Source organism: Mytilus galloprovincialis, chromosome 7 (assembly GCF_965363235.1).
Source record: "Mytilus galloprovincialis chromosome 7, xbMytGall1.hap1.1, whole genome shotgun sequence".
NCBI classification, from domain to species: domain Eukaryota; kingdom Metazoa; phylum Mollusca; class Bivalvia; order Mytilida; family Mytilidae; genus Mytilus; species Mytilus galloprovincialis.
Genome location: NC_134844.1, coordinates 16,762,018 through 16,834,106, shown reverse-complemented (window position 1 = coordinate 16,834,106; position 72,089 = coordinate 16,762,018). Strand labels below are relative to the sequence as shown.

Below are 72,089 nucleotides of genomic sequence, written 5' to 3'. Positions count from 1 at the left end.
AACCAAGCCATCATAAATACACCAGAGATGACTAAAATAAATACCGTAAATTTTCGATTTTTGCAAAATTACGAAAAATATGTTATAATCCTTGACCTTCCCGAAGCTTATACTTCGTTTAGTCGATTGTATGAAAGTTTTTTTTAAGAAACCGGTCTTTTACTGCAAAAAAAAAAAAAAAAAGATAAAAGCGATTTTTGTTTGAAGTAACGAAAATCATTCTTACAAGAAAATGAAAGTTTTCCTGTTTTAGGTTGTGCTGAAGCAAACGTAAAAGTTGAAATAAAAATTACACTCCGAGATTACACTAAAGACATTTCGCTAGCACACATGGGACTAGATTTATTAATTGTTCATTTGCAAGTCAAAATTAATAATCATGCAAAACAAATGATAAAACTTCCCAATTTAAAATTGAGAAAAAACCGACAGGAAACCAAAGTACAAAGGTACGGCATTTATTTAAAAACAATCTCCATCCAACTTCAAAATGTGAGGTAAATCGATTAGCTTACGCTAGCCAAGCAACCAACAGACAAAATAAATCTTGACTCTCCGATCAAGACTATCTATAGACACGGAATAAAAAATAACGGAAAATAATAGCATGTTAGAAAGGTTACAAACACATTTATACAAACATGAAGCAGCTGTTTTTTTACTGAACTGGTCAGTGGTAATACAAAACTAGGGTTTCAAAAAGATGAAGAAAAAGAAAAAGACATTTAAACATGCTAAAGTTTCTGAAAAAGCAAATCAGACATAGTGTTTAACTGAAATTGAAAAAAAAACGATCATGATAGTCTATAATATGTAAACATTTATTTCAGAAAGCCAACAACAAAATGAAAGGAAACTATGTATTGCTTAAAAACATTGACCAGGGCCGTAACAGCCTCATGTTTGAAATTTTAAAACAAAGTCACAGTACAAAGGCTTGTCTTCATATCAAATTGTTTTCACGGCGAATGTCTTGCAAGAAGCAAACTCCCATTACTCCGATGTCGCCCCTGCTTAATTTTGCGTGATCCATGCATTCCCTATTTCCATTCTCAATTTTATGTTTATGAATTACTTGTCTTTTGTTCATTTACTTCCCTACTAAATGTCGATAGTCTAAGTGTTAATTTTCATTTGTAAATGTCTGGTTTCGCAATAATGCATGTCCACCAATATCCAGACATTGTGCGAAAAAATATAGTTTAGAAGATATTATTCTATGCTGAATACAGAAAACATATAGTCGTTTCTTCATGAAGATTTGAACTCTAACATTAAAGAGAACCAAACTGGCTATCCTTTTTGAGTATTTCCATCTGGTGTCTTACATTTAAGGGTTTAACTAGTATTAACATGATTAAGTCGTGTCAACTTACTGTCAAGACAGACGCCTTTATAGAAAATAAAGGAATATGGGGTAAACATACACGGGACCTAATCGAACACAAAGTCAGAGCTTAACAAAAATACAAATTATCAATGGTCAGCGTTTTTATTCCTATTCATCTTTATAGTCGCTAGAGGGTCTTCAACGATGAAAGAATCTGAGAGTTCTTAAGTTTCTGACAGCTAGTTCACACTGTTACGTTTGGAGTCTTCCTGTCCGTCATCCCGCAATCTGATAATTTGATTATCTGTCTCAGGACCTGCGCATATATAAAATACTTGCCACTGAACATTGAACCAAGTAAAATCAATACACATCGTTTCATATATAAAAATCAATCTACAGATGATTATGCATTTCTTAGTTGGTTAGATTCCCTTTTGTGGGAGTTGAACACTTTGCGGGACAATTTTCTTCTCATGGGAAGATATATTTTTCCCATGAGAATATTAGTTTTTTCTTTTCTTTTTTTTCAGAATTTGTAAAAGTGCTATGAAATATCGAAATGGACTGACAATCATGCACTAGTAACCAATGACTGGAACAATATAACAGGCATTTCAATAAATTAAAAGTATTTCTATCATACTTTTACACTCAAAAGGCTTTTTATATCGTTGAATGATTGATAGAAATTCTACCGTTCAGCGAATGATTTTACAATTTGAATCTTTCACCTTTGTTTTCGGTCAATATCATCGTGCATTTCATGTAATAGTGTTCGCTGAACTGTCACGTATCAGAAACATGCCTTTTGAATTTCAGAATTAAAATTATAATTTTGTTTTAATCTATAATTATACATGGGGAATGACGAATCGTGTTTTAGATTGTTTTTTAATTATAACCTTTTAATTTCGTGAATTTACATCATAATTATTATGAATGTAATTATTCTTTTTCGTCTACGTAACTCGATATGCGTGTTTTTCGCCACTACAAAGATGAGCACGAACTTTTTTTGTTCAAATTTCCTAATCATGCTTATGCAATGTTGTAACTCGTCTACACAAAAATCTTTTATTTCAATTCATTTTTGGTCTTTTCTAGATCTTTTATAACCTCTCAGGTAATTTTCAAAGAAAATCCAGAGTTTTCGGCATTTACAAGGACGCGTACGGATGAGGATTAAATATAATCTTTTTGTGATATATTCACTTGTACTTTACCCGTAGGCTGTCTTCGTGTACTGCAATTTATGGTTTACATGTTTAAAGGAATACGAATACTTTATTTCTCATAAAACTTCAATTACTAGTTATCAAGAACATACATACACATAATTATAAGGTAAAATTAGTACATGCATGTGTAAACGATACAATTAAATTAGCTTGGAGGACTGGCTTTCACATTTATAACTTTTACATAGTTTTTCTAATATTACAATATTTGATGAGTTTAACTGTTGATCGGCTTTAAAGATATAAGGGTTTGACTAACAGTAGTTCCTTAAACATTTCCTTCTTTTTCTATAGTTTATATGTTCTACAATTCATAATGTAATGGTACTCATCATCAATGTTGTTTGTGTCACAGAGACGACATATTCTGTCTTTTCTGTGTAAATCCTGACACCTTCTGGACTCAATCGGCAACTACCACATCTATATCTGCGTAATATATGAATTTAGAAATGTAAAAAGGAGTTTTCTAATTGATAATTCTTTTTGAAAATATGACAGCATTATGTTTTATGCGATTCTGCATAAAAGCAAAGAATTCTTCTTGAAACTGGTCTTTGGGTTTCTGTTTAATACATTTTGACACCCATTTATCACAAACTGTGCACAAGGACGGAAAACAAATATACGTCCTTGCTGTGCACTATAATTCGAAATAGTTGTAAATTGCAATTTTTTTTAATTTCTATTTTTTCCTCACTAGATAGGTGAAAGTATGTATAACATTTATTGTAAATTGCGAAAATGCATTACGAGCATAAATTTATAATTTTAAGTTAGAATTTAGAGTCTCAACTTTTTTCAAAATCTCTGTAATATTACTCATGTATTATTTATGTTTATGTCAAAGGCGTTTGAGAAACCTGTGTGCGCTGATGCGTGTAAACTGGGTATTGTAACGGTACGTGTTTTACATCAGAACCTATCGTGCGTGACCAATGTTTATTGTATAATTTCTTGTCACGTGGTCAAATTATCTGAAATACAAGTTCTAAAGGTGCACTACAGCAGAATTACAGTTTCAGTTGTTATAATTCAGACACAAATTAATATGGTTATTTTGAAATCTGCTGCATGGTTTATTCCATTGGCAATCATATTCACGAAAAGTTGTAAATCTTGAATATTCTGTAATATCTTTATGAAGCGTGATTGAGAAGTAGATTCACACAGATACTGCAATCATTGTCATCTTTAAAATTTACTTTGCATGCACTAAATTTCTAATCCATTTGTTTAGACCAATAAAATATGTTTAAACTACTAAATATCTAAATGAGATTACATAGGAATAACTTGTGGTGTATTCATGTATACTAGTATGTAATAATAATAAAAAGAAACCAACAGCACTATTTGACGAAGACGAAGACGAAATAAAGGATTGAATTTTAACGTTCAGTGACATATATTACAATGATGTCGAAACAGAACTTGAACTTGACAATAGGTTTTCATAGAACCGTCGCTTTTCCAAAGTACGCTTAGCTGCGATTTCACAACTTCGGGTTCGCATTATAGTTATACATGTACAAAATAACTTACAATAAACAAATTCTGATGATTTCTTCAACTGTTCGAGGACTTTCTAGTTGTAATATAAATCTGTGATTTTTCTATATTCGTACTTTCGACGAAGCAAAGCAGTTCGATCTAGATCTGGACATGTATCATCATTAAACATTTACAATATTCAATAGTTGTACATTTTTTTTTGGTACATGTAGAACATGTAGAAAAATCCGTCTTTTCGAATAAAATCTTAATTTACGTACCATTGTAAAATTGAGAATGGAAAATGAGGAATGTGTCAAAGAGACAACAACCCGACCAAAGAAAAAAAACAACACTGAGCAGAAGGTCACCAACAGGTCTTCAATGTAGCGAGAAATTCCCGCACCCGGAGGCGTCCTTCAGTTGGCTCCTTAACAAATATATACTATATATATATATATAGTCCAGTAATAATGAACGCCATACTAATTTCCAAATTGTACACAAGAAACCAAAATTAAAATAATACAAGACTAACAAAGGCTAGAGACTCCTGACTTGGAACAGGCGCAAACATGTTTATGATCTCAACCTCCCCCTATACCTCTAGCCAATGTAGAAAAGTAAACGCATAACAATACGCACATTAAGATTCAGTTCAAGAGAAGTCTGAGTCTGAAGTCAGAAGATGCATATACGGACCCTGGATTTAAATCAGATATGATCTGGCGGTTTTTGTCTTTTTTTCAAAATACATATTTTTAATTGTGACTATCTTTAGTTTCGAATCTTTCTTTCATTCTAATTAATTTAGTTTAAATGACAATAAGGAAATTGGAATTAAAACACTGTTGAAGAGAAACTACATATTCGGGTTAAATTCACCTTAGTTTGTTAATTCAAGTTTGACATCTAACATCTTAATCCGTAATCCACATTTACCCGACAACCTTAAATTGTTTATTGAATTTTATCAATCAAATATCCTCACACAGGAAACTAGACAAAATAAGTTATTTGTAATGGTATTTATCAAAACTAAAATGATTGAAAATATCTTTGTAGAATATGAATTTGCCTAATAAGCGAATAATTATAATACATATATTTCAACATCTTCAATAGAGAGATAACTGATAAGATGCCCAAAATATATGTACATGTATACATATTGCGATTAGTGCTATATAGTATGTCAATGATATCGAATGCCCGCTGAGTGTTAAACATGTTTGACACTGCTGGTTTTAATTTTCTGACTCAAGTATAAATTTAAGAAAAGTTAATAGTTTCTGAATATTTTTAGATTCAATATTTTATCATTATTATTATTTTTTAAAGTCTCACCACATACAAACATAAAATGAGAATCACAGAACCAAACAAAACATTTAAACATTTGCATTGTGTGCATCAATCTTTAAAAAGATAAATGAGACGCGTATAAGACACAATATATAAATATAAACAAATTTTTACTCATTTACATTCAAAAATAGGGAGATACAGCATCTAAAATGTCCAACCCTTACACCTTACCAGCAACTACAAAATATGCATGCCCCACGCCAGGAACCGTTTAAAAAGTGCATATTTCACTTATTTTATGTTTTAAGTCCTAAAAAGGGGCAAAAAAAAAATTTCGCCTCGCTCCCCTCGTTACAAAACTACAGCCCCTCTTTCAAAAAGCCTGAATCCGCCCCTGTTTATATCTGACTATGCGGTTGGCTTTAGCTCATTGTTGCATGCCGTACAGTGACCTATAGTTGTTAATTTCTGTGTCATTTGGTCTCTTCGAAGAGTTGTCTCATTGGCATCTTCTTATGTGTAGTCAAAATCACTGGAAAGAACTGATGAAAACTTGGACTTGTTTCTTCATAGAACTAGCACTTAAATCATGCAGAACAATACACACCAACACGTCATTGTTGAGTAACAAATGAAAGCCTTGCTGTTGTTTGGAAATCACCGTTCTCATTCATTTAAAAGAATGATTTTTACTTTTTTTTTTTAAATTAAAGAAAACTGGGGAAAAATTAGAGAATAATGCGTAAAAAATTACTTTTAAAGAATAGACTTATTTTTTGAAGAAAAAAAAAGGGGTGAAAATTAAATGTTTACAGAAAAACAGCCCCCCCCCCCCTTCCAATTCAGACCCTCCTATAAGAATCATTTTAAATAGGATGGACAAAAAGATGGAGGGGTAGAGTGTAATATTTGTAACTGGGCGTTAAGCAATCATGAATCATTTAATCTATTCTTTATATTTTCATCTCTTTATTCTGTAATTTAAAGTGCTTATTCCACTATCATCTTTATTTCTGTAAACTTACTTTCATAGCCTCATATATGTACATGTAAATGGTATTTGATACAGGAACAATATACCGTCGTATATTACAACAATTGAGAATGAAAATGAGGAATGTGTAAAAGAGACAAAAACCCGACTATAGAGCAGACAAAAGAGGAAGGCCTAAATTACGGGTCTTTAATGTAGCGAGAAACTCATGCGTATACATACATGCATTATTGTATGCACATGCTTGTTCCAGAGACATATATACAATTATATGTCTCTGGATAAACATAATTATTTAGAATTAAAAAGTGTATAGTTATCAATAAGTTCATTTTCAAAATCATTTATTTAAAGTGAAAAATCGCGAATTATCCCTTTAAGGCTTGTTGAAGATCTTCATCAAATAACGAATGAATATAAGAAGATGTGGTATGCTTGTCAATAATTTAATTCACCGTACATGTGGAATACCGTATGATAGTTTTTTTGGTCTAAAAAAAATACATCTACTACATGTCTTTGATTTAACAAATGATAAAAGATCTGGCATAAAAACGTGATTCTGAATATAATCTAAAAATTGAAGAGAAAGCCAGACTAAGACGTTATACAATTTAAAGAATACAAATCTTAAAGTTTTATTACTTAGAGGTATACTGTCCCCTTCTTTTAACCTACAAGAAAACTTCACGAGAGCCGATGATTAAATATCCACCTTGTTTTTCCGTATATATACTGAGCCAAAAAGGTTTAGCAACACTTTTTTTTTATAATTTTTTTTTGGTTGTTTTTGGAAAAAAATATTTAAACATCATTGATATAATCCTTAGTTTTACCTGTAACAGTCGTACTTTTTTCCTTAAGAAAAACACAAACACCGTTGAAAAATTTGCTTGGGACGTCAACCAGGCCACCCCGAAAATGACAGTCAGAAAGGTCTTGAAACGGTTGATGCCGGAATGAGGGTTGTTGACATCATGGCTCGATTTAATGTGCACTAGGTAATAGTTCAGAGACTAACAAACAGATATCGACAAATTACAACTGCATAGGATAGGTCGATATCTCGTAGACAAGAAAAAACTATCGTCAAGGGTGGAGCGCTTCCTTCGCTTTACGTCAACACGTGACAAGTTTTTTTCGGCTAAAAAAGTACTGCATTGACTAAGGGAAGTTGCTGGTGTTCCTGTCAATCCTTCATTGGTGCACTAAGGGCATGGCTGAGAAATTGATTTTGAGAAACACTATACTCATTTAAGCATTTTGACCCTCCCGCGCTCCATACAAAGAAAATCTTAATTAATGTGAGTGATAAACATTCATGTTGCTTCTGACATATCATAATTCCATTTTTGTGTTATTAAAATTATATGTTTAAATTTTATGATTTTGTAATAAAACAAAATTTCACAATTTTGTTGCTAAACTTTTTTGGCTCAGTTTATATATTAAAATAACTTAAGAAGCAATGCAAAGGATATCCAATTTGTTTCAATATTGCCGAAAACTGAGGCTACTATAAATTTTATACATGTAGTCGTCTCAGCCGAAAACAATACATAATATTGATAATATAAGGAAGTGTGACAAACCAAATTGAATCACAAATTTGTTGTTTGGGATTATTCATGGTTCACTAGTATTCCTTTCACGAATTTGGCTCTACTTTTGGACCTTTTGGATTATAGCTCTTCGTCTTTTATATTAAATTTGCTTTTGATTTCATATATTTTGGCCTCGAGCATCACTGAAGAGACATGTATTTTCGAAATGCGCATCTAGTACAAGAAAATTGGTACCGTTAATTGTATTCTATATTAACCAGTGACACGTGTCCTAATTTTTAAGAAAAGGGATAGAAAAAGTATGAATCAAAAATATCCGGTTTTTCAAAACTATATTTTCAAAATGCATTGCATAATTTAAACCGATTTAAAGTGTTTCATTTTATTGTATGTTTGTGCGTATACGAAAAAATGATAGAAAGTTAAACTTCAATGTTCATGACTTACAAGTACTATAATATTTCTTGTAAAATTGATAAATGAGCGGTTTTCACAAATACTGAACATTAGAATATATCGTAAACGTCAATTAATGAACAAGCAACCCAACGAGAAAAATATAATTTCAGAGGCATCTACATGTACATCTATAACTAGTTTTGAGTTAGAGAAATCATTCAACATGTTCATTGCCATATGATTCTATTCAGATTTGTGAGTTTTTTCGATTTACGAATAAGTCTATAAGATACAAAAAATTAATTGAAGCAAAAAAAAAAAGAAAGAGACATGAAATAACGAATTAACATAAGTTTACAAATACATACCTAGGTGCATTTACCAAAACAACATTTGAACTTATTAATACATTTTTTCATATTATTGTAATTTTATGTTTATGTACCCGATATGGAGTTCTTCTGAAATTAAAAATCACTTGAATGGGTATTTCTGGTGTATATACATGTATCACACTTGCTATCTACATGTACAATATACGGAAATGACACGGCTGGGTATTGTAAAGTTACTGAAGGTAGATTACTGGCAGGTGTATATCCCCGGGCGAAGAATTTACTGATTTGTCAAAACGGTTAGGTGTAACTTGTCATATTGTAAAGTTTTGAATCGCGCTCATCTCTTTTTTTATTATATGTATTGCGCCAAGAAATGAAACTTGACACATTCCCCATTTCCATTCTCAATTTTATTAATTGTGTCATATTTATCTCGAAACTATTAACCTATTTACACGTACATGTAACATTAGAATACCTACTTCAACTGTTGAATAACTTTATAATTACTAAAATTCAAAATTATGTACTTCTCCTTCCGTATGCTATGTTTTTTTTGTGTCAATTCTATCTTTCCATCAGGTCCATAGTGCACTTTTTTTGTCAGTCTAAGTGCACTAAGGAGGCCCTTTCAGTTTGCGATTTCTGTACCTACATGAAAATACCTAAAAGGACCTCCTCAGTGCACTAAGAAGAAACATTTGAAAAGAAGTCTATAATATTTGCGCAATTAAATGATTGTTTTATTGGCGCTAATGAATGTTGCAGTTTTTATGATAAAGTTGTGCAAAAAAAGAATTCGCGTAATTAACTTGTGGTGCAAATTAATTCTTTTTTAGCCAAACTGGATATCGGCCTTCAAAACATTGTGTAAACACAAACAAAGCAAGATTTATCTTTTGCGAAGTCTAGCCGGAGAATACAAGTTTTTGCAATTTGTGAAGGATTTTAATTTTAGAATGTAATGAACAAGTAAGAAGATCGTTAAATCGGAAAATGAGCTATGCACGATGAAAGTTTGGTGCGTCGATAAAAATTTCATGGATTCACTTGATAATTGTAAAGTTTCAAGTCTTTAAAAATAACACCCATTTGTAGAACTGATTATTTCGATCCTTCAAATATGCATGTGTAGAATAATAATAAAAAAAATATATTATTAAGTCTCTTTCATATAGATACTGTAGATTTGTATTTGAACATCGATTGCAAACATAACGTTCAGTGAGAAATATTTCATGTATTCGTACAGAAAACAAATCAACTTCTTTCAGAATACAATTGATTGGTTATTGAAGTAAATGATTTGCGACAGAATCAGTGACACTTTGCCAGAAGCTTACCTCTAAAATAAAGAAATATAAAAAAAGGTAGAGTTATTTTTAATTCTGTATTTTACTCATAAAGGACTTAAGCACTTTTTACAGTCAATGCCGAAAATATGAAATACATCGATTTAAATTATGTACACAATAAATAATTTTTGTGTACATAGTTTCCGTGTCTACATTTGAATACGAGTACAATATAGAAAACCATCATGTTATATATTTAACTATTTTTTTTTTCAACAGATTCACAAGTTTTGCTTTTTTAACCGCGTGTGCATATATATTTTAATGTTTTTATTTTAATTCCTTACATATGAACATGATACGTGTATTATTCATTCGTTTCAACGTTTTAAATTGTGAAGCATGTGACTTTAATAAGACTATACGCATTTAAAGTTTGAAACAAAAAACGATAGATACATCGAGGTCGTTTTGCTTGGGTGATTTACCTGTAAAAAGCTCGGGTCTCATCCATGTTTAAAACGAATTAATGCATGTTTGAAATAGTTTAACGGGGGCGTGGCCTATTAGTTTAACGCAACTAACCAGCAACTTGATTTCAATTGATTCACCGCAGAGAAATCTATTTGACTGGCGTTAAAATGAATTGATATGAATTGATATGAATTAAATATAATTTTTAATTTTTGTCAATCTTTATCAAATAACGATCAATCTCATTTAAATAGCGTTAACACGTTTTTGTCCGTTCAAGTTAAATTCGGGTTACTAGTGCAGAGAACTCTCCACCAGGACAATAGTTTACGATATACACGGCTGTGGTGTATGCTGATATTATTCTGGCTTGACATTTCAAGTTATCGCCGCAGGGGCGGATGCAGGAATTTTCGAAAGGGGGGTGCTAACCCAGGGCAAAGGGGGGGGGGGTGCAGGGGGGGTGCAAAACATATGTCCCGATACAAATGCATTGATCGGCAAAAATAAAGGGGGTGCGCACCCCCGGACCCCCTCCCCCCCTGGATCCGCCACTGTGACGCCAATTTTAGATACTGATGCTACATTTGCACCTTTCCAATATGTTGATTTCTGAAAGACTTGAGTTGTATCGGGTTGTAACAATCATTATCATGCTTAAAATTGACACTCACGAACATAAATGAATCCACAATACTTGTTGTGCATTTATGTTAATGTTTTCATTTATCTTACTTACAATAACGATATTACAGTGGCGTAGCTAGGTCATTTTTACGTGTACGCCCGAACCTTGTTGAGGGGCCTGAAGGCCCAAGCGGATCCAGGCCAAAGAACCTGTTGGTAGTAGATTAGCGGGGGTGAAGCCTCCGGAAGTTTATGCGTTATCGAGAATGACATATTACCATTCCTGTCAATGAAAACTCATCAATAACAACATTCTTTAGATTAAAAATTGTTTCTTTTTGATGTTTTATCTATTCATTGTTTTTACTTTCAAATATGATTAAATACAATACAATACAATACAATACAATATTTTTATTTTCCAAATTAAAGGGCCCATTAAGAGCATAACATTAATTACAACATGACATAAACATTACAGAGTGATTAAAGAAACATAAAATAATAATTGAAATTCAAATGCATGAAGAAAGGATCAGTGGTCAAGGGGAGATAATTTTGATATATTTTAGAGTATCTAACTAATTTTCTGATTTTCTTAGTTGCAGGCCTTTATCCAGGTATGCACATAAAATAGATAGAAATCTGCTATCTTCATTAATCATGATCCATGAAAAAAGATCATTTATATTTAAACTATCTAAACTGGGGTATTTTTTTATATAATCAGTGATATCTCTTCTGAGGTTATTGTAAATAGGGCATTCCAGAAGAAAGTGCATTTCATTTTCAATACAATTTGTATTACAATATAAACATATCCTCTCATGTCGAGGTAATATTTCATATTTACCACATACATTGGTAATTCGTTCATGTCTGCCAGTTTCTATTCTTAAACAGTGATTGCTAAGTCTGTATTTTGTTAATAAATGTTTTTGTGGGTGCTTTAAATCTAAATAATTTTCATAGTCAAATGACTTTTTGAATGAAAAATAAGTGTCCAATTTGCCTTGATTCTGTAAATAAAAATCTCGCATTTTCTCCCAATCATTTTGAAAATTTGATTTGAGCTGTTTTTTCAATAAGTTTTTAAATTTATTTTTTCCTAGATTTTTACATATATTTAGGTCAATACCCAATTTTTCACTGTAGAAAATGATATTAGAGAGCCATGAATTATTGGAACTGGTTTGACCTTTACTTTCTATCATTTTTAACTCAGCATAAGCATTTTTCAATAAATCAGATGGAGAATTCTCTAGTCTATGCCAATACATAAACATATGTGTTAGCAAATTTATATAAAGAGGATATCTACCCAATTCAGACAGGACTGCTACATTTGTGCACATCTTTGTAACACCAATAATATACTTACAAAATTTTAAATTTAGCTTCTCAAACTCCCAATCTTTAAATATGTCATAAAGGGACAAATTTTTCCCCTTAAAGCCTTAGGGGCCGTGGGGTAAAGCACTCAATAACCGAAAACACATTTTCATGTGCAAATGTCGTAAATGAGTTGTTCAGGTGAAATATTAAAATTTGTAAAGGGTTCTCTGGTTCTCGCCTGGGATTTCTCCAAGCGAAAAATAATTTATCAGTCCATTACAGTATTTAAACAAATCAAATATTTTCATTAGATATTTTGTCTTGGTCAGGAATATTAATTTCTGCACAAGTTTCATGACAAACTACGGAGGTTTATAAATTTATCACGAAAATTAACTCATCATAGATACCAGCTTTGAAATTTTGTACTTGCGCCAGACGCTCGTATCGTCTACAAAGGACACATCAATGCAATCTAATTAAAAACCGATCTCTCATCGCTCCTGTTTCTGATATGTCGCGTCCCACGCGACATATCAGAAACAGGAGCGATGAGTGATCGGTTTTTAATTAGATTGACATCAATGTCGCTCGAAATAAACGTGACAAAAATTCCAGATCGTCTGATTTAAATTGCGTAAAGATATTAAAGTCTGTCTGTCATTATAACAGTTACACGGAAAATTGAACGAAAAAAAGTTTGCTTCTGAAATTAACCATAAAAAAAACTTCAATAAAGTTTCATTAAATTCGACTAATGTTTAACAAAGTAATTGACATGTAACACATTTTAATCTCAGACTGTAAATGCAAAATGAATTCCTTTTATCCATAAATTACGGGAAAACTCATCATATATAATTTCGTCATTATACTCTGGATACTCTATTGACCTGTCACCATCAACAGTTTTTGTCCAGCTACCGTAAAATTTTACGAAGGTTTGACAATTAAAGTTATTAATATCTTAAAACTTTAACAACATACTGAACCTAAATGTACATAGTTATAATATTGGCACCGCTGGCGAAATTTAGGATCGAAATGTCTCGCTTTTGCGACATAAATGGCAATGGCTCGACAAAAAATGAAAACCGCATATCGAATCTTAGCACATAATGAATTGCTTTAAAAAAAGAAAAGGAAAGTGAGTATAGAATTCACGGTATATTAAGACTTTGACAGAAAATGAACAAAAATATCATATGATAAAAATGTTTGTCTCTTTTATTCGCAATTACAAGCCATTGAAGAAAGACATAGAAGGTTGATGTACTATTATTTAATTCTTTTTAATTTTATTGAGATGATTTTTTTTTTGCCAAATTCAAGTGTACGCCCGGGCGTTTTGACGTAAACGTAGCTACGCGCATGGCTATCAATTTCTTAGAATGTGAAAGCTGTCTATGAGACAATATCTGAAAAAGTCTAATTTCCATGTCCCGTCTTTCACCTGCAATTATTTATTTTTTTCAGGCATCTTTTGGGAAAATTTTAAATTTCAGTATTAACTAGAGTATATAATGAACAATTGTTTGAATTACAGACAACAGTTCTTAGATCCTCAATGTGTGTTCTTCGATTTGTGCTATAGAAATACTGGGTCTAAAGACATTTTTTTTGTTGTTTTCTTATTGCCAAAAAAATAGACTTTTTCAGATATTGTCTCATATACTTTTGACTAGTTTAGATACATATTCGCTAATATCTTTGTGTAGGTAAAAAGGTTATAATCATAAATTAAACATACGTGTTTAACAGTCTTTCAATAAATGCGAGTTTTGTGAAATTAATACTGTTGTTAGTTAAGTTAATTTTCTATTTATTGATTACTCAAATTATGGCATTCTGCTGCCTGTCCACAACTGCACATCTATTAGATTTTTTTTGGACCTTTAGAATTCTGAAACCACGTTCTTTTCTCTCTCTCCTGGTTGAGTGAATGTATAATTTACGAGTTCGGATTATTATAATGAACTGCGGTGAACTGTTCCTTACTTTCATCATTGCAACTCAACAACCTCTACCATACACTCACTCACATATCATAATATAATACATGATATATGTAGCATAAAAGAAATTTAAAAAATGGTCCTTCAAGAGCCATTATTCTGCTTTTTATTCCGGTTGTTGTCTCTTTGACACACTCCCCGTGTCCATTCTCAATTCTATTTTCACATTGAATGTCTATATAACGAGTTACTGTGATCAACCCATACTGATTTTTTTTTTGTGTGATGTAAAAAAAAAACCAAATAAATGTATATTTAAATTTTGTTTTCGTTTAAGACAGTCAAATAATTCTATGTTTCTAATTAATCAAATACGCTTTTGTTTTATCTTTTCTATTAGAAAACTCAACTCCCTCAGACAACTTTGACCTTAGATTGATTTGGTCTTCGTTTTGTGTCGTTATAGCTCAACTGTTTCGGTTCTTATACATCCACATTTTTCAGAATCAGCTTTGAGCGTTCTAGTTACAGGGAAGTCCGGGAAAGCGATGCGGATGCATGGAATTATAAAGTGCTAGTTTCTTTCAGTGGCTTGAGTGCTTTTGAACACTGATACCTATCCAGATGTCTATTTCAGTGGATTTACTATTCTTTATTAAATGTTTTTCAAAATTGTTTTGTTTATTTGTGTATTTCTATGTCCTGAATGTTCTTGCATTTATTTGTACTGTATTCCTGTCATGTAATGTTCTCATTTTAGATGTTATAACATTGCCATAACAACGCGAGGTTTAGCTAGCCACAAAACCAGGTCCAACCACCATTTTTTTTCTTAAAATGTCCTGTACTTTGTCAAAAAAATTGGCAATTGTTATCTTATAGTTCGTTTCTGTGTGTGTTGCATTGTCGTTTTTCATTTTGTTGAACTTCAGTGTTTCTGTTGTTATGTTGTTTTCCTCTTATAGTTGGTGTGTTTTTCTCGGTTTTAGTTTGTAACCCGGATTTGTTTCACTTAATCGATTTTTGACTTTCGAACAACAGTATACTACTATAATTGCTTTTATTTGATTGAAATTTGAATATTTTTTTCTTATACTCGGACAGTAAACAGTATAGGTAAACATACAGTATGTGAGTGAGAGATTGTAAAAGTTACTCCACGTTTACATCTTATCACTATTGAGCTGATGACTAAATGTGAAGTAATCCTGGTATATCTAGAAATATTTGTGTAAAGTATGGTCGACATATCTGATGTAAGAACTGACGAAAGAACGGATTTAAAAGATGTAGTAATTACTAAAAACAAATAAAAGTATGCATTTCATCTTATTTTTTTTTATTATGACTTCATATTCGAAAAATAATCTATCTGAGCATGATGATATATAAGATAAGAGGCAGTTGTATAAAATCTAAATTTTGTGGGTGTTCTTCTTTGTTTCTACAAATAAGCTGACATTGGTCGGTCATAGTACATAGTTCTATAAGACCTTTGTCGTTGTTTCATTTCAGCCTTCAGAGCTTCGTATTCTTGAGCTGTATATTGATGAGCTGACTTTGGCTACAATGACAAAAAAATTGACATAAGAAAAAGTCTATATATGCATACTAAATTTAGTTTTGTCTAACGTGCAGAAGTGAGTAATATACAATGTGGGTAGGATAAGAGATCTTGACACTTTTCGTATAAATCGTGCTCATAATATTGATTTAAAAATGAATACTAGACTAGACATATAGTTGACACTTGTTGTTTTCAGGACAACATATTAGAATAATAAAATTGAGAATGGAAATGGGGAATGTGTCAAAGAGACAACAACCCGCCCAAATAAAAAACAACAGCAGAGGGTCACCAACAGGTCTTCAATGTAGCGAGAAATTCCCGCACCCGGAGGCGTCCTTCAGCTGGCCCCTAAACAAATATATACTAGTCCAGTGATAATGAACGCCATACTAATTTCCAAATTGTACACAAGAAACTAAAATTAAAATAATACAAGACTAACAAAGGCCAGAGGCTCCTGACTTGGGACAGGCGCAAAAATGCGGCGGGGTTAAACATGTTTGTGAGATCTCAACCCCCCCCTATACCTCTAACCAATGTAGTAAAGTAAACGCATAACAATACGCACATTAAAATTCAGTTCAAGAGAAATCCGAGTCTGATGTCAGAAGATGTAACCAAAGAAAATAAACAAAATGACAATAATACATAAATAACAACAGACTACTAGCAGTATTTCTAAAAATCCTCTATTTACAAATTCGAGTTATGTTTCAATGTGTTCAAAACAGTACCGAATGAAACCTAACGGTGTCTTCGTAAGACTACCGAACCGTCTTTCCTTTGCAAATACTACTAAATTTTATAAGAAATCATTACCCTTTTTCGCCGTACAAAAAAAAATTGGTATCAGGATAGGGCGCTGATTATAAGAAAGTATTACCCTTTTCGCCGGACACAAAGTGTTGGTGTTAGAGAGGACCTATAAGAATGTTCTGTCCTTTTTTGCCGTTGTCAGGGGAGGACGCTAGTTATAAAAAAAATTAACCCTTTTTGTCAGAACAAAACGTGTTGAACAGAGGAGATCTATAGGAATAAATTACCCTTTTCGTCCGGACACAAAGAGTTGGTGTCAGAGGAGACCTATAAGAGGACGCTGGTCTTTTTTCTTTGGGTTTTTGGTCCATCATCGTCTCTGCACAACAAACTGTAAAATGGCAATATACTTATAGATAAATATATTCTTTATCAAATTGATTTCCAAGGGACAAATCTATTTGGCTGATTTCAAAGCCAAAGAACAACTTAAAACTATCATTCTCTAGAGATAAATTCGCCGTTTTCATCGTCAAGGAACAACTAAATACTATATATTTCTCTATTGCAAATCAGATTAGATAATACATTATATTTATCATTGAAAATTAAAACAAAAGATACATCTCACTTAAATCAAACTTTTTTTTTCTTTTTTATATATCTCTGCAATTTTTCTTTCTTCGAAAAAAAAAATCAACTGATTATTTGTATAATTAAAATCTATTAAGTCTACAAATTTTCTTCTTGCAAAGTCATCTTATTCTATGAAATTTTTATCAATTAGTTGTGTATGCTTTATTGTCTCCAGCACTGTACATGTATATGGAGAGACTCATTCAAACATTTCGTCCAAGATGAATTTAGACTACATATTAAATCTACACTAAATATCAAGTATATGTTTGTATAAAGTAGCATTTTAAAATATAAATAGATATATATATATATAGAGAGAGAGCTATATGAATATCCAGCTTAAAGATATAGAATCAGCAAAGCAAAATGAACCAATCCTGAGATATATAGTTTATATACACCAGACAAAGCAAAAAGACCCAGTTCAGAGATTTATGGTTGATATACACTAGACAAACCATTGCAGTACTGTACATTATTGGTTTTGTAATGTAATTGCAACACGTTTGTTGAAATAACGTGAAAAATTTCAAAATCCCCTCTACCCCCGGATGACCACAGAATTTTTAAAAATTATTAGTTGATTATATGATTGTCACCACTTTATTTTAACAAGTAAATAAGCAAACAGATAAACAAATAATGAATAAAAAGTTATTTGAAAGAATATTCAAGGTATCTTTTGAGCAAGCCTGTTTTATATTAAAACATATTCACAAATTACTCCAATCTATAAAACAGCATTAGTTTTGCCAGTGAGATCAATATTTTCAAGAGTATCTATCAAAGTATATAGTGAATACCGAAGAAAAATTATTCTGAAAAGAAAATAGAAATCAAAGAGAGGCAAAACACAATTTGTTAGTTGAGATTTCAGATGTGATAATTTTAGCTTGCAAGTGTCAAAACCATGAAATAATAGCAGTAACTTGTGTTGTCATGTTCATTTTTACTAGCTGAAACAGTTCAATTGAATGCAGTATATCTTCTGGAATTTTTATACCATGTTTTGGTTTGTTCTATAATATTTGACATTCGGTTGTTTATGATTCAACCAAAATCGCAAGTCAAAAATTGGAAAGTAAAGACCGGAGGACGAACATGTAGTAATAATTAAAAATCAACAAAGGAAAAAAAAACGCTTACTCCCCCTAACCTAGGACAGCAGTATTAACCACACTATCCTATAGGAATATGGGTAAACCTTGTATTTCCAACTATAAACATTGAAATTGCACAGATAAAAAAGGTTGCTTCGGGTAAAATAGACATAGATTTAAAACCCATTTCAAAGCAAAGCAATTTCTGTAATTTATGTTTTAAATAGTTTTTCATAAACAAAAACAAAATACAGAACCAGACTTTTAATTGACGACTTAATTCAAATGGACTTGCAAGTTGTTAATGCTTGAACATGCCATGCATGTTGTTCTTAAAAATGCAAGAGTCGATGCTTTCAAAGAAAAAAATATACTAAAACAGCATAAGTTTCAAAAGTATCTGTTACAAGAATGAGAAGCATTTAGTCAAAACAAGTTGGAAAAAAACTACAATACAATGTTTAATAAAGCAAAGTAATTATGTAAATAAGTTTTTCGGTCGAGATAAATTTTAATTCGGTCGGGATAAAAATAATTCGTACAACTAGTACTGCAATGATCTGTCAGCACGCCATGTGCAAATTATAGCACTATGATTGACACCTCGCACCTCGTCTAAAAACTGGCGGTGCACTATGACATTTTACCCTAGCTGGAGCGCTGACAAAAAACAAAATCACAACACAATCAGTATTAACATTTCCACAACACAGTTGTCATCATGTATTGTTTTAAACTGTTTACTTTTACCTGAAATGAACTTTCCATAATGATCTTTGAAAGAACTGTACATTTTATATACTCTCTATAAACGGAGAAAATTATTTCAGTAAGCTTATTATCATGCATATAATATACATATTGTAATGAGTTTCACATGCAAAAACGTGCAATTATGTTAACTTCATACTGATCAGAAATAAAGCCTTTAAATTTTAATGCTGCTTGACAGATTTCGTACATATATTTGACGTGCCTATTGATTCAACTATAGTGAACATTATACCTGTGCATTCTAGATATATGCTGATCATCATCTAAAGTATGTTTCAAAGAATCTAAGTATGCTGTGGTGGTTTTTGCTTTTGTTCTGATAAATATTTTCTTTCCTGGCAAGGGAGGTTTTCCTGGGTCCTAAAAAGAATGTTATTGAAATGTTAGCAATGTTCTATTGTATCAAATCATATGTAAATTCAGTTTATTGGGATTCATTTCTATGATCCTATTTCAAGCTGAATCTTTTAACGGAGAAAATATCTATATTTTTCAAATAGGTTCGTGTCCTTTGCAGCCTGTAATTATTGCTTGTGTCCTGATATTTATTATTCACAGATCAATGTGTACAATTTCATTCAATAGACAATTCAACTGCTTCATTGCTAGGACCTTAAAGGACAACAAACAGACATTATCATGTCCTTCCGCCTTGTAAATAGATCAAGGTACCGTGTAACATAAACCTTTTTATGCAAAGGTTCCCATGTCATTGACATTAGACACTTTACATACCTAAAGTATCGGTTCATGTCGATTTTCAGTGGCGGATCGAGAACTATTCATAAGGGGGGCCCGCTGACTGACCTAATGGGGGGCCCGCTCCAGTCATGCTTCAGTGATTCCCTATATAATCAACCAAATTTTTCCCACTTCATACTTCTATATCATATTAGTATGTTGTTTATTTATGTGTTATTTTGGTTTCTTGTGGAGAGTTGTATCATTGGCAATCATACCACATCTTCTTTTTTTATAGTACAACGTTGAAAAAATATGAAATTTAACTTCGTTTAATCTACATCTGATTGACATTTATACGTAATAACAAGATTATTTGATACTAGACGAATCATTAATGTATTGTATAATATTAAAATATCGAAAGGAATAACTATCATTGATCATCATTATCATGACAATTTAGAAACTAATAAAGCACACACTTGTTACTGTGATAGCTGTAGATGTATAGTCGATTCTCATAAAACCATGAACGAACAAAGGTTACAGTGAATTATATTGATATCACATCTATAAATGATGTTTACGTTATTTCAAAACTGATAACATACCTCTGTTTGATATCTACGTAATTTCACTATGGATACATCTCTTTTCTTCTCGTTGTCTCCAAAATGTTTATACCAATTCTGTAACCTGTTTTCTAGTTTACAAAGATTAGCGTCACTAGATTCCCAGTCTTCAAAGTCGGTTTCTGGTGTCTCTTTTAATACAGAATGTGCATTTCTACTTTTATCACAAATTAATTGTGATCGGTTTACACTACCGTCCACTGAATCATTTTCAACATCATCCTCACTAGAAAAATCGTAAGCGCCACTCTCTACGTCGTATTTGTTTTTGAAAGCTTGAGTAACAAAGCTTGTTGGGGAAGCACCTTGTACTTGAACAGGTTTAGTTTGAGCCGGAGACTTGCGTTCGCTAAGTAAGCGTCTTTTCTCAACACGCGCTTTATAACTTAACTTCTCCATTTCTCTTTGCTTAGCTTTCATTCGAATTGAGTAGAACACACTTCCAGGTCCAAACATATCGATTAATGGTCCCTTTTTAAGACTAGACACCATCCAATCATCCGTAATGTCTCTTTCCTTATCCTGACGCATTAATTCTTCTTTCTTTAATTTCTTTTTTCGGTCATTTTCTCCAATCTTGTAAAGAAAATAACGAAAAAGAGGTAGATCTTTCTTGTCTTGCATCCAAGACAGTCTTAAAGAGTATTTCTCTAGCACTGAATTCCTTATCAACTCAACAACTTGTGGATTACGTTTTTCTATTAACCTTTCGTAATTTTTCTGGTCCAACACATATATTTCAGTTTCTTGTATACATGTAACTGAGTAGGAATATGTCATTAAATCCATAGCTACTTCCATGTCACCTGTAAAAGTCATTCTTTATTTTTTTTAGTAAAGTACTACTACATGTATAGCTAATAATTTTAAGTACTAGTAATATAAAGACCACTGCGGGCATGTCATTATAAAAACAACAGCATTATGACAGAGAATAAAGTTAAGCTTTTTAAAATTTTATACTTTTACATCTTCACGATTTTTTTCAAAACCTTGGGCCTCTTTGATTAAAAAGACCTTAGTGAAACGTGATCTTTCTGCACCAAGAACATGCAGTATACATATATTAGTTAAGAATGAAATAGTTATATATATTTAAGCTTTACTTCCCCTAGAAAACTGTTAAGATCGACACAGTTATATGTTTCTAACTTTAATAACAATTATGACTGAATATAACCTGAAATACATGTACTTCAAATTCGATAGATATTTCATAGAAATAACTGCTTTTAAAAAGAGTTTCTATGACACAAACAGCCATTTCAGCTTTATGTCATATCTATTTCACTTTTAACATGTCCTATTTTTGTTGCTGTGATTATTTTTCGTTCTGACACATATCAGTGGTATTAAAGTATACAGTTTTCAAAAGAAAAAAAAATAACAACGAAATGACGGGAGCCCACGATTCTCTCCACCCGGGATAAAAAAAATCACTTTCTTTTGAATTTTCCTGATTCGTGAAAGATGTGACTATCAATATAGATAGAAATTTGTCTCTTATTACCAACTATTTCTTCAGAACCAATAAGGCAAAGTTCTATTTGTCGATGACTCATGAATTTTGGTGATCGTTTGCCGTTCTTTCCAGTATCTTGTGTAATATATTTCTGACGACTTGGTACTAGTGTTTTGTATTCATCCATTTTCTGTGAATGCATGCTCAATTCCCTATGAAAGATTTAAAAAGCAGCTATTAGAAATATGACACATTTCCAGCAAATGTTCTTTAAACAGTTTTGAACGAATATTGCATTTGTTTTATGATAAGAAGATTGTATTACTCATTCATCTATTCTCAACCAATCAATCCATCAATCAATCAATAGATTTATTTTTTTCACTATATTCTTATGTGTTAATATTTGACCATTTGTACTGGTGATGACATAATGTTTGTATTGTTATCTCATTCGTTGAATCTTATAATATAGCGCGTTTTTTTTTATCACAATAAAATTTATCTATTTTGAAATGAATTATACCAAATAAATAACATGAAACATACTCCTCTCATCTTCATGGATACAATTTACTGGATCATTTTAATGATATTCATTATTATATTTGTCAAGGCCCTATATCAGGTTATTTCATGGACATTTATAACTGACATACATTTGTGATCTTGCATCATTTTCAAGGTTATAGCTTATACCTTCTTAGTGATTCTCGTGCCTCTACTCTCTCGAGGTCTTCGACGTCTGGTAAGGGATAATAATCAGGATACTGCATAGAGTGTAAATAGGGATCAGATGTCAGTTTGGTCTGACCACTGTAAAATACATAGGAAGATATAGATATTACCATTACGACATTCACAAAGTTTGGTCTGACCACTGTAAAATAGATAGGCAGATATAGATATTACCATTACGACAAACACAAATGCTTCAAAAGGATTTAGTGTAGTAATATTTGGCTTATGGTGAAAACTTCAGATACTGGAATGTTCAACTTTTAATCGTCATAATATTAATCCACACGTTTTAGGAAGGATGTGTTATATTGAACGCTTTTGAATTTTATACTGAGAACTTCTTGTCTCTCGCATGCCTATCTGTTTCGTGATTGTGTTAACGAATCTTGGAAGTACTACATATATTTCAAAAACATTGAGTAATTGGAATAAAATAATTAGCACTTTAGTGATAGATCTACAAATACGTTGACAATAACTCCTCATATTAACCAATTACCTTAAAATGAACCGTAAACCGTCAAACATAGCTCCCTGTTTTACAATGACGCTTTCGAAATTTAATTTTTCCTTTCTTAAACTCATAGCCATTTGCTTTTTATACTTCGGATGCCATCTATCGAACAGAGGATTTGTTTCAACAAAACGTTTTCTGTCTGCAAACTCTTTTGCATGAAACAATTTGATACATCTATTATATAAATTCCTGTCTATCACAATTAAATCTACAGCTTCGTCTGCAATAATTGTCGCATTTCGGACACAATCAGTATTAATAAGAGCCAGCTCTCCAAAACTTTTGCCAGATTCTGAAATGTAAAACAAAATTCGAGCTATTTTTTTTTTATTTTTTGTAACACATACAATATACTTTTGATAAATAAAGAGATGGCAAATTTAGAATCGACTAAAGGTCGACAGAAATAAAATATACATGTTGTCTGCCCTATGGTCGGGCTGTTGTCTCTTTGACACATTCCCCATTTCCATTCTCAATTTTATAGGAATGGTATCCTAAAACACGGAACAGAAAGGATCGAGCCGAAAAGAAATGGTTCCATTCTTTATTCAAGAATAAAAAAACCAAGAAGATAATTACGCAGGTGAAAGTTCACAAATGGCAAACACCCTCCCATTTGATGAAAAATATCATTAGTTAGCTTAAATTCGTCAACCCAAATTGTGCTTTGATCCGCTCAGCAGTACTTTTTCGATTCTTGCATGACATTAACGCCCCTTTTCCCTTGACCCTGGACCCGCCTCTGATTTCAGTGGTATAGTTAAACTCTCTGCAATGTTTGTGGTATAGTGACCATGTATATTATATATAGAAAACAGAAACTTGTGCCATACCTATCTTTCCCCGTGGTATAGTGACCATGTATATTATATAAGAAAACAGAAGTGCCATACCTATCTTTCCGACGGATATTCCAAACTTTGATCTGTCCAATTCTTTAGGTTTTTCCTCATCTTGTTTTTCTCTACTATCTCGTCTTTCCTTCAATGGATCTGGTTTATCTGTATTTTCTTGTCTATCGTCCTCCAGATCCAAAGTCGTATTGATATGAATAGCAACAGATCCATTCAGAATAATGAAGAAACTGGAAACAGTCAAAACGTATAGATTTAGGAATTATATTCATTTGAAAGGGTTAGATTTTTTCACAGATAAGTGTTGTAATTTGTTTTCAAACGACCAGTCTTTGAATGCATTGTTTTACGATGAAGAAATTCTTTAAATGACCAAAAAGAGATTGCACTTATTTGTGTTTATAATGAACTGTTTTACCCTATCTTGTTTATAATGAACTGTTTTACCCTATCTTGAAGATACTTACTAGAACTGTTTTACCCTGTCTTGAAGCTACTTACAAGAACATTTGACTTATACACTTACAATGAAGATGATCAAGACGATTCATTAATTATGAAAAAGAAGATGTGGTATGATTGCCAATGAAACAACTCCACAAGAGACCAAAATGACACAGAAATTAACAACTACAGGTCATTGTACGACCTTCAACAATGAGCAAAGCCCATACCGCATAGTCAGCTATAAAAAGGCCCGAAATAGCAATGTAAAATAATTCAAACGAGAAAACTAACGACCTAATTCATACATTTTTACATAAAACCTTAAAACAACTGTAGAGTGCAGCCCTATTGGTTTTTCTTATCATTTATCTTCCTACTCATATTCATTCTTCTGAAAAAAAAACCTACTTATTGAGGCTCTTCTCACTCAGTCATTTTGATTTGGAAACATTTAAATAAACTTAATTTTCAATCACTTGATATATAACCTTATTCTGTCCAGTGTGTCTGACTTACTAATATAACTTTCAAGTATTTCTCGGTTCTTTAACATTAATACATAATTATATTTTCATAACAATTTCCAATGAAATAAATCCATTTTTTAAACAAATATTTACATAACGCATTTAATGGTATCGCTAATTACATTTACTTGAATTAACACTTTTATATCTTGCAGTTTGACATTTGAGGCGTCGCCAGCCGGATTACTAACTGTAGGTAAGATAAATACCAGTTAGGAGTAAGCTTCACGTACTATACTTTAATATCTATTATAAAATCTTGTTTAATAGATCTAATCACTACTATTGACTTGTATTTCTTTTATGCACAGCATTAAAAGCAGTGTAAAAAGTCATTAAAATCTGTCTCAAGTGAGTTACTTACATTTTAACACTGTTTGCGAATGAAAAATCCATTTCCCTTATGACGGTGTTGGAATATTGCAATATATATTCATGTCACCGACGAAGAAGTATATTTACTAACTTAAACGTCATTTTGATCTCTGGTATGTATTTTTCGCATTAATAAAATTGAGAATGGAAATGGGGAATGTGTCAAAGCGACAACAGCCCGACCATAGAGCAGACAACAGCCGAATGCCACCAATGGGTCTTCAATGTAGCGAGAAACTCCCGCATCCGGAGGCATCCATCCACTGGCTATTATAGTCTGACGTGATGAAGGTAATAGATAAAAGAATACTACAATAAAGTATACATGTACTTTTTGACTATTAGAGTTGATTCCAGATGATTCATTCAGTGAATGTCAAAAAAAATGTAACAAAAACAATGTAGAAATTCGTTAATAATGTTCTGCTCAATCAATCAATCAATCAACCAACAATTCAATCAATCAAGCAATCAATCAATCAATCAATTAATCAATATATACTATGTTACTCACCAGTCTCCCTTTTCTCCTTGTTTGATGACAACAAAGTCCCGTTCTACAGTCATAAACTCACAATTTTTTATCAAGTCATGAATTATTTCTGAAATAGAAGCATAACAATTCTAATTATTACAATACAAAACCATGTATAACAACTTTTTTTTTGAAACACGGTTTTGTAACAGTGGTATTTTTGTTTCTGAAGTTAACAGTATTCATGATTATATTTATATCTGCAAAAATATCGATATGGTTTTGCTTCTTCTTGTTCAAGGTTTGTGGTTGCTGTATTTTGAAACAATCTACAACTCAATAACAAGTTAAACCTGTGATGGACAATTTAATCTTCAATTAATGTTAAAATCAATGCAGACGGGATTTTATTTATCGAAGATACCTATTAAAGACAACCAGCATATTTCCAATGAGGTCTTTTACTTTGCATAAGTATCGGTTTGATGTGATTTTTTAAAGGTCAAATATAAGTTGGAACGAGGTGTTATGAATATAACAAATACTAGACGTAATTATTCAAACATAAAAAAAAAAAACACCAATAATGACACATAACACAACCCGTCTTTGCTTTGTGGGTGGTTGATAGGGCGATTTTCCCCCACTGTGATTATAAACAAAGAAAGCAAAAAACCTGGTGACCGTATATATAATATATATGTTCCTGCAAAATCTAAAGATAAAAAGAAACCACCACAAACGATCATGTCAAAGTCTTTAATACATTTATAACTGAGCTTTTATAGTAAAAAACAAGCAGTGAAATATTAGTCAATAATCTAAATTCATACATATATATATATGTGAGTGTTAGGAGATGGGTGGCCTATGTGTAAACTATTTGCACGGCCAAATTTAGTAGCAGTGACAATTGCCTATCAATATATTTACTTGTAAACATTACATAACGAACAATTTCCAGTCCATATACCCCAGTCAAGTCGTGTAAAAATAAACACAACTTGATGCTCTAACATATATAATGACAATATCGGATTAAAACACACAGACTAGCTGTGCAGGATTGTATGGTGCTTTGAAATACAACATAAAGATGACAGTGCTTTCGCATTAACTTATTCTTTTGTGAACATCAAAGTAAGCTGAAATAATCTTTGATCTATTTGTTGCAAAAAGAATTCATTAACGGGACGATGGCATGATAATGGAATGAAGCTCGTTTAACTTGTTAAGTACGTTGTTATACAGGAACAACAAACAATTAAAGTTTTGTATTACAAAATACCACAGACAATAGTTTTCCTACTAATCTACAGTGACATATAGAAATGATGTTGTTTTTATATCCATTTTCGATACCCCTAAGCTTGGTTGCAAGGCAACAACGATAGATGCCATTTTACTTCCTAGAATCAGAGAAATTCGTGATGTTTTTGAAAAGCGTAATCAATTTATTATGATTAATTGAACAATATTGAAACTTGACAAATGTTCAATAAACATAATAGTTAGAAAGTCAATAGCAGTGTAGATAACAACGGGAGATTGACACACAATGGTTGGGGACGAATTGTCATCATTCAGCTCACCAGGATATGAATGACAACATGACAACATAACGTGCGAAACATTAGAAAATTGGATAATTGGTAGCTGATGCAATACGATTGCATGGAAAAGTCATATTGATATACTGAATAAAAAAGTTTTAGCAACATATAGAAAAAAGTTAAAACCTTCTAAATATCCGAAATAATTTTAAAATCGTGTTTTTATCGACTCGAGTAAAAGTTGAACCTTATGTTTATGTTTAAAATTGTGCCAAAGAAACAACAACCCGACAATAGAACAGACAACAGCAGAAGGCCACCAATGGGTCTTCAATGCATCGAGAAACTCCAGAACCCGGATGCGTCCTTCCGCTGGCCCCATAATAGATATTTCTTTGTTACATTAATCTATTTATTGTTATTTTGAAGTTTTGTTTAGTTTTGAAATATGGCATTAAAACCATACTTTGCTAAACTTTGCATTCTCAGTATAGCAACGGTAAACGGATGTCTGTGGACTCACCAAACTCAATCATAAGGCAAATTTAAACTAAACATATATATACCAATAATTTGTCAAAGGGGATGCCAAACCGTATTAGTACAAACAAGAATGTGTCCAAAGTACACGGTTGCCCCACTCGCATTATCATTTTCCATGTTCAAAGGACCGTGAAATTGGGTAAAAAAACTAATTTGGCATAACAATTAGAAAGATCACACCATAGGGAACATGCATACTAAGTTTTAAGTGGATTGGACTTCAACTTAATCAAAAACTACCTTGACCAAAAACTTTAACCTGTAACTCACACTTTCAATTTCTATGTTCAGTGGACCGTGAAATTGGGATCAAAAGTCTAATTAGGCTTTTAATTAGAAAGATCATATCATAAGAAACATGTATACTAAGTTACAAGTTGATTGGACTCCAGCTTCATCAAAAACTACCTTGACCAAAAACTTTAACCTGAAACTCACACTTTAATTTTTTATGTTCAGTGGACCGTGAAATTGGGGTCATAAGTCTTATTTGGCTTTAAAATTAGAAAGATCATATCATAAGGAACATGTGTACTAAGTAACAAGTTGATTGAATTTCAACTTCATCAAAAACTACCTTGACCAAAAACTTTAACCCGAAGCGAGACGAACGAACGGAACGACGAACGGACGCACAGACCAGAAAACATAATGCCCATAAATGGAGCATAAAAAAAGAAGAAAACTTGTAAAAAAAAAAGAAATCTTCTAAGAACCTACCATCATTCAACTGGTTAAATAAATCTGATTTCTTTTGAAACCATGATTTTATTTGAATAATCTCTGCATCGGACCTTTCACATGGTTCCTTAGTTATAACACCAACAACTTTATCATAATGGTGAGCGGCAGCGAGATCTGTCGGTCGCATTATATCACAATTACTAAGTCCTTTCACAGGAACATTTTCACCAGATTCCTCCTGAAATAAAGAATGAAACAATTACTAGAACATCGGTGTTCAACAACAAATAAAACATGTGTATCAAGAATGTGTCCCAAGTACACGTATGCCCCATCCGCACTATCATTTTCTATGTTCAGTGGACCGTGAAATTGGATAAAATCTCTAATTTGGTATTAAAATTAGAAAGATCATATCATAGGAAACATGTTTACTAAGTTTCAAGTTGATCGGACTTCAACTTCATCAAAAACTACCTCGACCAAAAAAACTTTAACCAAAACCTTAACCTGAAATGGGACAGACGGACGAACGGACGAACGGAACGACAAACGAACGAACAAACAGACAGATGAACAGACCAGAAAACATAATGCCCATAAATGGGGCATAATAAAGCATTAATGTTAAGTCCCGCTGTATAGCGCATCTTATATGCAATATAATCTGAGACAGATTGAACCTGCTTCAAAAGACCATCTGTCTTTATAGGACTACTTGTCACTTCTCCTGTACGTTGTCTAATATAAATAAAATTGAGAATAACAATCGTGAATGTGTCAAAGCGACAACAACCCGACAACAACCCGACCATAGAGCAGACAACAACCGAATGCCAATGGGTCTTCAATGTAGCGAGAAACGCCCGCACCCGATGGCGTCCTTCAGCTGGCCCTAAACAAATATGTATATTAGTTCAGTGATATACCATGTATAACCAAGCAATATAAACAAGATGATGAGGTATGAGTGCCAATGAGACAACTCTCCATCCGAGTCACACTGTATAAAAAGTTAACAATTATAGGTCAATGTACGGTCTTTTAATATATTTCACTTTTCTGTCTGTTTACAAATAGTGAGAATGACTGCTTAATGTCAAAAGGAAAATAGTGCAAATGAAAAGCTCAATTTACATTAATTACATTATAAGAAAGCATTGTTATAAATAAAATGCTTCTGAAATAGTACTAGTTGACTATGAATGTACCACTTTGTCTTTGTGACGTCATTTTACATCTGTATTAAGTAAGTTTAATTTTCATTTAGAAAGAAAATGTAGTAATAATGAAAAATCATACCTTCATTTTAGAATATTCAATTATTCTGATAGTCCGACAAATAAAATTGAAATAAGAATTTAATTGTCCAGTCAGTCAAGAGACGTGAAAAACAACGACAATAATTAAACCAGTGTTACTTCTCTAATTCAAATGTAAGTGGAATAAACAAGATATTTTAATCAAATTCATTAAATAATCTTTCCAGATAGAAAAATTATAACGGATCAATAGTTCGGAATAATTGGTAAATTGAATAAAAACTTAAGGAAATTATTTCCGCCGCATTGAACCAATTAAATCATTACTACGTTAACGATAGTGTATTGGCATAATCCTGACCAATATCAAATTTACCAGTCATGTACTTAATCTCACTTTGTCCTGTAATATACCTTAATAAAATTGTAACACCTTTGAGTAAAAGTAACCAATTTTCTATTTTATCGTGTGAAAGCAAAATGAGGGATACCTACTTTAATTAAATCGGGAGTATTAAAGTCATAAAGTTGCAAGAAATTCTAGCACTAACGTTGTAGTACTTAAACCCGACATTTTATCAAGATCGTCTCATAATCCATAATCTCAGGCTTGAAGTTGTTCGACTTTTCGTTTGAGATAGGCATTAAACATTTGACAGACAATGCGATTTTTATACTTTTACGTTAAAGCTATAAATTATGTTTTTCACTGAACTATTCCTGAAAGTCTGGCGACTCATGTACAACGCATCTAGCTATACGAATTTGGAGTAACAGATACCAAAGATGCAGTTTGATCGCTTGCCTAAAAAGCGTTATACTTTCTATGATTGAGATATTCAAGAACTAGATTTTCGGTATTTAATTGAAAGTGTTGCTTTTCAAATCGCAGATTTTAAACTGAGGGTACTTGAATTTAAAGTTAAAGCCATATTTCAAAAAGCTGTCATCATGGTTTAGTTGACCTAAGTTGACCTTCATAAAAAAATTAGTGGCATAAATGAACACCCTTGTCAGATTCGTTTCATGCATATGGCATAGCCACAAATCTGTCCATTTTCCCCACGTTATTGGCATTTCCAAATATTTCGTATCGCTTGATTTTTACTTGGGTGACAATACGACGAGTTAGACTTGCTAACCCTTTGAGTCGACGACATGTGCTATTAAACCATGGGATTTAAAACCGGTTTATGTTGCTTCTGTTTAGGGTTTCGTGTATGGTCAGTTTGTATTTTTCTCTTGACTGTGATGTTGTTCGTATTTCCACTTTTGATTTGCTGTGTTTCTGTTGCTCAATCTTTTGGTTTCTATATAGAGATTTGTAAAATAAATGTCGAATCCCATTTCAAAGATTTAATATAATTTAGATATCTATAATTGAATGAACTTATATTAAGTCTTTTTCGTAGAATTATTTGAATGCGCAAGATAAGCAAACTCTGCATGACGTTCAAATCATGACAATTTAGAAACTAATAAAGCACACACTGTTACTGTGATTGCTATAGATATAAAGTCGATTCTCATAAAACCACGAAAGAACAATGGTTACAGGGAATTATTCTAACGAGGTTTACTACATGTTTCTGGAATAACTGCAATAGCTTTTGCATTATTCATGTATACAAACATTCAAGAGACGTTGTGATAGATGTTAATCAACTAAAATGAATGATGGTATAATAGAATATTGTTTACAAAACCATGACAAATGAATTGATTGTTTACAAAACCATGACAAATGGATTGATTGGTTGGTGTTTTAACTTTCAGCAATACAATGGCTATTTTGTTGCGACCAGAGGGAGCCACCCACCTTCGTCAATAAAATTCATAATCCTAGTCAATTTAGATTGGAGTCACATGGCAAATGGCGGAAAAACTTCAAAATAAAATAATTTCCGTCATTTAAGTTAATTCTCCTCAAAACATATCACATAATTAGTAATACGGTCATAATGATAGATTTGAAGATGTTAGACGTATATTTAGACTGCTATAGTTTATATACAAAAAAAGGGCAACCTCATTATGTAATGTTATATCTATGGTACTCCTTATAACAATAGTACATTAATAAGTTCATTAGCTCTGGAAAGTTGTTGGAATATTGAAAGGGATCAAATACTAGTAGTTTGGAAACTCTGGGAGGGTCCCACGTTCATTTATATTCAAATAGTATGGAATTCTCTTGAAACGTAATTCAATTAAAAGTAATCCAAATGAGCCGATGAAGTGCAACAGTTACAAAATAAATATCTACAATAAAATTGTGAGATTTTAATGGGTATATTTTTGGCTCCGAGAAGTTATTGCTGAATACCATAGATAGAAAGAAAAAATGATTTCCCCATAAACAGGTACTATAACCTGAATTGGTTTCCAGTTAATTTGTAGAGTTTTACTATGTTTTTGTCGTCTATGATATTAGAATGTTGCGAAGGTTATGTGGAGTATTATGTATATCTTTTTAATTAGTTTAGAAATATGTCCGTTTTAAGCTTTAAAGAGCAAACATTACAAAACTTCACGGACGCCGGCACAAGTTGATTGACCGTTATGGAATATTTGTTACAGATGACCACGGATATTTTCCAATATCGTAACCACAATACCGTCCTCTTTTCTTCGAGTTTGACCTACTGAATTAGAACTGTACTTTCCATGAGCAGCATAACGGGTGTCACACCTGGAACAGGATATGTTTAACATTCAGGAGCAACTTAAATCACACCTTACAAGGCCGTAGCTAGGCATATTATTTTAGTGAGGCAAAATAATTGAATTTTTTTTTGGAGGGTATGAAATGAATGGTGCAAAATCCTGCATTCTAGGCATTTCCAGAGAGGTTGATAATGTTTTGAATTTGGACACTTTTTATATTTTGTTTTTAATTCTTAAGACTTTTACTAACACCAAATTTTTAACAACTTTATTTAAATTTAAAGGTAAGATAGGTATCCAAATATCAATTTGAGTCTGTCGCGAGAACATAGAACCAACATCGATTCAGTAGAGTTTGTCAAATATTTTTATGGCCGGTTCAGTCAAATTGTTTCAGAATATTTGGTCTGCTGATATCCTTATCGCGATGAACATGGAGCATGGCAAGACCGCACAATCTCTCGCCACTCATGCATGATTTTTTCAAGTTTTCAGTCGTTTCAGGGCAGTCTGTGTTTCTAGAGGTAGCACATTATCATCAACACAATGATCAATGTCTTCTTCCGATTCCTTCTCCGTCAATGCGGCAATTCGGTAGCAGCATCAGTAGTAACAGTTTTGTTTGCAAAAGGGAATTGAGCTTTCCTGTAAGCACCACCATACAGTCGCAGTTACAAAATATTAAACTCGCTTTTATGCTGACAAAGAGTAAACAAACTAGGGATAAAATGAGATGAGATACATGTATATGATTCGATCTAGAGTTTTTTTACCAGTATGCTATGGGTACAAGGGTTGGACTGTAGTTTTCGACGTTTACATGTAGGTTCGCAATTTCAAATTATTTCTGGAAATAGTCTGTGTTATTTTTGTTCCACAATCTATAAATTCAGGAGTTAGGGGTTGGGGGTGTCCGATTCCTAAACCCCGAATATAAAGACACGAAATTCCGTAGTCCCGACTAAGTAAAGACAACATTCTGTTTTAAATGTCCTACCGTTCCTCAATAATGTCAAATTGGAAAATGGGATGTTCTTTCAATTTTTAAGGTTAAAGAAACATGGATAAAAACTAATCCATGCATGTTTCATATTATTTATATTTCATTTATCTGTAAAGAGAAAGATTACAGTTGGTGAAACGGAGAAATGAATAATGGAGACAGGATTGCCCCCTTACGATGCGCAGTACTTTATTTGTCAAAAGTTGGTGAAACGGAGAAATGAATACGCAGACACGACTGCCCCTTTGCGATGCCCAGTACTTGATTTGTCAGTCTACTTATCGTTTTTGGATTAGTTCTAATAAATTTGTATTCAATACTCTGTTCACACAAAAAAACTTGTTTATTAGAATTATTCCTTCTTTACCTTCAGTATCGCTTTTCCTTTTTCTGCAAGAGCATGTTTTTAACCAGAGATCCATGATGATTATCGTTACAATATATAGGTTAATATATAATCGAGAAACAGCACCGTTGAGATGCTGAGTTATATCAAGGAGGAATAATTTAAAAGGAATGATGACAAGTTATAGAAATTAAGGTTGAGACAGACCACCAAATGACTATTATATTTATATATATGTATAAAAAAAAAACCAGTGTCGACATTTGAGTGAGGCAATTGCCTCACTTGCCTCAATGGTAATTACGGCCTTGCCTTATTTTAGTTTGATTCGTGTAGCTCAGGCTTTTAGTTTTCTATGTAGTGTGTTGTTGTCTGGTTAAAGTTGTTTGTTTATCGTTATTTGCCATGACCGTGTCTTGTCTTGTGCCCTTTGAATGTTACCATTATGATAGTATCTTTTAACAGAAAGTTGCCGACGTTTGATTAATGAGAGTCAAGTTAAAAAGAAACAATGTCCTAAGTTAGAAAGTCCCTCTACATAATGTTACTTACCTAAGTCCCTCTACATAATGTTACTTACATAAGTCCCTCTACATAATGTTACTTACCTAAGTCCCTCTACATAATGTTACTTACCTAAGTCCCTCTACATAATGTTACTTACCTTTAGTCTGAGTAAAGAAACTGGCTTTTATTTAACCCGCCTTTCAGCTTTATAACCAAACCTCATAAAAGTATGCAGTTTATATATGACCATGAATATGCCTGAAATAACTGTCGGATGTTGACTCCTTTCTAAAGGAGAAGGATATAACCAATACTTAACGAACTTGAAAAGTAACAGTTCTAACAGCTTGGTTTCCATTTGAAGACTGTTTTTATCATAGATGTTAACGTTACAAGCGTTTAATTGAATTTTAACGAGCCTTATATCATGTATATGGTGTAACATGGAATTGGCGGATACATTCATCTAGTATGGCAAATGTGATTATCATGTCAGCATATAATAATTGACCATTTTACTTTATTCCTGAGTGTTTTTGTGTAAGATGACAACGGCAAAAAAGATTAACAAAATTACTTGTTACGCAACTATAATTTATTAGCAGCATGCTTATGACACGCTCTTTTGTCGTTATTGGATTCAGAAAGACATGATACTGATATTGTGTCCAACTTGTGTTCTAAATATATCTATATATATATGTTCATGTCTAAATAGATATTTGAAACCTCCGAATTGATTAAAATATTATCTTTACAGGTGCATTTGTACTAATAAATACTATGTAAATATACGGTCTTCGGTTAATTGTTGAATGTCTTAAAGTTTTTATAGCACAGTAAGTTATAAACGAATATGACATGCATTAATTTGATGACTATCAATAGATATTCGATACTATATATAATTCATTAAAACTATATATATATACCGACCTTAACATTGGCTCATATTTGTAATTATTTCACCTCATTATTATTTTACTATTCATTGTTTATTAAATCAATTTTAAAATCTGTGTATGTCCTTATTATGTATGTGATATGCGTATATGATATATGTTGGAAAAAACATATTTTTGTTTGCTTACTTTACATCTTATTATTATGAACAATTAACGCTCGAAAAATTAATTCCAATTTCCTATTAGACTCACGACAAAGGATTTGTTTTTTTGTGAAAATTGAATTGTGTTAAAAAGGTTGTCTGTCTTATGTCTAGTTGCTAATATTCTTGCAATTTCAGGACGTAAGTTGTGACAGTGATATTTATGTACCTATATATTACCTACTGTGATAACTTTATGTAAAAAAAACCTACCATAAGCCCACATTACAATATTTAAAAAGAAGAAGAAATTAATTGTGTGCATAAGGAATCCATGAACATATACTGTATCGTATGGAGGAATGATACATATAGCAAAATATTTATGAAAATTTACAAGTGTATGTCTAAGTGATAAATACCTAACTAATAAAACAAACAAACAAACAGTCAAATAATTTATGAATAAATAAAACAAGTCATATAGAAATAAAAGTCAATTACAATGATTCCCCACACCCAACCAACTTAACGAAACTATTTCTAAAATTTGACCTTGTCAAAGTACCGGTTCTCAAAGATGATCAGGGATAATACATTCAGTAAAATCTTTTCCAACACGTCTTTGAAAGCAACATAACTATTAAAGCAGGTGCCTTAAATGAAATGGAGGCGGAAGATACATAAGGAAGAATCAAAACACAAACCATAGAGTCTTATAGAGACAAACGAACAATGACAAAAAGACTAGCAACAGTCTAATAAAAAAAAACCCAACAACATAAAAAAAGACAAAATATATATGTATAAGTGTATAACCTATGCCAAACTTAAAAGCTTGGAAATATATCAAAGACAATTTTTACTGAGTTCTTAACTTGGATTGTTAGTTGCATAACGTTTAGTGGCAAATATTTCATGCATTTTCAGGACGATCCTGACTTAGAATAGGCATATTTGAAATAGGTGGTACCTTTGACATATGTATAATTCATATTTGACGTACTTATGTTGAACAATTAAGTTTACGACTGTTTATCACACTTCAGTTTTACTTTTATTGAGTTAAGTATTTGAGATTCCAGTGGTAAGTTGTCACAGCTAAACAGAACAACTGGTCTTAGGTTGAACATAAACAGTTTGCAATAGCAAGTTTATCACAGTTAATAACCAACTTTCTTTAGGTAACCCAATGACACTTCGCACAGCTTAGATTGTCCAAAACTAATTGTATATGGTCATTTAACAACCTTAATAAGATTTTTTAAAGTAATAGTATACGAGATTATTTCTAACAATTTAGTCTTAATAAATGCACAGCTTATATGTATTTATATGCAAGATGATTTAATCTAACGCTGAATTATCTTTTATGAATGAGACATTAAAAGCAAATGTTTTATTTTCTTTAAAAAAAATCTATACTTTAGTCCTACATAAAGTGTATCAAAATGTTCTTTTGTATATATTATGCATAGAGATGCGCTTTATTTATATATAAACATGATAAATAAGATATTTTATTTACCACATTTTGTTAAGAAGCTTTAATATTATATAAATCGTGGTTTAAGACTAATCAATAAAGCTTTTCACATATAATAAAGGAAGATACATGATTGATAAGAATGAACAAAAACATGCATTGCTTTCCGTGTCATACGGGCTTAAAGTCATGATAAATGTAACAGGTTTTATATATACAATAAAGATCTACCCTTTCATTAGCTGATAAATTCGACTTATGTTGAATACAGAATTTCTTCACACGAATACACTATGCATAAGATTAGAACTCGTGATGTAATATGTTAAAAATCGATAGCACCATAAGTAAAGCCTCTATCACATTCACATACAGAACAATTGAAAATGATACTCGTGTATTTCATTGTTTGGGTTAATGACTTGAAAACGTTTATCATAAAATTGAGAATGGAAATGGGGAATGTGTCAAAGAGACAACAACCCGACCAAAGAACAGACAACAGCCGAAGGCCACCAATAGGTCTTCAATACAGCGAGAAAATCCCTCACCCGAAGGCGTGCTTCAGCTGGCCCCTAAACAAAAATATGTACTAGTTTAGTGATAATGGACGTCATACTTAACTCCGAAATATATGAAAAAAAATAAAATTAAAAATCATACAAATTGTTGTTGTGCATTAACTTATTGCGTCATTGATGGATACTATATGCCCTTTGGTTTTTTACAACACCAATACCCGAGTCTTCAGAGAAGACTATATCTTTTAGTGTCCTATGTTTGATGTCAAATATGTATGAAGCAAAAGCATTGTTACATTTGATACAGAATGAAAACGTGACATGTTTGATGGTTATTGTTAAAGAGGTTTTTCTATATTGATGTATGATACTAGTACCAGATGTAGTTACTGAATTGGATATTTTTAAATAAGATTTAATTAACAGTCGTAAAACATACATAAAACATATTCAGAGAGAAATACTGTAATAATTTAACAATTAACACAGCATTTTTTCTATCAGGCTATAGTATCAATAGAAATAAAATCCGTCTTCCAACATCATCATGAACATGATCTCTCTTTGAATACAGAATTTCTTCACATTTCTCAGCTTAAGCCTACGTCTAAATTTTACTTATAGAAAGAAAAAATCCTTTTACACTTTAACAAATTATTCGAATCCTGCATTAGTGCAGATGTATTTTAAACGAAAAGATAATGTCTATTCGATAGCAATTGTAAAGGATTGCTTTCAAATTGTGCATGTTTGCATTTTCAGTAAAATAAAATATTGAGTTTGAACTTGAACTTGTACTTTCTTATATTTATTCAGGTACGAAATGAACTGCTAGTGATTCTTGATGCAAATGTTGACTGATTTGCTAGACAAATATTATGTTAGTTGAAAAAAAAAACAACCAGAAGAGATATAAAAATACTTAATTTTTGTCACTTGATTGATACTTAATAAAACTCTTAGAATCGTTAAGGTAAACTATGCATTCTTTTTTAGTACAAGCAAAATGGTGGTTTTCATAAAGCATTACAGAGATGGCCGTTGTATTTTCTTGGGGAGGGGTCGTGTTGATCTTTGGAAATGAATATGTATATATGATATGCAACATGATGACATCTATCTAGGGGGTCGGAGATATGTCACTAGTTACTAAGATTCTAAACAAATAGTTACATCTCTGTAGTGAAGATCCATATTGATGTTACTACGATCATCCACTTATAGGGAGTACATAAAAAGTAGACTTATTTGTCAACATGCAATAACGTGCAAATAAAACTGCCACATCCGAGAGAAATAAAGTGCGCATTTAAACTGTTATTGATTTATATCGCCGTTATAATGTCAACTGAGCAATTAACATGTTTTTATATGAACCCCTTTAATACACAGAAGGTTATGAAACAGTTAATATGTTATCATTTAAAATTTCATTCGTCTCAGGTATTCCACGTAAAAAATAAACAATTATTAACAGTTTCTTCTTTCAACCCTGTAAATATTTTACGCCTACCATACAATTCAAGTCGAATTTAAACTAAAATGAATTTGCTACGTCTGTGAAGGGCCACTTGTTACGAGATATATGAAAAGCGAAAAATATGATTTTATTTTTCTCAATCATAAGTGAAAGTGAAATAGCGAAATAATAATTCAATTTTGTCAAAATAAGATAAGTGAATAATTCGATCTCATTGAATCCGTATTAATGTAACCTTCAATTTAACTTCTTATCTAGAGCTGGATTGTGCATGAATTGTGCGTGTTCAGTTATTAAAAGACAAATAAAGTCAACATTGAAAGTGAAAAAAGGTAAATCATTTGGTTGACTGATTCGATTCACATTCTTATACAGGTTAAAACGATGATAAATATATATTTTTAACCTATGATATGAAATTAAACAGACCTACAAAAATTTAATTGCACGAGTTCGCTATCTATTTATATATGTATTTATGTCTAAATCGCTTATATTAACGTCAGCCGTCTTTGGAGGTCGACACAATAGTTTATTTAATGGCGGCTAGACACATGAAAAGATGAAACATATTCTCGAGCCCATGCCTTGTAAATTCACATTCTTATACATGTTAAAACGATTATAAACATATATTTTAACCTATGATATGAAATTAAACAGACCTAGAAAAATCTAATTGCACGAGTTCGCTATCTATTTATATATGTATTTATGTCGTAATCGCTTATATGAACGTCAGCAGTCTTCGGAGGTCAACACAATAGTTTATTTAATGGCGGCTATACACATGAAAAGATGAAACATATTCTCGAGCCCATGCCTTGTAAATTGGTTATTTCAGACTTTTTTTTATTATTAGGATATACTTTTCAGAACGTTATAAATCAAATATGAGAATTTGAGTTAGATTGGTGAAAATGAATTTGACTGCCCGTGTCCCTTTAAGCAGCCATAACAAACTTTAAGACTAGTATCATAAAGAATAGTACATGTGCATTTTGTTGGGATATCTGTTCTTGTAGCAGCTTGTAGCAACCATTGACATTTTACTTATATTTTTTACATACGTATACGTGTACAAAGTTTATAAAAGGTTTAATTGTAACTATATATAAACCTCACATAAAAGTGGAATGCTATTTATGTTTCAATAATGGCTTATGTTTCAAGTACAATAATTTGAAATGTATTTGTAGTATACGTTGTTTGAAGCACAAGTATGAGCAAACATCATAATTTTTTACTCTTTTATAAATATGTTTAGCGATTGTGTGAACCGCTAGATTTATTTTAGATCTATTTTAGTGGAGAATCGATCTAGAACAAGATATTTCCTTTGAAGTTAAAACATACTTATGTTAAAGGATGTTAAATACTGAATCTACAATAATTGATGAAATCAGTGCAGGTTTAAAGAGTGTAAAGTATTCCATTTCTAAAAAATATATATATCAACAGGATCCAGAGAAAAGAATAAACAAAAACACAAATTGTCACAGCTTTTAAAGAAACATATTATCAAAAGGCTAATTTATTCCTGCAACTGATAATCAACACAGTAAAACATATCCTCATTTCAATCAGGAAATATTTTAATTGTCAAATAGTAAATCAAATAATAAACAAACATATAGGTGTCTAACTTCTTGTCCTTTGTTATTAAAATTCATACCTAGATACTTTTAATATGTTTGATTTCAAAATAAAAAGAATCCATTGATTATACGTAAAGGAACACATTCAGAATAAATTATTGCATTTTTATACAAGGGATAAAATTATTATCACATGCCCATATCATACATGATATAACTTACGGAATCGTTGTCAATATTTGGATCCATTTTTTAAGTCCAATACGATGTTTATAATAACAGTCTTATTTTTGATTTTTTAACTTCACTATATTTTATCAAAATTGTTTTTCTCCAAACAATTAACAACAAACATTGAAATTTAGGAGGCGTTCATCCATCCCATCTTTAAATGACATTTAAATATGTTATGCGATGGTTTCACTGAGATATCGAGTTCAAAATGTGAATGATATGTTTAGTACATCAACATAATTTCAGCTGGCATTGTTCTGTCTATCCTCGTCAATAGATTTGTTTTTGGATGAACGTATGTAATTGGTCATAATTCAAAATCTGTCCTTTATATTCAAGTTCGTTTTAAATTAATATCGGTTCACCTTAAAAGTTCAACAGAAATTCTATTTTAATAGGAGAGCCTTTAAATCTTATTCTCTAATCGTACAAACTCAAGGGTTTAACCATTGAATACATTATTTAAGTAAAATAAATCATTTAATTTACAAACAAAACACTTGACTCTTTAAAAATAATGTTGATAGATATTTTTAAATCAAGTATCCGTGCCCGTTTTATTGCAAGGCTTTTACCAAATACCAGAATTGGGACATTTCTTGGAATATGAAGTTTGCTATGGAGATATTTTGTACATGGTGTAAACACCCCTCTCCCCTACTCGATCCTTTCGCTGTTATCTTTTCACGAATAAAAATATCAGAATGGACATTGCATTTTGCAATCAATGACGAGTACGAAAAAATTGATACAGATCTGAAAAAGTTTTAAACTATACGAGCAAATGGTCAATTCTATTTAACTTTATAGTTTTTAAATTGAATCCGGACGATCAGTGCTTCACGTTTCGATTAAACAGTTTAAGTTATATCCATTGGTTCTATGGAAACTGCTATCCATGTTCATCTGAGTGAAACTATCCCCTATATAATATGTAAATCATTTTATTTAAGTTTGTCTGCTATTTTTCAATTAAAATCAATACATTTCACGATGAACATATGATGTAGTAAAAGTACATTAGAACATTCAAACATATAAATCTCACTAAAAGTTTAAGATTGCAGTTCTTTCTGTTATATCTATTTTTCACTTGCGAAAGTGTTTTAGCACGAAAGTAGTCATAATCGACCGATCAACTTCCGTATCAACGAACTGTTTCCGATTCTGTATTGATTAACATGGCCTTGAATTGTATTTCAATGTATTGGAATGGATTAAAATCTTAGCACAACGTAATCCGAATCTATTTTTCTAATAAGAGACTACGAATGGCTAATGAGCGCATTAAACTATTAAACGGAAACTGTCACGTACAATGTATAGGGCGAAGGAAAATGTCGTGAACTTTAGGGATAAAACAGATTAAAGCTGTATATATTGTTATGATTATTTCAAAAACGTTAACCTCAGAAAAGATTATTGAAAAAGTTTTAAAATCAAATTAAAACTGGAGTTATTACCATGGGGTCAATCTAAACTAAAATGAAAGACAAATAACACAATAACTAAAAGACTAAAAATCAAAACATGAACAGACAAACAACAGTTAAAAAAATAATCTACAGAAAACTAAGAAAAAAGCGAGATCTCCGGAAGAGAAATCAGTTCCTGTTCGACTAAGGGCTACTGCCGATTTGCTCATTGTAATCAGGATCCAGGGCAGTTATGTCTTGAACCAGTCGGCATAAACTTATAGAAGCCTACTAATAAATTCGTCTAGTGATTTTGTTTTGCATCAGCTGTCCTGTTGTAGGATATTTTTCTAATCATATGGTAAATAACAGATTATATACAACTATACAGCCCTATAGTATACTAATTGAACAGATTTAGTGTATACTATACGTTTATGTACAGTAAATATCAGAAAACCGTCTTTGATTATTTTTTTTTCGTAGTTTATTGTTATCTTTGTTAATTACAGAAGGAGAAATTCTCTCTCATTTGACTCAAAATTTTCGCCAGAACACGTGACATGGTTCCAATAGTTTAAGTCATAAACTCCTTGACTCGAATGACGTAAAATGTAGATGTTCGCTGTGTTAGCGATTTATTGCTATTAAAAAGTTTATCCAAGATCATATAAGTAAATCAATGTTACCCAGTCTTGTATGTTTTTCTGAAGGATAGTTTCTCATTTGAAATTAGTTTTGTGTTAAACGGTAAATTTGCGAAGTTTCTTGGACACATATTTCCGTTAAATCAATCTGTAAAGGGATTAAAAAATTAATTCACTTAAATAAGTATTAAAAAATTGCTAAACAAACTACTTGAAAATCGCTGGAGCAAATGTTAAAACTTTGACATAGTATTAACGACGTCTTAAAACAAAGCTAGTATCATCCTCGAAGGTTCCTATGAGTCTACATAAGACCAAGGCATCCAGTCATACATAATGTAATACATCATCTTTAACAAACAAATATATTTAACCTTGGTCCAGTTAATATGCCTTATAAAGCCCAATTTTGACCTCGCATATATAAGTACAATTCTAAATTAGCTCAATCGGACAACGAATTTTATAAGCTAAGTTATCAATTACTAATTGATTCCAAGACTGAGTTCTTTTTTTTCGTCGTTTGGTATATGTTGTGGAAGATGTGTACGAAAAACCCACAGACGCTTTCGTTTACATCTTACGATCGAGTAAGGATCAGTCTAAAGATTTCGTAAAAGTTTGAAAAATACTTAGTTGAAAAGAGAGGCAAAATATGTCAAAGGGACAATCACACTCATAAATCGAGAATTACTCACAACGCAACGGCAAAAGAGTTTTACAACAAGAATGTGTTCAATGTATACGGATGCCCCAATCACACTATCATTTTCTATGCTCAGTGGAAATTGGGGTCAAAACTCTAATTTGGCAAGAAAATTAGAAAGATGATATCATAGGGAACATGTGTACTAAGTTTCAAGTTGATTGAACTTCAACTTCATCAAAAAACTACCTTGACCAAAAAATTTGACCTGAAGCGGAACAGACGGACAAACGATCGATCGAACGAACGAACGAACAGACGCACAGACCAAAAAACACAATGCCAAGAAATGGGGCATACAAACAAAATAGAAAGTAATGAATTTAGTATTACCACAAATTGTGAAAATATGTCTTCGTTTTGTAAACAACATGTGCAGCTTACATATTAAGATTTTTGAAATATTAGTAAGCTATAAACAGAAATGACCTCTACAAATAGGAATTAATGAATTAAGGATTATCGCAAATAAGTGAAAACATGTCTTCGTTTTAAAAACAACATGTGCAGCTAATAAATATTTAAGATCATTAAATGGTCATTTCAGGTTATAAAAAACTAGACATGTTAATTGATTGATTTACAATAATTGTCGGTTAAAGTTTGATTGATCAGTGGTTGCTTAGCGTCCAGTGGCAAATATGTCATGCATGTCCAGAACGAGGGCAAAGTGTTCCATTTTGTAAGTTTTTTGTCTCCATGTTGGACGTAAGAATAGAATAATGCAGCATGTATTGTTTTGTGTATCTATAAGTATGCAGACTGGAACATAAAAAAACATAAATCAAATATACATAGAAAAATAAAGGTATGAGGTATTCATAAGACCATGGCACAAAACCAGTACACGCACAACTAAATGGTCACGAAAAGCAAATGTGCTTTTATTGCTGTTCTTAATTTCAATGTATATATTTAAAACTGATCGAACAAGTAAATTATAATATTTTACATATGTAGAATAAGACTTCAAAATTGCCGCAGCTATAGTGGTTACAAATATAAATATTTATTTTTTTATCAGATTATACATATTTTCAGAATTGAAAATTATATTACACTGATAATTTAGTGTCTTCCCCTCATGTAGATTGGAACTAATTTTAGAATGTACTGATACACCAAATTATCAATTTCCCCATCCTGCTTCAAATCATACCTCTTGTGAAGTAAGTTTAATTGTTTTCGAGCTTAACTAAGTTCTCAAGGGAAATCAAAAACCTTTGAACCTTCACAGTATAAGAAATAATAAAAAAACAAAGATAGTGAATGTAATGCCAAGAGTGAAATCGTACTTACATTGTGCTGTTGAATTATTTACTATTCAGTTTCGTATCTAAGCGAGCCTAAGCAACAGGAATCTTCCCATGTCGATCCTACCATATTTCCATATAATTTTGTTTTTCATAATTGTGCATTAAATGAAGTTTTGGTAAGATTGCATTACAAAAAAAATCCAATCTTTAGAAAAATAAAGATAAAATTATGAACACATTTTTCCGTTCGATAAAAACATTTATTCAAATGTGGTTTGATATTTTATACAATTTATTATTAGTTATAGAGATATATATGCAAATGTCCATAAATGTTCATATTTCTGGAAAAAATAATATTTATATTTAATCTGTATAAATGGTTTTATATCAAATAGATTTTGATGGAGCGAAAAGATCAACAACACAATAAATCTAATATAAAAAAGCATTTAAAAGTAGTTATAAAAATTGTAATCGGACAAAAGAGGATAACTAGTCACTCCATTAGGTTTATTCATTGGGTATTTACATTTTTTATACATGATAGGAATGAATAATTCTAACTTCAATATAAACTATTCAAACTGTGTATTAAGACCTTATTGTAGAGACATCAATGGTGACTGGGGTATAGAAATATTGTAACATACTAGACATCTTCCGTCTAGCAATGCTTATAGGTAGGAATGGGTTGGCTATGTTGGATGTATAAATACATAGCCACGTCCGATTGAAATGTATCCGTTAGTTCAGGTAGTTACAATCCTCGTAATAACCCATAAAGGAGTCCGTTGTACGGACTGATGAAAGGCAAAATATTTGTTTCTATCCAACATTATATCATTTTCAGTGGCAGATTGAATTTCCCAAACACCAACCGTTTAAGCTTATGCATGCTTCATAGTTGTTCAATGTACAATTGAACTTTTTCAATGAAACTTGATGAAAAATTTGCCACTGGACGCTTGACAAACAACAGAATAAAAGATGATGTGAAAAACTGCTAATTTAAAACCAAACATACACAATATAATCATAACTGACCTCTATAGAGGTAACCTTAACATCAACAACGATGAACACGTTCTAAAACATACACAATATAATCATAACTGACCTCTATAGAGGTAACCTTAACATCAACAACGATGAACACGTTCTAAAACATACACAATATAATCATAACTGACCTCTATAGAGGTAACCTTAACATCAACAACGATGAACACGTTCTAAAACATACACAATATAATCATAACTGACCTCTATAGAGGTAACCTTAACATCAACAACGATGAACACGTTGTAAGTTTATATACTCCAAGTATTATAAAAAAGTACTGAAGGCATTTAACAGTCGAAAGAACATATCGGAACCCATCACCAAAATCTATACAAATTAAAAACCATCTATAGGAAAGACAACGTGTTAACATCATTTTGGACACTCATATGAAAATATTGAGAAACAATTGGGTAAACTGGGTTTTGGAAATCGTAACCCCTATTTCGAGCATTTGTAGAAAAAAAGTCACAAAATTCATTGAGTAATACTAATATACAAATAGATAGATAAGGTAATGTATGATGACAACTATGAGACAGCTATCAACCATAGTTAAAATTTAGAGTATGTACTTAAGCAAATCTAGGTAACAATAACAACCTTCATCAATGAGAATACCATATACAATACAGTCGGCTATAAAACTCCACGACATGAAAAATGTGAAACAAGTCGAGAAAACTAACAGCCTAAATTATAACAAAACAATTTACGAAAAACAAATATGACAGACATGAACCAACGCCAACAAGTCATCATTTGACAGAAGTTTATTAAGCAATGGTAGGGCATACTAATATTAACGTTGACGGTAACCATATACATGCTGTATCAATATAGATGATACAGCCATATAAATGGTACATATAGTATCAAGCTTTTAAACAAAAATCAAAAGATTCTTCTGTGATAATGCATTTATCTATTCGTCAATTTAAGAAATCATTTAAATCGTGAATTAATTGCTGTAATTTATGCTGAAATGTAATTATAACAGTTATTATGTTATTTTTTAAACTACTAAATTATCAGTGATCTGAGAAAAGAATGGTATAGTTGTACATGTATTTAAATAGCGTCTCAATTCGTTATTTGACGGATTAGAATTAAGATATTTAAAAATTAAGAATGAAGGTAATAAAACGAACTTACCTTATGAAAAACGAAGTTTTAGAGTAAATCACTATAATTTTCCAATAAAGAACTTAAACCGTCAACAGAAATAATTAGGTAATACGTTTACGGTTATGAGTTTTAACATGAAAACTTTCTTCTGTGACCACAGAATTGCGTGACTAGGGTTTTCTATCAAATTTTAGATGAATTATTCCAGTTTAGAATTTATCTGTCCACGTGAAGCTAATTTATTTATTAAGTATATACACTGAAATCAACAACCGTATGTGCGTTGACATAAAAAGAATTTTTCATCTTAAAGACTTGTTATTATCGCTTAATACTTTTGAAAATTAGCTGGGACTGAATGGTAAGAGGCCATACACAGGGATATGAAGTTATACTCAGTGATCTGCGATTATTGTAAATTTTGTATTTTCTTTACAATAAACACATTGGGATTATTAGGTGGACGGACACACAGGAACAAGAGTATAAACAAACCTGAACTCTGATTGTTGGGTTACCAAATATAAAATGATAAGTCGATAACATATCGATTAAGTCGGGTGAATTTTTATACTGTAAGATTCAAATGCATACATTATGTTATTGTAGAAAAACGAAGATTGCGAATATGAAGTTTTGTCGTTTGATGCTTTTCTATCTAAGTCAGGTTGATTGTTATTCTGTGAGCAAGGAAACCACCTTTCAGAGGAAAAATGAGATTTCAAATGAGAAAACGTTGCCTCAAAATAATGTCCATGTCCTCTAATTTTTAAACCACTATTGTAGGCCCAATTAAATGATAATAATAGTACACAAAAACGGAAAAAAACTAATTTTTGAAAGACTAAACCATCATATACTTTATGCATGCAAGTCAGGAGGATCGCTTGTCTTCCCCACATTTGGACGATATAAGATAGAAAACAGAATGATAACTCTACAACTGTGTAAAATTCATGACTTAATTCACTCAAAATAGCAACAGAAGGTACAGAATCAGAAATGTTCTGGTACACAACGATTGGGAGATGAAAAATGTGAAACTGACGCGCAATAAAAACACAACACTTACAATAATTTATTTATACTAGTATTCTAATTGATTTGGTTTCCAAACGTTTTTCCTAAATGTTCCACACTTACCATTTATCTGGAAATATTTACCATGCATTGTCTGTTTACTACACTGTACAATGTTGACTGACTATCAGAACCTAATAGAGTATCATCTGTTTAGTATCAAATGTTGGTTATTGTATGATTCAAATGCATAGTCTTTAGATTATGTTATTAAAGAAAAACGAAGATTGCAAATCCCTTTGACAGATATGAAAGGAGTAGGTTCAGTAAGACCCCTTTTTGGCCTCAAAATATAGCAGTTTTAGAAAATTGTGAAAATGTAATCGTTTAGATATTTATTGCAAAGTAGAATGCCTCTGCTAATAAATATGGGCTGTTTTGACAACACAATGCACATATATTGGGTACTAGCATCATTAAGTCATGCTAAATTACTGAAATCTTCACAATTGTAGCATTTTAGTTAAATTTTAGACGGTTTCCGTCTGAAATGAAAGTGGCCGCATTCGTGTTCATTCATAATATTGAAATGTAAGTTGTATTTGATGATAATACATAATATAATTAAAGGTTGAGGATGTACACGGATGCGGCCACTTTCAGTTTTGACAAAAACCATCTGAAAAGTGACGATTTTTGGCATATTTGATAGATTTTTCATATTTAAGCTTGAATCGGGGCGTTTTAAATGACTTATTAAGTTAAAATTTTCCACATTAACGAATTGAATCAATTGAAATAGATACTTAAGTGTTTAGAAAGTGTCTAAAATCTTTCGTTAGATGAACTTGAAAATTGAGGCCGAAATCGGCCCTTAAGCCCAAGTCCCACTAGACCACGATCGTACCACGCTCACCGCGATCTAAAATAAATTTAGATCGTGGTGAGGTCGCGGTATGAGCGGCATGAAAATGTTAATTTTCGTTGCTTTCACGATGCTACTACGTCCTAATTACGCGTCTACAACGATCCCGCTACGATTAAACCACGTTCTCACCGCGCTTATTCTGCGACCTCACTACGCTTATAAAGATCTTTCTACGCTCTTCACGTTCTCACTACGACCATACAGCGAGTTATCCGATTGCAACACGATCTTACTGGGATTATAGCAGGTTCTTACCACGATTACACTACGTTCAAACCGCGATCTTACTCCGTTCTCAGCAATACCGTCAATATCGTGTTTCATATTAATATAGTTCCATTCCTTCTATTTCTGATTAAAACGGAGATTTCTCAAAAACAATACATTCATGCCACCAAAATCTACTAGAACACGTGGGCGTGGTGGTAGGGGTTGATGTAGAGGTAGAGGGAGCAAAGTATGAACGCCATACTAAACTCCAAATAGTACACAAAAAACTAAAATAAAAAATAGTACAAGACTAACAAAGGCCAGAGGCTCCTGACAGGCGCAAAAATAGTGGGGTTAAACATGTTTGAGAGATCTCAACCCTCACCCTATACCTCTAGCCAATGACGAAAAGTAAACGCAGAACAATACGCACATTAAAATTCAGTTCAAGAGAAGTCCGAGTCTGATGTCAGAAGATGTGACTAAAGAAAATAAACAAAATGACAATAATACATAAATAACAACAGACTACTAGCAGTTAACTGACATGCCAGCTCCAGACTTCAATTAAACTGATACTTTACACATAAGTAGTATAATACTTGTCATCAAGAGATGTCGGAACGACCAATCAAACCTAAATTACAACCTATTGCTGGTCCATAAAGCTCAAATGACGATATTTTAGAGAACGATAGCAGAGATGACACAGATGTGTCAATATATGTAGAAAGATGTGGTATGAGTGCCAATGAGACAACTCTCCATCAACGTAAACATCTATAAAAGTAAACCATTATAGGCTAAGGTACGGCCTTCAATGCGGAGCCTTGGCTCACACCGAACAGCACGCTATAAAGGGCCCAAAAAATACTAATTTTAAACCATTTAAACGGGAAAAACCAACGGTCTATTCTATATAAAAACGAGAAGCATGGTTGAGCCGTTAGAGCAAATGGATAAATACATTCAAACAAACAAAATCTAGGGAGTTTTTTATATATTTTATGTGAAAATGACAATAAAAACGATGGTCGTAGTGTGAACGTAGTAAGGTCGTGAGAAGAGCGTGATAAGGACGGCAAGGGCGTGCTAGAATCGTAAGTTATGGTCGTGAACAGCGTGGTAAAGTCGTAGTGGAAGCGTAGTTGGGTCGCGGTGAGAACGTGATGGTCGTCGTAAGGTCGTGATAACGTCGCTGTGAGATCGTAGCGCAATCTCTCCGAATAGAATCACGCTTTCGCTACGCTCTCGCTACGATTGTACAGCGACCTTTGCGATCTTCCTACGATCTTAGTGCGCTCTCACAACGCTTCTACTACGACCTAATTTCGCCACGACCGCACCACGATTGTTTTGAACATGTTCAAAGTTGGTCACGCTCTTCACGATCTTGAAGACCTCACCACGACCGTGGTACGACCTTACTGCGACCTACACGATCGTACCACGATCATCAAAATTTGCATTTTTTTCACAGATCGTAGTGCGATCGTGGCCTAGTGGGACTAGGGTATTACCGGACCTACTCCTTTTGCCGTTTGATGATTTTCTATTTAAAAGATCCTTTTGGGTTTTTTTTGTCCAACGAATTTATAATATCGAAAGGTTTCAATAATGCGCAATAAAGTTTATTTATAAACTTGGTCCTTTCAATGAAAATGAATATCAGTCATTTGTTAAGCAATGCCATTTACAGATACAAGGAGAAAGCTGCACGAAACAAACTATTTTTAAACTCTTTACACATTTATTGTTAAGGGTAAATGGATTCACAGAAATGGTAAAAACGTTTGCGCAGTAATAAACGAGGTGCTTGAAAGTCAAATAATTTTCTGATATCAGTTGTTTTGTACCCATATCAATGCCAATATTCAAAGAAATTAGAAAACCCAAAATTTTCAAAGCATAGGCGATAGAGATTTTCAAAATAAAGTTGTAAAATAGGAACCTTTTAACGATTCATTTAAAACACGATGACCTGCGATTCTTTAAATTTTTCCTGTGATAGTCATATGACATTTAAAAACTTCGTGTTTACTTCAAAATAACAAATTATGTACCATTTAAATATGTTACAAAATAAATCATTATCGCAACTTTTATTTAGTTGAAATTTAAAATATGTTTATTTATTCGAGAGGGCATACTGTAGCAAGCTAGGCGATCTATCAGTTGTCATCTACACAACATGAAGCAGAAATTCGGCATTATTGTCATGCCAAGTTTCCATGTACTTTTACAAAGCCAATGCAAATTATGTTTAATACCCATCGATTTGCTTTATACTACTTTCAAAGAGAAAAAGAGAAATAACACATGACAAATGTAATCATGTTTAATACCCATCAATTTGATTTATACTGCTTACAAACAGCGGATGAAAAAGAACACATGACATTTTGCTGTTTCGCATTTCTTTCGATCTGTTTGAGGTTGCTTCTCAAATGAGTACTTTTTTTCTCTATTAAAATTTTATGGTTTTGAGGATTGAATTCATTTGAATCCATACAGCCAGAAACCATAAAATGAATTGTAAGCATTATAAAAGATAGATGAGAGATACCAAGGAACATTCCAACTCATAAGTCAAAAGATTGCTGGAATGTTGCTGAATAGACATGGAAACTTCACAATTGAACGTTCTCGATTTTACATGTATCTGTCTTACAATCATTAATATTAAACAACTCAAAGACCTGACATCCCGGTAACTACCATGAGGCAGTTTTAACCATGCTATAAAGAATAAAACTGATAAGTCATAAATTAAAACTGTTACATATCATAACAAGGCAGTATGTGTTAGCAATCTCTATTTGTCCCGTAATATAAGATATATAATTAACAACTACAGTGTGATGCGATATTTCTCCACTCGAGACATTTAAATGTTCAATTTAATTAAATTAGAATTTAGGTATTCGCAAGAGATATAGTGGTGGAATTTGTTTCTCAGAGGGAAGAACTAAATTCACGTCATAATAGAATTTTCACCAATGAAGATTTGAAATCAGACCAACCACACGTTGCTTATATAAAATAATAAACTGCTCGGGAGGAGTTTAATTCGCCCCAAAAATTAAAGAAAATAAATCTCCTTACTCTCCTTCGTGATGCATGTGGTATAGATACAGTTATAAATTTGGATTGCTCTTGTCAAATACTATGCACTATTGTGTACAATTTAAATGTTATATTTTAGAGTTTGAATAAACACCTTTTCATAAATCAGTTCTTTACTCCATATGCTGTGACCATAAACAAATATTTAACAACTTGTTACCGTATCTTTACTCAGTGCAGTATAATAAACTCAACTTATACTTGTTATCTACTTAAATTCTTTAAATGGTGTTTAACGTGTTTGATATACACTCCTTGAATGCATCTGTTTATTGAATTTCTACACTTATACAAATACTTTTAAGAGTACTTGAAGGTTGATATTTATTTTTTTTTTCAACGGAAAGTTGTATAATTATGAGAAATATGTATATACATATATTTAAAAGTTTTCTCACTGCAGAGAAATTGCACAGTATAAATAGTCCTTTATTGTGGAAAAAGATTTTTTCACACATTGTTTGGTGATGTAATTTTTAGAAGAGAAGTGTCAAAATTGAGATATTGAACACGCCCATTATATTTTAATAATACAACTGTTTAAAAAGGAATAAACCATTATTTGCCTTCTGACATAAATGTTACCTTATAGTTACAACATCTATTTAAAGGAAGTTTTTGTAAGAAATGGGAAAATTTGACATGTCTTTTTTAAAAAAACAAACTTATACAATGGTTATATTGTATGCAGTAAACGACAAATATCACGATATTGGACTTATATACACCATTAGTGCTTTGTACTAGTATAATTTTGATTTAAACCTTAAAATATTTATCTCAGACATAGTTATGCGTTTTCTGATAATACATTTTATCTTTAGTCCGCTGATGTTAATCCACATAGATTTCACTGAAAAACACAACAAACAGTGCAAACTTTAGATTGGCAACTTCAGTGTTAAAAGAGAAAAATATAAAAGGTATTTTAAAACGTTATTTTTTTTAATAATAAATTTGTCAAACAAAAATAACGCTGAAACAAGATGTGCGAGTATTAATTTTGAACAACAATAACTGTTTCCTTATATTTATATGTTATTAATCAGGGCCGTTATTGCGTCCGAAGTGCTTTTCTGGATTTACCTTCATCAGGACCCTTTTTCATTCTATTTCCTTACTTTAAGAAACATCTCAATTTTCATGGGAATAGAATGAAATTCAAAACAGTGTGGCTGTGGCCATTGAATGACACATTAAATTCATCCATTGACTGGGACAATTTAGGTGAACGTTTGTATGTAACGACCACTGCTCACTATGTACTTTTTAAAGACACTTAAACTATGGGGTCACCAAAGGTTTAATCAGAAAAAACACGATGTTATGATTTATATCAATTATATAAATCAAAGCATAAAGGTTATTCCTGATTAATTTTTCGAATTATTTTATAATTAAAGGCGTTAAGAAATCTTTGGTGACCCCACAGTTTAAATGTCTATCGTAGGTACGTCGTGAACAGTGGTCGTTACAGACAAACGTTCACGTAAATTGTCCCAGTCAATGGATGAATTTAATGTGTCAATCAATGGCCAGAGCCACACTGTTTTGAATTTCATTCTATTTTGATCAAGGTTAAGGGTCAATGATTAAATTATAACCAACATCGGACAATGAATAGTACAACTTCCGTATTTACGTTACATTATGATGACCTCCACAAAACTAAGAACTTTGACAAATTGTTAAAATCAATGTATTGTATTTATAATAACTAATCATAATTCATATATATATATATATATAAATATAAATTCACTGTATAATCTCCCTGGTTAAACAGTAACTAATTCACAGGGATACCCGGCTGAATGCTGTGAGTCGAGTAATTTGTTAAACAGCAGAGAAGTGTGCAATAAAAGATTTATCGTTTAAAAAAAAAAAAAAAAAAAAAAAGAAACATCAGTATTGCTTGAACCTGGAAGCAATTTTTATGCAAAAACAATCTGAGATTGCTGTTCGGGGTGAGCCAATGCTCCGTCTTGAAGGCCGTACTTTGACCTTTAATTATTAACATTAAATACATTGTGACCGCGGATGTTTTTCTCAATAAAATCTAGCTAAAATGACCCGTTTTCCTTCGATTTCCTTTCTTTAAGAAACATCAGTTTTGCTGGATCCTGGAAGCAATTTTTTTGCAAACAATTATTATTTGTATTTAAACATCTTTTTGTTAGAAATCAAACTGGTAAGTTAAAAAAAAAACATATAACTACAACCAGGGACTTTCTGTACTAGTTATATACTTAGTATAGAAAGTCCCTGCTACAACAAATGGGAGTGTTTGACTACTAATTAAGGCATTGACAATAATGTTCTCGTACGATCGGGAAATGTAAAAAAAAATGTCAGCTGGTAACGAATTTCCGATATTATTAAAGATTCACAATACAAAGGGAACTTCCTATGCTTAATTGAGTCCCTAAATAAATGTGAACAGTTCTGTTTTATTCAAAATTATCGAAAAGCAAAGTTTAATATGTGTGCTCGTACGAATACTGAATAACAGACGGACGGCCACACGAACAAAAAAAAAAAAAAAAAAAAAAAACAAACAAATACTGAAACGTTTCACTATCGATCAAAAATCCGGAAAATGACATATATCACGTATCATGATAACACTGTTAAAACTGTAAACTTGTGTTGTTTATAATATAAATTCAAATTCTTCGTGGACATATTGTCAATATTTCATTTTATTACTTCAAAAAAAATGTTGTAGTAAATTCAGGGCAGTAAACTGCCTCCCCTGCCTCATAGGTAGTTACGGCCCTGTTAATTAATCGTTCTGGAATTAAGTTCATAATTTAACCTTGTTAGTCTTTATGAGGACATTTCTATATACAGCTTTGTTTTACATTAAAATTATAGAATACATCGGAGAAAATTTGGATATTGCCATTCTTCCCCCGCAAAAATTTGGCAATACGTATACATATAGACACGTCCACCCCCCCCCCCCCCCCACACAATATACATTTCACTTTATATATAAGTCTGAAAAAAAAAAACATACAGTGTTAGAATTAGATTGTTATGCAGGGATTATTAAACGGAATTTGAACTGTCCAGCGCTCTAGACCACTTGAACACATCCGCTATATAAAAATAGCCTATCGTGCTTCTTGCGTGAAAATAGGACTGATCTTGATGTGGGGGGGATTCACAGGGGGAAGAATGGCTATAGGACACCGGCTTTTGTATGATGTGCTATTGTGTACTGTTGTTTGTGTTTTGTGAGTGTTTTTTTTTTTGTTGCCGAGACATTGTCCGTTTGTTTTTGGATGATGAGTTTGAATATCCCTTTAGTATCTTTCTTCTCTCTTTTAAATGAATACATGTTATTCAATGAACTGAAGTATTCCTATGACACTTAAATATTAACGTAAACTCAGGTAAAGTGGAGAAACTAAAAAAAAATAAACTCCACCTGGAACGAATCATCATTGTTAATGAAAGGGATATGAACTATCATTATTGGTGAAAGTAAAACTAACAATCGAGAAAGGAAATTTAAAAGATGAAAAAGATATGATTTTAATATTTGTCCTCATCGATAACAAAGGACATTTGTTTAGTAGTATGATTAATGAGTATCTAACTGGGTGTCCAAGATTTAATTATATATGATCTAAACGTCCTTGTAGTAATACAAGAATGGTTTGAAAACATTATCATTAACATGTATAGAAAAGAACACCCATTTAGAGATTTATAAAGGCTTAGAAGCATTTCAAGCATAGAAACAGTACACTGAATACATTGTTGATTTTTTATTTATAAGAAAATAAATGAACATATATGGGGCAATGCAAATATAAAAGTGCATTACTCACAAAGTTGACAAACAACAAGTTATCAGTTGTATCGATCACAACTCAGAACAATAATAAGTTTAAAATACGTAACGCTGCTTAGTTAATAGACCACTTTCGAGTTCATCCGTCACCGGACAAAACTCGACAATTATGCAGGCCTTTATGACGTCATTAACCAGATAGAGGGCCTCGCCTGTATCCCTGCAATATTAACGTTATTTAAGCGTCTTAGTGATCGTCTTTGTGCAGAATAAACAGAAATAACGGTTGTTCTATATGTACTTAATGACAATTCCCTAATGACAGCAGTGCTGATGATCAATTTTGAGAATTCAATTTGCCGAATAATTTGTAAAATGTAGACTTATAGTTTTCCAACCACTCCCTGAACATTAGAATGGAAGTGACGACGCCCCTAAACGCACAAATGACGTACACTAAAACCAGAGTTTTTGAAGGAAATGCATCGAACTCGATAATTTTGGAACAGATGTACCAGTGATATATGTAAAAAATAAAATCACAAAATTACTGAACTCTGAGGAAAATTCAGAACGGAAAGTCCCTAATCAAATGGCAAAATCAAATGATCAAACGAATGGACAACTGTCATATTACTGACTTGGTACAAGCATTTTCAAATGTAGAAATTGAACCTATTACTTGCATGACAGTCATATCAAATTCCATTATATTTACAACGATGCGTGTAAACAAAGATAGATGGATGGTTGGTTTAGTTTAACGTCATGTAGCAAATATTACATGCATATACATATTTGATAATAGTGCACGGGAACAGTTAATCTTTGGTTAACCTGCGATTTTTAGAAAACCTGTCAACAATTTATAATGAATCAAATGTATGAATTGACGTCATTTATCAAGCATGCTATTATTTCTCGACGACTTCAATTCAATTTTATATAAAAAAAAAAAAAACCCACAACGATTCAATTAGATTATCTACCGATAGTAACTTTTACACCACATCAAGGTTTATGATGCTCAAAATACTTTGCTTCCAAATAACAAAATGCTTATCCTTGTTTAAATCAATTGCATGCAGTACATTTCTCTGCACCGTTACATGTTTACATATTATATCATCAAAGTCACAGTAGAAATCATTCTGCATTAGGAAGAGCATACAACTTTTATAAATTAACGACGCATAGAACTATTTCTGAAATTATTTTGCATAATGTCAAAATAAAATTATTTTACTTGAGTAAATATGATGGTTGAATCGGATTAATTGAAATAAAATTTTGTAAACAGAACTGTGTTGAACATTCAGCAGCAATATTACAGTTAGGACAAGCAAAATCAGTTTATATAACCATTTAAGAGGACATTAAGCTTGACGTACTAATATGGGATCGCGTATTTTGTACTTCAACACATAGCTTTTCCGAAGACTGAACTATGGTTTCTCCTTTACTTTTACGTAATCAGCTTCTTGTATAACAATATCAACATCACATGCTAAGTTTGCTTCTTAATAAGCAATTACTTGTAATAGAAGTAATAAAATGGAATCAATAATTAAAATCTAATATTTATGAAGTAATAATCGAGTGCACTCAGTGTTTTATCTCACTTAGACATGACAAAAGAATATAAATGCACAAATTAATCATTTGTTTCAGAGAAGTAAATGGTATGTAACGATGCGCTTACTATTCAAGTGCGAATCAATATGGTAACTGATTGCTATTAGGTTTCTAAATTTCTTGTGTAGGTACGAAGTGTATTACATATTTTTAATGGAATTACGCAACCTAAGATCATATCGTCTTGTTGACGTTTTCCACGACACAAAGTCGTCGAACTTTATAAAAAGATACTTTTGCAAAAACAAGAAATATGAAATTAAATAGCTAAAAGTATACGAAAACATCAACCAATAAACTCACAACTCCTCTGAAAAAATTTAATCGAAAGACAAACAGCATAAAGATACACACTGGCCATACATCATGACTTTTAAATAAAGGTTTTTTTTGGTGTTTCAACATCCAACAGAAATGGTAAAAATAATATGGTTGTGTAGAAGGTTGATCCATTGCTTGTCTTAACCGCACGTCAAATTTTGAGACAACAACCCGACTAATGAGCAGAAAACAACCCAAGGCCACTAGTAGGTTTCCAACACAGCGAGTTTCAGCTTGCCCCTAAACAAAACTGTCTACACATTTTCTTATTGATATGACATCCTCTAAAGGAACAAAATTTCAGAAAATATTTAAGGAATTGCGATTTAGGGTTTTGAAAGCCACGGTAAATTATAAATATTAGGTTTTTAAGTAAATGGGGACGAATCATCTGACATTAGAGTTCGTACAAAAAAATAATAAGTAACATTTGGCTACTTATATCAATTTGGCTTTGATATTTTGTTTGTAGAGGTGTCTTTATATATATATATTACAGCTTCGAATTTTATTATTTTGCATTTGATTGATAAAGTTAACACATCAAGCTGAAGTACACTTTCATTGAATGTTGTTAAATAATGTAATTTGAATGTTCTTTTGCTGCTTGTGGAGTATAACTATGCACGTACCTAAACTGGAACCTTCATGTTCATAACATTGTAGTCGTTGCAAACTTAGCACATGCGAAGTTTAGTAGAAACTTAAAGAAAACAAACAAAAAGCAATGTTGTTAACGCACTAGTAAGACCGTGGAAGAGAGGAATGTAGCGTCGCCATATGAGATCCCTATACCAAGGGAAATATAGATAAAACAGAGCCAGTAAAAAAAGAAGCTCGCTATGTCATCAACGATTACATAATTGCATGAAGTATCAATATTATGATAAGGTTTCTTAACATTATACTACTATACCAACGAGTAGGTAACATACAATTATGTGTATTCTACAAAAGAGTTAATGAACTCGAACCATTCGAACTGAAAACCAACAAATTCCACAATAAGGGTCATTTAAACAGTACAATAGTAAAGCACACAATATTTTTGGCCCAAGAAATTACTATTTCAAAACAGCTATCTTTTCAAGTATAGTGAAGTCTAAAATAAAATTATCGGACTAGACGGCGAAAGTTCGCACTAATGAACATTTCACGACACTTGACTGCGTAGATGATGGAATGTTTTTATCCTGCACAAACCTTACAGCATGCACGGTATGATTGCATTTTTATGATATCTATTGTAAATAGATATTACTAGCACCTACCCACACAAACACTATTCAATACTCATTAATACGTTTAACTACTATACTAAAGAAGGAAAAGCAGGTGGAGTTCTTTATTATTCACTATATATTGTTGGCAATTACGAATCAAAAGCTAAACTATCAATATTTTTCACAAATCACTACATTAAACATACACATTTCAAAACACCTAAGTTAAGAAAGAACAATTTGTTTTTATTTTCTTTCCATTTTTCCTTTATTCCCTTAATGACATGTTTTGCGAACGGTGTTCTTTCGTACTGTACTCAGTTCTTTTCTTAAATGAATTTATCGATTTACATCTTTACCGACACTATATTTCATAATTGACATTTTAATTGAAGTCGATTATATTTTTATAGCATTTCAACACTTTATATAAAACTTGGTTGTTTGGTAAGTAATGAAATTGCTTTAAAGTAAAAATATAATTACGACATGACGACAATTAACTGTTAATCTTAAATAACATCATTGATAACTATGTTACCTATTTATATATCCTTTAGACAAGCAGATGTTTTAACACTGTAAATATAATGGTTGATTCTTTAAAAAAAGCATTTTAAGTGCAACAGGAACACGCAATTATTAAAAAAATAATTGACGTGTATACAAGCATGTTTTTACGTCAATTTGTGTCAATATATTTACGTTGTCTTCTGAGGGAACAAACAGAGTCTGTCTCCTTTTCCAGATGAGTGATAGTTGCAGCGATTTTTAATGCATATTCTACAAGAAACCTATATGTTGCCCTTGTCTTAATTTAAAGTGATTTACGGATAATTAACAATAACTAACTTAATGACTCTACTTTAAAATGAGAATACAAGTCCTAAAAAAGTACAGTATAACACAATATTGACGATTTTGGTTACTAAGGTCTAAATAGCAAGACATAATTATCACCGTTAGCATGTTGACTTTTTTGACATACGTTTACATGTATTAGTATTATCAATATAAAATCTTAGTAGAAGCTCATGCCATAAACGAACACTATCATTTTATCTATCACTACAATCTCCACATAAAAATTGCATGCTATAGACACGTTAAGGAACATAGATAATACATTGAAGGTAAAATAACAAAATACTGAACTCCGAGGAAAACTCAAACATAGAAGAATTTGCAGAATTAGCAGTTGAATAAAAATATTGACAGATTAATGCTGATATCAGATAATCTATAGAATATTTACAGTGGTACGAATGTGTGTGTGTAATAAGCATGACTGATTTTCATAAACCATAGTTGTTCATAAATTATTATTGCATGGGTCATTTACAAAATCAACATCGTCGTCATCGTCATTTTCCTCCTTTTCTAAATAAATATCTTAAATGAATCAAAGACGAGAAATCGCGGAAAGTGGAATTTTCAATGTAATTTCTATTTCACAAGAGGAGTTAAATTATTGAAAACAACCGTTGACCCTCTTACATGACCGAACGACCGGCCAAATAGACATTCCATGGTGCTCGACTTAATTACGAAAAAAAAAAAATTATCAGTACTGATTTTCAAACTGATCTTAGACAATGCTGGAATAATTCCATGATACAATTGACATTAAAATCTGTCCTTAATTGTACACATTATTTCGCTTACAAAAATCACCGGACAAACGGACACCATGGGAAAAATATCTATTACCCACTAATATTATAAATATGTTGTTAGTCCATTCATTTCTCCGTTTGTTGCTGTCTTTTCTCCTTTACTTGATGTACATCAGGTTTTAAAAGGAACACTCATATATTATGTTTGATTGATCGATTTTTTGTTTTTAACGCCATGTTTTGCATATTTAGCTAATCGTGAGGACAAGCTCTTGATTGTTTAGGATATCAAAGTGTCCGCAAAGACCCATTGACCACTTGGCAGTAAAAGTAACAGTCATTGTCTATCTAAATTAGCAGGATCCAGTCTCACAACATCAGTGTTGACCGGCCAGTGATCTTTTTATTGGAACTCTTTAGCCCACCTACCAACATAGTATTTAACAGTAATGCACATGCAAATCTTTTTATTGATTTGAATAACCAAAGGAATTAAAAATAATTAAACAAGAATATATATATATATATATCTACGAATGAATATTCATTGTAATAATTGCTAGCCGGCTGTGCTGGATATAACTGTAAAGAAAGCAGCATCAACTAACCAAACCTACGGTACATTTGAATATCATATTCAAAATAACAGAATCCAATTAATGTTAGCCCTGAAAATGAGTTATCTAAGATTTTACAATAAACTAATTGATTTCTAGTATTGAATAAAGTAATAACGAACTATATGTAGAATTTCAAAGTTATTGATGTGAATTTAATAATAAAAACCCAGTTAAATTGTGTAATAACAGTACCTATGGTTTTGATCGGTAATATTTACTGTTAAATTTTTGATCTTTTGAGCAAAACGGATGATAAAATTATTGCATCAAAACCAATATAGCTCATAACTATCTATCGATTTATATAAAAAAAAAAGTGTATAGTGTGATTAGAAATGCATAATTTATCCACCAAAAGTACAAAAATAAGATAAAAGTATAATAACAAAGGTACAGAAATACACGGGAAAGAGTCCCTAAACAGGAGGCAAAATCAAAGGCTGAAACACATCAAACGAGTGGAAACATCTGTCATGTTCCTTGGTACAGGCATTTCCTTTTGCAGAAAATGATGCTAAAACTCTAGTTAAAACCCTCACTTGCATAATAGTCGAGTAGAATTCATCTTAAACTACATTCCAACGTTTTGTGATGACTACTTTTGGATGCAGACCCTTGAATCAAAGCATTAAAAAAATCGTGGAAGTGGAAATCATTTGATTCATTTCTGTTTTTGTTAGGAAAATAAGGCTTAGCCAAACGACTTCACGTTTGATATAAAAAATATACACGAAAGAAAATTTTAACATGTGTTCTTCTTTCTTCTATATTTAGTTCCAATTATTACACAGCAATGTTTAAGGAACTTATATTCGCAGGAAAACCACCGTTAGATTTTGTTTGAACACTCCTCGACTTCGTGTTTGATTTGGCTATCTATTTTTGTTATTAGAGCACCACTGTTACCCTATGCAGATAAAACATACGTCATATGAGAGAAGTATCTTTGATGAGTGTTAGAACCACTATGGTGATGCTTCTGTTTGTAGATGTTATTCTCCAAAGCTTTCCGAAAACTTGTGCAACATACGTAAAAAGTCATCTATGCGATGGGATAGAAAAACAAATATGTTTCGAGTACTTCAAAATTGTATGTAAAGAAAATATACTGAAAATGACCAATAATGTTTAATGTTCCTTTGTAAATTTTTTTGGTAGTCACAATAGCTTAAAACTCAATGATTTCTTTCACAAACCACTCCATTAAGTATACAAATTTCGCTTTAGCTCAGAATGAAAAAAACTGGTATTATTTCCTCTTTCATATTTTCTTTTCAACTTGTTTTTTCATATTTTCATTATTCCTTTAAGAAAGTTAAAGTGAATGGTTCTCATTCGTACTTTATTCAGTTAACACCTTAACCACCATTATATTTCATAATTGACTTTTTAATTGATGCTGATTGCATTTCGATAGCTTTTTAAAATTCTATATAAAAACTAGCTTGTTTAGTTTGAAATGAAATTGCATTTTATTACAAAAATAATTATGCAAGGACGTCGATAAATTCTATAAATCTTAACATAATTCATAACTATGTTTTGATACTAAAAATATAAAGGTCGATTATTCAAAAATAAACAGAGCATTTTAAGTGTAAGAAGACACGGAATTATTAAAAAGAAGTGACGTGCTTAAAAGCATCTTTATTTACATGTCAATTTCTGTATGAAAATATCTTAAGTATTTTACGTTGTTTTCTAGACAAATATAGTCTGTTATCCTTTCCAACCCAGTTATGACAGGGATTTTATATAACTAGAAGTCGAATACTAAAATTACATATAAATACAAAAGACCTATATGTTGCCCTTTGTTTAAAACCATCTCATTTAATTTACGGAGTATAAACAATTGATATATAATATATGAAGCTATTTTTAAAATGTGAAAAAAAACACCAAAAAAAAAAAAAAAAACCCTGGAAAACACAATACTCATAGTAAAAATTTATTAACGTCTACAAGAGTTGAAGATCATAAGGAACATAGATGAAAAATACATTATCAACTTATATCATTGACGAATTCTTAATACGTTTCGCCAATCTTCGTTTTGAGATATAATCATATCTTGAATTATAACAACTATACAGACATTGTGCAAAATTTGAGATTGAGCATCTGAAGTTAAAGTTATTAATTCGAAATAAAAATATATGTATATCTATTCTAAAGTTCTAGTTTCGAAATAATTTATTCATGACGTACACTCTATAAAATTCAGGATAAAAAAATCAAATATTCGAAAAATCAATTTAAAGAAAAAGTTGTGTGTTTGAATCTTGAATTGTGGATCGAAAATAATCATTGTTCCTGGCTTCTTAGCTAGATCAGTAACATACATTACCTCAAGACTTGAGAGTCTGTGTATCACTAACAAAAAGCATAGAAGACGACAGCTTCAAGTGAATGTTGATAGCATATAAACTATAAAAAATCTACACGGGCATAAACGTTTGTGTTATAAACATGACTGAATTTTATAATTGCATGGATTAATTTAAACAAAACTGAACAATCCAAAGAATGTTTGCTGCAATACTTACATTAAGATAGATGGGGGGGAGGGGGGCGGGGGTCAAACTTTGAGGGCTAATATCTTTATAGAAAATCCTTCAGACGATCTGAAATTATCAGTATTCATGTCTTAAAGGGTGTTCTATTGATTAAAGAAGAAAACTAATAACATATGATTTTTTGGTAGTAGTGGGAAAAAGGGGCGGTAATAAATTGTCCCTCCAATTTTTCTTTCATTTTTTGGCAAGAAATATAAGTTTCAGTTTATATGTTATCAATCAGATCAATAATATAACCCACTTTGGTAATTTTGTGCGTTAATTGTTGCTTTCATTTTACTAGAACTTGTTCAAACAATTGTGACTTTCAATTTTGACTAATTCCCTCGAAGTTTACGAACACTGTAGCAGTCTGAAATTCTACCAAAAAATGATTGAGATTACGAAACTGAAATTTTAAAGATAAATAGAGATATTTAAAACTTTAATTTCAGTCAGAAGTTGTGTTGCTTATCGTATTTTTAGTAGTATACATTCATTGTTTGATGGGAAATTATACAAAACATTATTTTACATTTGAAAACTTAGATAATATAAACTAGATAGAGACACTTCTAACAATAAAAAAATCACATTCCAATTATCATAATCCTCATACACACCATCGCCTTTGACGTTGCCGTCGTAGCAGAAATAAATATTTTCAACAATTGAATCAGCAATAATGTAACACACAAACTTGTAAAAGATACCTGACTTAAAATTTTGTAAATCAAACGCGCGTTCTGTCTACACAAGAGTCATCAGTAAGGATCAAATACAAAAGGCCAAATAAAGCTCGAAATCGAAACTTATAACAGAAGTAAAACCTAACGGAAATGAAGGAAAGTAACACATATCTGGCATAACAGATATTTTATTTACTATAAAAATTGTGCGCGTGAAGGAAGACCGGACTCGTTAACAAATGTTTGATATCTACTGACATTGCTGTATAATCCTATGTAACAAAATCTTGCTAGACTTGAATACGTGAGAGCGCTAAGCGCATATTCAATTAAGATAGTACTCAAAACGCAACTGTCACCAGCGGGGTTTGAACTCACAACCTACATGACTTCTGTAAAGAATAAATCAGATCCAAATTCCCTAACATGTAATATGAAATGCGAATGCGGTTCTTTATATGCTTAATTGTCTAAGTTAACGATTTTGCTTAGAACATGAGATATATCTAAGAATAAATGTTCATCGTCATACTTGAATTCATTAGTGCTGCTGGTTAGTAAGTCTTGCGAGTTATATTTGTTATGGAGAATTCGCTAGGAACATCAAAAATACATTTGAATTTCATATTTAGAATGACAGAATCCAATAAGCGTTTATCCTCAAGCTAAGGGTTATGCCATACATTGATCGTTTGTATGCAAAAAAAAAAGTAATAGCGAGCTATATGTAGAATTTCAAAGTTATTGCTTTGAATTTAATCATACAAACCGCAAATGAATTTTGTAACAACAGTCCCTAGGGTTTTGGAAGTTTATTATTACTTTTAATACTTTGATCTGTTGAGTTAAACGGCTGATGCACAACTCTTCAAGGAATGCAAACAAACATAGCTCGTAACTATCTATCGATTTACATCAAATATGGAAACATAAAGTATGATTGGAAACGCATTAACTTCCCACCAAAAGTACAAGTATGAAATAAAATAATGTTCATCGTGTTGTGTTGTGATTGCTTTTTGATGCAGACTCTTGAATAATATTTTTTTTTAAATTGAAGTGGAAATCAATTTGGTACATTTTAGATTTTGTAAAAATAAAAAAATTAAATGATAAAATTGCTGAAGCGTAGGCAGACGACCTGTTAATATGAGTATATAACGAGGAAAGTCTTCACACGTGTTCTTCCATATATAGTTCTAATTATCTTACTGTAAAGTTTAAAGAACACGTTTAACTTTCTAACTTTAATTTCAATCGCCGAAGATTTTTTGTTTGAACTGCTTTTCAACTTCGTGTTTTATTTGGCTTTCCAATGTTTTATAAGAAAGAGCACAAGTGGTAAGTCTAGACGAAACATGCTTTCTATTAGCCTGGTATATATGATGAGTTTTTAGAAGCACTAGGTTATTTGTTATCGAATATTAGAAAATTGTATGCAATGAAAATCTACTGAAAATGACCAGTTCAATAATATTTCATGTCAACACTGTGTTTTGACTACAAGGCTAGAATAACAAAACATCCACTAGCAGTGGAATCAATCTATTGGTTGTAAAGCCACAGTAACAATTCCAGGCTAACAATTGAAAGTAGTCTCAGTGGCAATCATACCACATCTAATTATATTACTGTTTGTTTTGCCGATGCTCTTTTCGTGTAAAATATCAGACTAATCAATGGTTCTGTAATAAACGCGAAGTTGATAATTTGGAATAGATGTTTAAAATACTGTTAAGGACATATATGCCTAGAAGTAATAAAAGAATAAAAGTTTGTTCTTCAAATAATTTGATTATGTTTGAGTTGGACCTCCAACGTTTTATATATAAGAGCTGAATGGAAGAGACTTTTTAGATCAATAGCGCGAATATCTGTGAAGTGTGTTTATTTGTCTTCTATATCGTCATGCATTTAATAAAAAAAACAATATTTGGAACGTGTATGAAAAAATAGTATTACACCGGGACACCATACGACGATAACTCTGTTTTCGGACCTAAATTTCATTTCTCAAATCTTACAAACAAAATTTCTGTTCAATATAAAACATTTTCTTTCTTATTTTGTTTTTGTAGTTTCCTATGACACAATATTTCGGGTTTGAAATGTTTTGATTCCAGCGCTACTTAAGAATGCGTTGCAGACAATACGGGCGTCGTACGTACCAAATATAATCTTGTCATCTTTGATGAGTGTTTACGAATAATGATTTTTTTTAAGAGAATCGAGCATTCAGAATAAAGTAAAAATATTTAATGGTATGCGAACTATGAGCGTAAAACACCAAACAGGTAATACAAGTATCACTACGAACATTTATTTATTTTTCTAATCATTAAAGTCATAAGAAACGAGTGACCGGTGAAAAATAATGCTCTTCCAATTCTTGAACCAATGCATACAAACACCATAAACTTAGTCTTCTGTGCACGAATTTATCATTTTTTTCGTATAAATTTCGTCTAATCGTCATTTTTTTTTCAATCGGTCAGTGTCGTTGTCAAAATATAATTAAAGTTCGTGTTTTGAAGACGAAGTTTAACGTACGATTATCACCTGTTTGTCAACAATCGACAAAAAAATCAACAAAAAAAGCATGGAAATTGAGCACGTGTTTAACATGTAAATTCAGATAATAGTCTATTTTGAGGACATCCATGCGTATTGTGATCACCGGATTTTTACGAGATGGGTCACACTGAGGTCACTTTGCATACGGAAAATATGTCGGGGGAATTGCTTTCTAAAAGGAAGCAATTAAAATAAAGTAAACTTCTTCTAAATATAAATAAATTAATGAATTTTCTTCAGAAAAAAGTATATGTACATAAGTTTTATAATGACAACTATCCATTGAGTTATAAAAAACATATGCATTATTTTTTTTTGATTTGAGGTTTCTTATGACTTTAAAAGAGATAGTTTGTACTTTTGGTGATGTATTATTTGATATGCTTAATTTGAATTGAACTACACTTCTAAAAATCTGACAGCCATGTTTCTATTGTAAAAGTATTTCGATAGTCAGGTCAACAGTTGTTGACTCTTGTTGTTGCAGGTTTGTAAAAGTATATTAAATTGTGTATTTTCTAAAATCTTGATCAAAGTTTGATAACTCTATTTGACTTACATGTTTCAACCTGTTGTGACAGAACAGTATTTTCGAACAAACAGGGATAGCGTTTTTTTTTCTATATTTCTTGGATCACAAAGACAATTTTGCTTATCTATTGTTTGGTTGTTATATATGTATTCAGGCTTAGCGTTAGTATATATATATATATAACACAGAGGTAATCTATTCGAACTGCCATTAAAAAAATGAACAGATATATATGAAATACATATTTTGCCCTAATATTTTGTGGACAAGTTATCAGGTTTTTTTTTCAAGAAAATATAATTTGATAAACTGAAACACGTGGTCAAATGTCTTTGATTTAGCTTAATACTTTTAAATTTCACAAGTTTGTGAATGCGTCTTGCACATTACACTAATATAAAGTTGTTTTGCTTAAAACGTGTTATTCCATCAAATGGTGTTTTGACATGCAAAAGAGGTACTAGAAATGGATAATTTTTGCTGAATATTTTAAAAAGAGACCAGGAAACATAGTATACTTGAATAGTATTGTATTACAATACATCTTAATTATTGGAACGAGACATGTTTTTATAAGTTTATGTCAATAATTCATTATTTCATGATACAAAATGACGCCCATTAATCGCTTTGACCAAACAGCTCAACGAGATTAATCTTTTAAGTTCCTATTAGTTTTTGGAAATACTTCCTAGAGTAATGCATAAAACGAGTCAAAACGGTCAATGTATGTTTCCAATTCAAGCTTTGGCTATCAAGGATACTAACGAAGTAAACAAAAATGCAAAAGTAATCGATGATTGTATTTGTGTTAAGGTCAATGATAAGTAAATGACCAGTTCATAGATTTTTTTCTAAATTTAGAAGTCAATTAGATATTGCAAATATACATCAGGAAATGTAAAAAAATGTATATTTCACCGACTTCGTTTTTGAGAAAAAAACATTTTTAAAATGGTCCTATAGGGCACTAAATTACATTGAATATATAGGGAAAATCAATATTTTTCTTCCGTAATATTCGGTTTTACCTACATTAAAATGTAAATCATTTTCATTTATCTTTAAAAATGACCTATATCTATTTTGCATATTGAATTAGATATTCTTTTGCTTTGTTTGTGTAGGTAACATATAATATGTATACAAAGATAAAATAGAAGGTTAAAAACATTTAATTTCAAATTATTTTGGTTCAGTTCCTAGCATTATATATTTTAATCAGTGATAGATTAAGCTAATGCTATGTGATATATTTATTTCATTTCATGGAATTCTTATAAATTATTATAGTTTCCGATTATAAAGGTCATTGCTTTCAATATTCATCATCAAACTATATCCTGTAGACAAATTCCTTCTCATAATTTCTTCTTTGATTTTTTCTGTCGCCTTGACTCTTCAATCTTATATAGTAAATACCGAAATAAGGGAAGATCGTTCTTATCTTGAATCCAAGAAAGTCTTAGTGAAAATTTCTCTAGCACTGAACTCCGGATCTTCTCAACAACTTTTGGATTTCGTTTTTCGATTAGCCTTTCGTAATTTTTCTGGTCCAATATATATATATCTGTTTCTTGTATACAATTCACGGTATATGAATATGTATCTAAATCCATAGCAACTTCCAAATCACCTGAAAGTCATAAATTAAAAGGAATTATGGTAACCAGGATCAATTTTAATGTCATCGATATTAATACAGTCACGCTTTTATTAATTTAAGGGAAAGTATAACAAAGAAGATGTAGTGTGATTGCCAATGAGACAACTCATCACAAGAGACCAAAATGACACAGAAATTAACATCTATAGGTCATCGTACGGTCTAAAGAAATAAGCAAATTCCATACCGCATAGTCAGTTATAAAAGGCCCCGAAATGACAAATGTAAACACCAAACGAGAAAACGAACGGCCTAATATATGTACAAAAATTAACGAAAACTAATATATAACACAACAACAAACGACAAAAGCCTGGTGTCACAAAGTTTAGCTAGATCTGTTTTTCTAAACTTTAGCGATGATTTTATGACTTTATGTTTTATCCACTCTTGGTTTCATTGCCAACATCATGTTTGCCGTTAATAAGACGTCCAACATTTCTTAATTTCAACTAAAATGTAACGGGAGATTATCCAATTTGAATCGTTTTACATCGCCCGTTACCATTTTGAACAAACAGTACAAGAAATCACATGGTCTTACCTATTAACTCCTGTGAACAAATTAAGCATAGTTCTATATGATGTTGATGTGGAGATCTTGTTCCACTTTTCTCCGTGTCTTGTGTAGACAGCTTATGAAGATTTGTTACCAAGGGCTTATACCCATCGTGCTTATTATGTGAATGTGTGTCAAGACCAAGTTCCCTATAAAACATAGATGACAATATATATCCTAATGATCAGTTCTTTCGTGTTTATTGTTTTTGCTTCTAATAACTGTAGAACATACTTCTGATGAATATTTAACAGACCAATGCTTTGTTTTGTTTTTTTTGTTTTTTGTTTTGCTTATACTTTAATGAAGCAAAATACGTAATGTTTGACATCCTTGTGCATCGGTTTACTCTATCTTTTTTTTATTTTTGTTTTATATCAATTAAAATTTAAAGAAATTATCAAACTGTTAAGTGCACACCTACGTACGTACAATACATGAACGTTAAGAATATACAAATATAATAATAAATTCTGATTTGTATGCTTGATTTGTTGAGAACTGTGTTAAAATCATTGGATCTACGATGAAAATAGCATTTGCCCTTTTTAAACAATCAAATATTACAAGAAAACTTGTTTAAACTGGAATTCAAACAATCATACTATGAACTTACATTTCAACTTTAACTAACCCGTAATTCTAGACCGGGCATTTAATTAATTGATTAATATGTTATTCGATATGAATATGATGTATATCAATGAAATTCTATCTCACATATATATGTATATAGGAGAAAAAGAATTTAGAAGTAACGTAAGTTTATTCAACCCTATTCAATGCTTTTTTTATGTTTTTGTCGTTCATCTACTTTTAATTGCATATGTTGCCACAATACTATAGAAACTTAGGGGAGGACAGATATTAGCTAGTGCAATTATTGCAGATCTAATATTTTGTAATAAGACCAACTTGACGGGTATCACTGGTAGACCAAAACACTGGTTCCTCTGAAGCAGCCATATTTTGCTACGGTTCGTGTTGCAAAACGTTCGATTAACCATTTGTTTTCTGTTTTATTACATTTCTGTTGTTGTTCTCTTTCTATCGTCGTCTTGTGGTTTTTGCTTGTCTGTCGTTTTTTTGCTGATGTTTTTGCAATTTCATATTTTCATTTTTTGTTGCTGTTATCGGATTTTTCTATTAATTTTTCAAAGAAATTTTACGTTATTTTCATGACATGTTTGGGTGTTTTTGTTAATGTATGCGGATAGAACATACGAGGTTTAAAATGACATTAGGTTATTAACAGTGCATAAACTCTTGTTACATTAAGATTCGGATTAGCAAGTGAGTGATCGGTCTTCATACAAGGGGAAATTTGTAAATAGATATAGGAAGATGTGGTGTGAGTGCCAATGAGACAACTCTCAAACCAAATAACAAGTTACAAAAGTAAACCATTATAGGTCAATGTACGTTTTCTGACCTTGAAAAAAGTCTTTTACTATCATAGTGTTTCATCGGAGTTCAATTTTTCGTAAAATTTATATCTTCAGGTTAAGATCTGTGGAATACTGTTATAAACATTTATGTAAACACACTTGAAAAGGCGAATGATGACCTGATTCAATGATTCATTGTATTATTATTATTTTACCTTCTTAATGATTCTCTGACCTGGTCTTTCTCCAACTCGTCGACATCTGGTAAAGGGTAATAATCTGGATATTGCATAGAATGCATGTGTGGGTCACAATAGAGTTTTGCCTGGCCACTGAAAAGATTAAGCACATGCAAATTTCATCAATGTTTTGAGAATTTTATCTAGTATGTCTGTTTGTTTTTCCCACACATTGTTGTCAATAAAATGAATTCCTATGCGACTGTCATACAACTGAAAGGCTCAGCTATCTTAAAAAAAAGAGATTTAACCCACCATTTTCTACTTAAAGAAATGCTTGTACTAAGTCAGGAATATGACAAATGTTTGAGCTTTTGAT

At 31.6% G+C, this 72,089-nt stretch overlaps 2 protein-coding genes across 3 annotated transcripts in view; both read right to left on the bottom strand.

Moving 5' to 3' along the window:
- Positions 1-15,670: 15,670 nt before the first annotated feature.
- On the bottom strand, positions 15,671-41,139 carry LOC143082427 (uncharacterized). 2 transcript variants are annotated; one of them, XM_076258085.1, is made up of 12 exons: positions 40,832-41,139; positions 28,728-28,929; positions 25,951-26,038; positions 24,127-24,317; positions 23,213-23,522; positions 22,672-22,788; positions 22,021-22,184; positions 20,490-21,316; positions 19,427-19,554; positions 19,031-19,080; positions 16,969-17,072; positions 15,671-15,919 (listed from the first exon to the last, which is right to left on the bottom strand). In XM_076258085.1, exons 1-12 carry the CDS (start codon positions 40,856-40,858, stop codon positions 15,800-15,802), a joined length of 2,328 nt encoding a protein of 775 aa, XP_076114200.1. In that variant the 5' UTR covers positions 40,859-41,139; the 3' UTR covers positions 15,671-15,799. The 2 variants fall into 2 exon arrangements, with proteins under 2 accessions (XP_076114200.1, XP_076114201.1); XM_076258086.1 differs by lacking the exon at positions 19,031-19,080 and having other exon boundaries at positions 40,832-41,135.
- A 27,936-nt stretch (positions 41,140-69,075) lies between these two features.
- The window catches only part of LOC143082428 (uncharacterized), a 13,546-nt gene continuing 10,532 nt past the window's right edge, over positions 69,076-72,089 (bottom strand). The window contains exons 6-8 of the mRNA XM_076258087.1: positions 71,747-71,863; positions 70,129-70,292; positions 69,076-69,554 (exon numbers count right to left, since the gene is read on the bottom strand). Of these exons, the coding sequence (XP_076114202.1) occupies positions 69,280-69,554; positions 70,129-70,292; positions 71,747-71,863 (556 nt within the window). The 3' untranslated portion in view covers positions 69,076-69,279. The remainder of the gene's footprint in view (positions 69,555-70,128; positions 70,293-71,746; positions 71,864-72,089) is intronic.

Bases quoted from the DNA above. Each gene is read 5' to 3' on its own strand.
- LOC143082427 (XM_076258085.1), bottom strand. From the start codon at position 40,858: ATGGATCCAAATATTGACAACGATTCC. The intron at 28,930-40,831 runs GTAAGTTATATC...TCTTTATTTCAG, and splicing joins CAAATATTGACAACGATTCC to GAGGAATCTGGTGAAAATGT. The intron at 15,920-16,968 runs GTAATTTATTCC...TTGTCATTGTAG, and splicing joins TTTGTGTCCGGACGAAAAGG to CCAAAGTCAGCTCATCAATA.